The following is a 72,089-nucleotide window of genomic DNA, read 5'->3' on the forward strand; positions in this document are numbered from 1 at the left end:
CATATAGGAACGAAAGGATGCTGATAAACTGAAAACATAAGTACACTCAGAACACAACCGGTTTTCTTTAAAGCAAGGGTGCCAGAATCTGCCTGACAAAGACATTTGTGGTCCATTTGTACATCTGTGGAAAATGTGTTGCTGTATTTTGATACATTTTACAGCTTATTCTGCTGATAAAGACATCTCTCACTGCCATTCATACTAAACCAAAGTAACTAAGTAACAGATTAAATAGAAACAAAGTACAAAGAAGTAACAGAACCTTTATGTTTTATAACAGGATAATCTGAGACATTTTTAAATGAAATTTTACAAATTATTTTTCACATTTAAACCCAAAGAGTCGTGCTGACAGAACTTTTTTTCTTTCGTATAACATATCTATCTATCTATCTATCTATCTATCTATCTATCTATCTATCTATCTATCTATCTATCTATCTATCTATCTATCTATACATCTATCTATCTATCTATCTATACATCTATCTATCTATCTATCTATACATCTATCTATCTATACATCTATCTATCTATACATCTATCTATCTATCTATACATCTATCTATCTATCTATACATCTATCTATCTATCTATACATCTATCTATCTATACATCTATCTATCTATACATCTATCTATCTATACATATATGTTTAATGATGGCTTTTGCAGGCCGGAACATTTCTTTCGGAACTTGACGCGGAAGGATATTTTCATCGGACTTGGTTGTTGCTTACATCTATCAGGATAGAAACTCCTCAGGTGAGTGTTTTTATCGCCTAACGGAGCTCTGTAGCGCTGCTGTATGAGCCTGTTTGTGGGTAACTGCGAAGGTTAGCACTAAATGTACGTTTTGATGTAGCCGTGTCAAACAATAAAAGCCAGCTGTGAGTGTTCTGGGAGTTGGAGGCCTGGACTGCTAATGTTAGCCGCGCTGCGCTAACGTCATTTAACTGCACTGGCAGCTGAAAGGGAGCTAGCAAGGCGACTCTGACAGCACTACGACAACTTCCTCAGCGTTGGCAGACACTTATGCTTGTCAGGGTTTTTTTTCTTAGTTCCTCTTTGTTTGTCACACAGTAATTTTCGGGCGTTGCTGTCTTAAAATTTGGAAATATAAGCTAATATTAACACTAAGGTAGCTTAGTATTGAGCTAAACCATTTAGTACGACGCCATTTCAGTCTTTATGAAAAATTGTTATGATCCATAAGTGTGTCAGCTAACACCGACGTGTTTAAATCTCTCGAAAATTCTCACAGCAGCCCCCTTCTTCTCACAGTCTAATTGTTTCCATTGTCTTGTACGTCATATGAGAGGTCAGGAGACCAAGCACATTATTCACTTATTCTACTTTTGAAGAGGAGTCAGTGAATTCAGTGGATGTACTCCTCTCCTTTTGTCTGTGGTTGTGCCTTTAGAGTTGTCTCTTTACAGCAGTAACGTAAGTCTCCTTACTCACATTAAGCATTTCTCATTGTGTTTATACGCACTGCTGTTGTTTCTACACATACTTCACTTTCTCATTGTGTTGATGCATTTTTCATTTGACTCTGATTCATGAAAACCAGTTTTTAACACTTTTGGCAGTCAGATTTTCAGATATCACTTACCTTAATGCTGTCTGGTATTGATTTAGTATTTTAAATTATATCAGTTTTAAAGCTTTTTCAACTATAAAGGGAAGAGCAAGGCCAGTTACACACACAGTAATAGCTGCCCTACAATATTCATTGGTGACAGATTGGACGTTGTCGACTGACTTTGCTTGGTTTGGCGTGAAAAACTTTTGTTTTAGTCTTTTGCACAGTTCAGTGTTATGAGAAATGGCTTAACTGTTTTGAGAACTGCTTTAGGAGTGGTGAGAACGATGTTCCTGATGCATCGAAGTGATCAAGACAAACCATAAACAGCTGCCATTGTTCAGCTACATGGCAAAATGTAGTTAACCTATTCTTACTTACATTTGATAATGTCCAGTTGTGGTCAGAAATCACAAAGAGATTAACATTTTACACCCAATTCTTGATTTTTCTTTTTTGAAGTTATTAAAGATGTTTGTTGTGTAATCATTCCACTCAGGTAAAAGACCAGTTCAAGGAGATCATTAAAAGCCCAAAATTAAAGTGACATTCATGTCCATTATGATTGTATGCAAACTTTTGTTTGCTTTGCCTTTCTGTTGCATCCCATGTACTCAAAAATCTAGAAAATTCTCTTTACTGCTGTATATGTAAATAATCCATTGGATAAAATTCATAGGTTCTACCCACATCATCAGGCCCTAATGATGGATATTTGACCCCCTGACTCGTGTTTCTCAAGTACGATCTGGCCAAACCATTGAATACTCAATACTGTAGCAAAAAATGGCATTGAATGCTTGGTCAGACTCTTGACTTTGTTTACGACTTTTTTGATCAAACATTTTCTAATGTACTTTAGTGTTTAGCGCTGATGATTAAGGAAGGATAAGGGGATGAGATGGGTTCATGTTTTTAAAAAAATGGTTTGTATGAAAAATGTTATTTTGGTATGTGGGAAAACCCTTTTAGCTCATGGTAAAACCAGTTAATTTAATTATAGATTTAAAAGGCAGAGTCACTTCCAGGTTTCCAGTAATGTTCTTTCTTTGTAATCAGCAGGCGGAGGGATGAGTCTCTCCCCTGTGATTGGCACAGAAGTGCCAGAAACGGCAAACGGGGTAGCGACACCTGTTGCACTGGAGAATGGCCCTCAAGCTCCGGTCTCAGTGAAATGTTCAAGTAGAGTACCAGGTACCGGGGAGGCATCTGTGGATGAGTCCCACATGCACACAGAGAACCATGCTGATGCTAATATGGAAAACCTAGTTCACCATGGGAAAGGCCACTTGGACACAGAGATGGACATGAATGAGAGAACCTCTAGCTTATCATTACAAAGCCCTGAGGAGGCAAACCCCTCCCTCCCCACGGTGACAGGCACAGGAGAAACAGATCTAGGATCCAAAGACATTCCTGATGAAGCCTCTAAGACTGTGGACCCTGCTGATGCAGTTCTTCTGTGGGACTCAGCATTGCACAGGCAGTCCAAAGACTCGTATCAGCAAGGACACCCAGTCACCACAGAAAGGCAGCAGACAGAAGCAGAGACTGCGGATGGAGGCTCCAACAGCCAAGAGGAGGATGTAGATGGAGAGACAGAGAAACAGGATGTGGAGGAGGATGAGAAGAATGAAAACAAGTTGGAGAATCAGCGCGCCGGAAGGAGAACAAAGGTGGAAGTGAGTGGAGTGCCGGATTATTGTTCTGACATTTCAGGTTTATTAGATTGTGTGTACCGAAGAGAGAATGATGTCAGCAGATGTAATGAGAACTAAAGCCAGCGCAAATAAATGTAGCTGAGTCATCAGAACATGACCTCTTTCAGACAAATTTCAGTAGGATTAAAATAAAGTGCAGCGTGCTGACTATCAATGATTGACAAGATGATTGTCGTTATTTTAGAGTGAATAAACCTAAGAGTGAGAAAAGAAGCCGTCTATCAAAGAAAAGCGTGGCCACTGTAAACGACAGGAGATATGTGTAGCTCCACATGGTTCAGTAAATTTTCTCTACTTTTTTTATTTTTTATTTGTTCTCCAAAATTTCCAGTCTTCACAACGCTACTCATCTTCAGCCCCTGGTCCGAGTACCTCCACCTCTTCTTCTCCTCCACCTCCTCTTCTTTCTTCAGATGATACCCCTTGCCCTCCTCACATCATGGCCCAGGTCTGGGTTCGCAATGTGCGGGGAATGCAGGACAGCAAGAGCCTGGATGAAATTAGTCAAGCGTGTGGAGGTAGATGTGCATCTTCCCGTGGTCTGGCTTTTTCTTCGTGTCTTTTCTAAACTGAGAAATGTAGAAAATCTTTTTCTGTAAAGCACCAGAGTGAAGTAAAAAGAAGTGGAATTTGTGACATTGTTTAACTTTTCTTCCACGTTGAACTGTGTTATTGACTATCGACAGTGTTTTGTAACCACAAGTTGTTGATATTGGTTGCAGGTGGTTCAGGGGCTCGAGGAGGGGGCAGAAGTGGCCAGTCAGAGGGCCGAAGGGCCACCATCTCCTCGGCTTTGGAACTAGAGGGTACAGTCAGTCATGATGGAGACCTGACTAACTTCATCACAAAAAACCTCGAGCAGAAGATCAAAATGAGCTCCAAGCCTAGTCTGGACTGCAGTGACTGTGAGTAAAGAGTCAGAGGAATAATTGACATTATTCAAACACAGTTTTTCTCCCTTTTTTTTTGTAAATTATGAAAACATTTTGTATTTCTTTATTAGTTTTTTATTCTAAGTGCAAACAGAAGAAACATGCATACTGTATGTGTGGACTGTATACAGTTTGTGCTGGTGTAGAGGACATGTAGATAGAGCTCTTTCATGACTGCTTGTACTCCTGCTGTAGAATATGGCATTTCAACAGGTTATTGGTATTTGTATAGCTGGTGGGACTGAACTGCAGTGACAGTTGTCTTCTTTAAGATTCACAGCCTGCTCCTCCTTGCAGAGGCAAACACACCCAGTCAGTGACTAGTCATCATTAATGCATTGCTTAGACCATAATAAGTAAATTGGAATTGAGGTACTAATTTAAGCAAATTAATTGCCATGGTTGGTTATCCTATTATGAACTGGCTTACTTGAATCCCTTAATGGCCTGTGGGGTCATTCAGTGACAGTTGATCAAGTGCATACAATCTGATCGGTGCAACTCAGATTTGCTTGAGAAAAGAATTCCACGGTAAAGACAGATGTGGTGATATATGTGTGAGTGTGGACTCTAAGCTGTATGGTTTACAGCTCTGTGTGGGCAACATTCAGACCTAAAGAGACAAGTTTACTTATAATGATGATTGCTTGATTTCACTAAAATATTTAGCTGTTAGATCTCTGATTGTAGATTTTACCTCAGGCAAACAAAGGCAGGTGCAACAGATTTATGTAACAAGAATAACTGTCAGACAAATTCCATTTGATCTTTTTTACAGGTTTTACTGGTTTGAGCCGTTGCTCATGTCGAGGTTGCTGGGTCAGAGCTCTGAATAGTTTTAGCTTTGGTGTCTTTTCCTTTCTTAGCTACTTTATAATGCCCATGTTCAGCTGGGTGTGGTTGATATAAGTGTCTGGTTAGGTTTGATCCCCACCCCCCCTTTACAGTTTACTTTAGCAAACTTTGTGTCTTCACTCACAGTGAAAAGCTTCCACGCTTCACAACATGGTAGCATATGGCTGTCAGTGTGCGCATGACTGTTCGTGTGCATCGCTGTGCATGTGTTGCCCATGCATAAACCAGACCGGTTCATGCATGGGACATTCCCGAGTCTCACCAACTGGAACTCGTCAGAGCAGAGAAGACTAAAAAAAATCATCCTTTTCTGGTCCCTGGCCTATCGATCGATGCATCTCTAGTAAATGTATAATTTTTCCTCCGAGCACGCAATAGCTGCAGTTGACTGGTTTGTCGTTATCACACAATGTTAATGCGGTACAAGCTAAGCAATTCATGCAGTCGCTATTTTTTTTAAGTTATTTATTTTACTTTCTGTCTCAATAGATTGAGTGAAAAATCATGTGACTGACTCAAGGAAAGATGTGTTTATTCAGTTAGGAAGTGCACCATATATACAGATCGTTACAGTTGAAGAGTAGTTAAGTGTTGAAACATCACTTGCTGCAGCAAATAATGAAATAAAGCAAAGCTAAAAACGTGACTAATGTCAGTGATGGTGCCAACATGAAGCAACAAGCCATTCTAACAGGTAGATACTCTACACTGTGTATGAATCAGGTTTATCCTGTCTTAGTGATTCTTACGTACTCAGGAAATGTTTCTGCATTAAGCTTTATGCTCATATCATTGAGAACAGTGTGGGAAATCTCTAAAAGTTACACTTTTGGTTAGTGAAACCCTCCACCAGTGCTTGTTTCCCTTCAGAGTCCTCTCTGCATAAGATTTTATAAGCGTAATAATTAAAAGGTGATTTTGTTCTTCCCCTCTCCTCATCTTCCCATTTTCCTGTGTGATTAAATTAGCCTAAGTCTGAGCTGTGGGGAGATGATGGAGACCCAACCCCAGGATTTTCCTCAAAATCCCACACGTGTGCCGCTGTCTCAGAAATTAAATCATCTATGTAGGTTCAGCAGGTCGACCTGGCAGAGCTTGTGCATTAGCAGCCATCCGTCTTGTCAGATTTTGCTGGAGTAAGACACAGAGCCCCTGCCCTTCACTCAGAAACCCCCCTGGATGAGAGTGTCAGCTAAACTGGCCTCTCAATTTAAACACAGGGCCACAGTCAATATGTCCTCTGTGGCAGCTCATTCTCTCTACCTGCTGATTCAATTAAGATTGATGACGCACAGACCTTGTTTAGACTGAAGGGATTTCTTAAAGGTCCTGCCACAGCCCGACAGAAACTTTTCAGAGGTTGAAACTGTTTTTGTTTTTAAATTCCAATTTATTGACTGGGGTTTGTTTAATCCAAGGTTTAATTACTCATGGCACTCTTGGCTAAGTGTGTAATTTGTTTCAATTTCTGAGAAACAGTCAAATAAAAATGTTTCATTTTATTCAGTGTTTCTTTTTTTTTTTTTTTTTCCTTCCTCACTGTAGTTATAGTTTAATTTTGCACCCCACAGGTCCGACTAGAATTTGGTTCACTGCATTTCACTCAGAAGGCATATGCTTATCTCCTCCTCCAGTGTCCATAATTTTGCACTTTATAGATAATTCTGCTAATGGCTTATATAAAAAAGTATATTCTATATTAGCTATTCTATATTGTATATCTAATTTATGATGACTCTCACTAGCGGACTGTTCGGGTCCTATTTACCGAAGTCGAGGGTTGACACGGCGACCAGCGGATATACCACCCATTGATCCCACCGTCCTTTTGGACCTTCAGAGACACACCCAGGAAGTGGCACACAGTGTGGAGGTGATGATGCGGAGCCTCAATGGAACCATCCAAAATGTGAGTCTTAGTAGTTCTTTCTTCAAATCACCCTGTTTATGCTGTCGTCTGAGTCAGAAGTGTAACACGTACACGTCATTGAAGTCTGTGTATTACGTAGTAGTTTAAGGTGAGGATGGGTGTCACAGATGTCAGCTGAGAACAGCATTGCCTGGTGATGAGTCTCGATTTCTGCTTTGGATTCAGACGGTAGGGTCAGAATTTGGCATAAACAACATAAAAGCTTCCTGCCTTCCATCAACACCTCATATCACAAGTTCACTGTTGTCACCAGATATCAATCCAAAGAGCATCTTTCACATCATGGATGTGCAACCAACAAATCTGCAGCTGACTTTGTGATGCTTTCATGTTGACATCAATGTTCCCAGCACCTTGTTGAATCTATGCCATTAAGAGTTAATGCAGCTCTTAAGGCAAAAAGGGGTCTAACCCTGTAATAGCACTGCTGAGGGTGTATGTAGATATATTGCAGGGTCTTCATGTTTTATGTTACTATTTTATTTCTCCCCTTTTGTTTTTGTGCTATTCTTTAATCTCTCTCTTAACCATCTCTTTTATGCAGATGACAGCTCTGAGTGTGGGGTATATCCAGACCTACAGAGACTCAGTGGACAGCCTGGGAGAGTCTGTAGATATGAGTATAAAGGTGACATGTAATTTCTGTTCCTTTCACATAATGTGACAAGTAAAGATTGCTGTTTGCTGGGTCCACCAGAGCATGCATTATGAACCTTTACTACCTAATTAGCTAAATAATAGTGATAGCCCAGCTTATGTCATTTTGCAGGATTTTCCTTGGACACGAGTTTTGTTTATGGGTTTGGATTTTGGATTGTAGTCGCTACATGATAGGTCACTTTACAGAAATATGATTTAACATAAGGCATTCCTAACTTGTGAACCTGAAAAGAAACTGTTAATGAGGAAAAACCTTAAATTAGGACCACAGTGGGAAACCCCCTCACATTATTTTTTTAAAGTACAAATTATTCCTTTTCTGATAAATTCTGTCGTCCATGTTTTTGCCTCCACAGGGCATGTATACACTAATGGCTCGCTGCGAGGAGTTGGATCGTTCCATGCAGCCCATACACAACCTGGCTACGCAGATACGCGATATCAAACGCACCCTTGACACTCTGGAGGCAATTTGCAAGTAACACCATAAACAAACACCCCAGATGCAAAGGTCTAGCATCAGGCGCATGTGTGCAACCCACCCACCCATGTGCAGGTAGCACACACACACATACTGCAGCGAAGACACCCGTGGAGTCCGGGAACTGTTGCTGCTCGGCATGTTGGATTATTGGCACTCCTAGTTCCTCTGGACTGGCTTAGACGTTCCTCATGTTTGTGTTGTGAGATCTCAGATGAACTGTGCTTATTTCGCTCTTCAGGCTGAGCTTTTTCCTTTTCACAACATTTACGCTATCCAAGTTGTCATGAAACAAAATCTCACAAATTAACCAATTTTAGAGACACTTGTACCGTGGACACATGCACATGGACAGATCTTTAAAGAAGGTGGGATAATGGGCTCTTTTTTTGTGTTTTGTTTTTTCACTTCACTGTCTAAAAGGAGTGAGTTGGTCTCCGTCCAGCCTGCTTGGTTCAGATTGCACTAACCTCTGTTCCCCACATGGAGGTGATGTTTCGTTCTCCGTCTCTCTGCCACTGGAGAGGCAATAATAAACTGCTCAGAAGGCGGTGACTTTTGCACAGGAACAGAAAGTCTATTTTTTAATCTTATGCAACAAGGGTCAGATTCTTTCACTGCAAGAGAAATTACAGTTGTGTCATGTCTGTTTGTCCTTACGTGTTTTGTGTGTTTTCAGTTTCCTCAGCATGCGTGCTTGTTCAAAAACACTGAAACTTTGTGCCACTGGGAACCAGTACAGTCCGTACTCTGTCAGTGCAGTCCAAGATGATGTTGAGTACATAACTGGAAAAATATGTTGTGCAGCCTTCGCAGTGGCTTTAAATATTACGTGTAAGATTAACAGCTTCAGGTATTTAATTTCCTTTGACTTTTAGATGCCATTTATAAGGCTGGATACTGACGTTGATCTCCTGATTTTAATTCTTCATTATTCAGCTGCATCACATCTTGAGAACCTAAATTCTTACATCCTATAAAACTGTAAAACTAAGTAAAGTGCATCTGATGGGCTAAATTGTAAAACACAATCAAGGGGCAGCATAATTGTGCGTAACTTAAAAATAAAAGCATTGTAACTTTGAGCACACGCAGGACTGAATGTCTCATCTCATTCTCGTTAGCACTGTTTGTGCTGAGATGGCTAGCTTACATTAGCAACCCAAGAGACTGACTGGATTAAGTAAATTCATGACTTGCGTGCCTCCATAACTTGTAGCCAGAGATAACATCTCATCTTGTCATCAAACACAAACCAAGGGCTCAGATCAGTGTGCAGTCTTCTTTTTTTCAGTCTGTCCCCCTCGTGATTATAGTCGTGACTCAATGTGGCTTTATAAAACAAGATTCATGTGCACATTGTGACAACTCTATTTCCAAGGTTTAAACACTTTACACTCTATGCAGCTCTGACTGAAACCACTTAGAAAAATTAACCACTGCAGCCACACAAAACTGAGAATAACGAGAAAAAAAAAAAGCGAAGATTGATTTCCAGTGAAATCTAAAGCTGTTGAAAGTCTTTTTATTTCCAGGCGAGTAACTACAAAAACACTGCTCAGTGTCATTAATTGTATCGTGTTTGGTTAGGTTCCTGTTCACCCAATTTAAAGAAATGATTTATGCATTAGAATTTGCTCCATTCAAAAACACATTTTAAATCCATTAAACTGCTCTTGAATGATTGTGAGGGCTTTGCCAGCTTTGGACTTAAATCAGCTGCTAAACGTGGTGAATGACTCAAGTTGGAGGTTTTGTAGCTTTGTTTTACTTTGGTGAAGATGGGTACTTTTGCATTTAATAAATGTGTTTGAAACATGGAAAATCAAATGCTAAAAATTAATTTTGATTCACAGTTCTGACTTTTGATTGCACCGAAGGGTTGGAGAGAAATTACTCAGACAGCAGATAAACTGTTGTGCAACTTTTTATAATGTCAGCACAGTGGACACAGTGTTACAACAAAAAAGAGCTACGGCCTGTGGATGTGAGCTAAGGTGGTTTACTTAAGCATTTATTAATTTACCCAATGATAAAGCCAGTGAGTGCAGCGTCGCCCTGCTGTTGTTCCCAGCCTTTCTTAATTTAATGAAATGTCTGCTGTAATTGCACTTGTAGGATTAATCTAGATCAGAGTATGTGTTGAAGATCTTCATTCTAAGAGCGAACCTTATTATAGATGTCATTTGGAATGAGGAGTCTTGTTTTGGTTGTCTTACACTGGACTCTGCATACATTTCTGTCAGTAGCGTTTCAAGATTGATCCAAACCAAATACTGAAGTCATTTTTAATCTAAAATGTTGTCTGAGCAATACTGTAAGCAAGGTAAGTATACATTTTAATCTTGAACATAATATTGAAGCTTAATTCAGCCATTAAATCACTTTCAAACATCTTTACGAAGTGTCATATGTGGATGTGGAGCTCAGAGCAGCGCATTAACTCTGCAAAACGTGCCCCTCTATGTCGCTCTGCACTTGTTATCATCAGTGCGGTAAAGATCAAACCAAAAAATACATTCAATTGGTTATGATGGCTGTTTGTGTAAAACTGCTCTTTGGTTTCTTAATTACGTCCCTTGAACCTCGTTGGAAAGGGTTTTAGCCAGGAAATTTTATTAAAATTTCAAGGTATATAGTAAAGTTAATATTCATCCAGGTTCCCTCAGTTATACTGACGTATACCAGTACATGTGTGTAAAGATGTAAATGCTGTTTTGTAGGAGAGTGTAAAGTAAAAAAAAATGTTACTGGAAGACTTGATAGATATTTGAGGCAAGAGAAACATCATAGAGCTGTGATGTAAGAGAGGAAATGTCATTTTCTTGTTTTGTTTTTTTAAATTCTGTTTTACAATCAGAGGCACCTGTGTACATATGATCTCTTTCTGTAACTAAAATGATTTAGATACCTTTGTCTTGACTGTATATTTTATTGAAAAATAAATTTACAGAAGCTGCAAAAAACCCAAACATTTGGAGCTTTTTTTTAACAGAATACCACCTCCAGTATTCTGTTACAGTCCTGTGATTAAAAATGAATCTTTACTGCTGCCAGAGGAGTGTAAGTAGCAGTCAGGAGGAAAGACATCAGCAGTGAAGTAAAGTAAAGAAGCAATTGTTGCTGCCCATCAGTCTGCAAAGGGTTAAAAAGTAGGGCTGAACGATTATGGAAAATAATCTAATTGCGATTTTTTTTGCCCCAATATTGCGATTGCGATGCGATATGCGATTATTTTTTTAAGGTATTTGTCTTCTGTATTATTAAACAAAGACAAGCAATACATCATATAGTATGGCCAATACTATATTACATTAATTTTAAACTGTTCTTTCCTGGAAGACAGACCTCTGTTATGATGACATGAGGTGATGCATGAATTGATGACTGACATTTTTATTTAACTTCTTCAATCACAACAGTATATTTGAACATACACAATAGTTTATTTTTAGCTTACAAACATCTGAGCATAAAGTGCTGACAAGGAACCCTGGTGTAAACATTAAAATGAAAGTCAGTACAATGTGCAGATTGCAGAAATATACATAAAAAAAATCAGTGGCTTTACCACACTCAGTTTTTCGACATCTGTGAACTACTAGACAGTCATTCAATTAAAAAATAATATTAAATAAATAAAACTAATAAATAAAAAATACACACATCTTACTGATCTCTGCAGTCAGTAACATTACACATAAAGTGCAAACATAATAGCAATTGTATAAACACACACACAAACACGCCTTTAAACTTTAAAGGCGTGAAATTGGACGGTCTAGCCTTCTGATTAGCGTCACCGCTGTCTCGGTGGAGTTTAATAAACTCTGCCGTCTGCTTCTTGCTATCTAAAATATAACCAGACACTGGCGTAAATTCTCGACTGTCTCATACTTCTGTTTAATAAGTTTTCTGTTTGACATTTAGTCAGCTGTGTGAAAACCAAGGAGGAACCCACCCGGGGGATTAATAAAGTTTTATTTTATCTAATCTAATAACTTTAATCTCAGCCAAACCGATTTACTCACGAACAAACAAAACACTGAAAAAAGCCCAACAATAACATTTTTAGGTTGTCTAAGTGACTTATATATTACGTTTAACCCGAGCAGCGAAACTCCGCGGTGATCTGAAAATGATGTGCCGGGACTTGTGCCGTTCTCGGCCGCATCAGTAACCCTCGAGCTCCCGGCTAGCTGTCGAGCTGGTGGGTAGCAGACGCCTCTGAAAACGTCGAAGCACTTTTGCAAATATGGGATATCTTGATAAACCGAGCAGATATTTGATGTTTACACAGCTACTTTCTCGCCTGAAAATATGTTAAAAGTTTATTTTGTGACCCAGAAAGATTAGTATGAGTAATTTTAAAACTTAGTAACAGCCGCCATTGCTGGAAACTGGAGTTTGGCTGGGCCGCGCTATGAATTCTGGGATATGGTAGTAATTTGGACAGCCTTCGGCGCGTCGCTGTGACGTAATCGGTCTACAAATGCGGCCTCAGGAGGATGCAGCTCATGAATTGTATCATATAATCGCAGTATAATCGCAGCCTTTGCGGTTAGAAAATTGCACTTGATCATGTCGCGATATTATCGCAAATGCGATATATCGTTCAGCCCTATTAAAAAGCTACTTGCGAACAATTTAAAGTCCATCATTCTACAGTGAGAAAGATTATTCACCTTCCCACGAATGGACGTCCCAGCAGATTCAACCAAAGTAACTGTGTGATATGTTCTGACTCAGACTCTACAGGCCTTAGTTAACATCTTAATTTTTCAAGTTCATGACCCCACAGTTAGAAAAAGACTAATCAGACTTCTGGAACAATGTCCTTTGGATAGACCAGATCGAAGTGGAGATGTTTGGCTATAATGCACAGCACCACATTTGGTGAAATCCAACCACAGCATACCCATACCTACTGCCAAGCACGGTGGTGGAGGGATGGTGATTTGGGCTTGTTTTGCAGCCATGGAATCCAAGACCAAAGTATTCTAGAGTCAAATGTCAGAGTTGGGTCGTGCACGGACAATGATGTGAAGCACAGCAACAAACCTGTGAAAGAAATACTGAAAAAAAAGAGAAAAACCCATCCATTGATGAGAGCGTCGCCGATTTTGAAATGCTTTGGCAGGACCTTGAGAGAGCTGTGCATAAAACCAAACAATTGGTGAACTGAAGAGAGGTTGTATTGAAGAGTGGGACAAAATTCCTCTGCAACAATGTGAGAGTCACACAAAAAATGATTTCTTTAGATTATCTAAAGATGGTTGTACAAGCTCTTGGATCATCAAGTGTACTTCAGTTTCACAGGACAGCACAGTCTTATACACAAGACTATATATATATGAATTTGCAGCTTGTCTGGAGTACTGCGTTTACTGCTTTCTTTGTAAGCCATGAAAATGTGGTGTTGAGCCCAGATTTGAAATCCAGTGACCCTGAAAGTGAAATGGCAAACCAGAATTGTGCCTTCACTCATTTTATTGTTTACAACTGAGCTTTTCCTACAGTGACGGTTTCCCAGTGTGGAGCGGTGTAGTTCCTGCAGAACTCAGGCAGAGGAGGCCAGAGCACTCAGAAAATATGTGCTGCATCTCAGCAGTATTAACATTTATGATATGTAAAGCTTAAGTGAGTTTTGTGTGTGTGTGTGTGTGTGTGTGTGTGTGTGTGTGTGTGTGTGTGTGTGTGTGTGTGTGTGTGTGTGTGTGTGTGTGTGTGTGTTAATATGGTAAATATGTAGCCCAAGGATGACACACATTCATTGTGTAGGAAATTTGCATTTAAATTCTTCATGCCAAGCTTTAAATAAACTCCCTGTTAAAAGCAGATTCAAAGTTGAGCTTCCCAAAATAAGAGAACGTGACATTTCACTTACCTGGACCATGATTCAGGGATGTGAATAGGTTTGGTTTTATTACCCAGGCACCGTTACCATGGATCATCTACACTTGTAACTAACAGCAGCCTTCGTTACATGCATATGAAATCAGTCACTGACATTTGTGTGTGCTTGTGTGGTTTCTTCTGTTCTTTTATTTCATGATAAAATAAAACATTTATTTTTGAACCAGCCCTTTAACATGACTCATTTCTTGAAATACAAGGGGAGCCAGAGTATTTTGGGCCTTCTCTGGCCATACACACATGCACGGACAAACCTCAAAGCAGTTTTACAAACGTTACCAGTGCGTGGCGAGGTTGGATGACTTTCTGGCTTATTAGTCATTTCTCTTTAAATCCAACCAGTCAGTGTAACCTGAATCTGTTGGCACAACCAGTGGTAGGTCTTCACCCTCAGCTCTGGTCATAGTTTGTCCTTTTCTTAATGATGCACCATTCAGATCACACACTTGGTTAATCGTCTGCACCTGGCAGGGTTTGGATGTTTTGCTCAAGGGCACTTCAGAAGGGCTCACACGTGTGGTTTTGATGCAGTCCTCCAAGAGGAAGGCTGTTCAGTTCAAAATTTAAGGTTCCAGGCTTAGGCTTCCAACCACCAGCAACAGCAAAACGGTGATGCTTGGGGGACTCGGGGGATTGGTACCCTTATCTGTCGATGCTTCCAGTGAAGGTGCTGGAATTCCAGTACCAGCTGTGCTACTCCCACTAAATTCTGTCACAGAGGCACGTTTTGTTGCAGCAGTTGTTGTAGTCTCTGTTACACCTCCAGCATTTGCTTCCAGTGTTCCTCCAAGAGACACTCCATCTTTGGGAGACTGCAGGTCTAAGACATCCTGGTCTTCTGTCTTATACCACTGGCACTGGAAGTCTTTCTTCCAGGTTTCAGCTGGATCCGGTTCAGCTGTCTTAGTGTCTGTGTCCGGCAGATCCGTGGCTTTCGCTGCGTCCACCTGAGACTGATGGCAGAAAATTATGTTATCAGTAACAAACACTACTATATTTACTCTCACAGGAAATATTGCAGTTTTTTGGAGTATTAGTCTAAAGTTTTCTGCACTTTAAGAACTACTCAACAAACCTTGACACCTTCTCCACACTTTTCTCTTCCCAATGATGGAAAGAGAAAAGTGTGGAGAAGGAGAGAAACTGATCGGACAGCGCATCATAGTGCAAATAGACAATGACCCATAGCGTCCTGCAAAATCAACCCAAGAGTTTCTAAAGGCAAAGAAATGGGACATTCTTTAAGCAACAGGTCAGTCAACTGATCTCAAGCCAACAGAGCGTGATTTTCAGCGACGGAGGAATAAACTGAATACAGACAGTCTAAAACAAGCAGCAGTGGAAGATGACTGCAGTAAAAAGATAACAGCATCTCAAGGGAGGAATCCCAGCGCTGGGTAATGTACATGGATTTTAGTATTCAGACTCCAACTGATTTTCATCCAAGTGTTAAAAACAATCATTAATATAATATTTAAAATTACATTAGTCTAACCTTTTGATTTAGATCCTCTGAAAATGGGGGCTATACATAAAAACAGCTGTGCTTCATATTAATGAAGTTAATGCAAAATTTTTCGAAAACCCTTGAACTAAAGCTGAAAGTCTACACTTCAATCACATGTTGATTGTTTGATTTAAAATCCAATGTTATGGTGAGCAGAGGAAAAACTACAAAAAAGCATCATTGCCATTGGGTGTATGCACCTAACCGTGTGTACTGAGTGTTGTGAAATCCTGATCTAGTCATTTACAGAAATATAACACGGTGTTCCTGCTGTGGAGGATCAGACTCCACTGCATCCACCTCCTTTGCATCTTAGCTGCCGTCTTCTTGTCTGTTGAACACAGAATATCCTCAAGCGGTCAAACTCCCTGCTGTTTTTGTTCCCTCTGAGATTAGTTTATATTCCCCCTGATAAAGCATACCTGGTTTACTTTAAATTTTTCTTCTTCAAAATTAGCTTTTATGTAATATAACTTTTCAAACATGCAGCAGGTTAGGAGCGTGCATCACTGCGTCCCCTGTAAACTACAGTAAGCAGACTTTGTGAATCAGTTGTAGAAATCTAGGTTTTATTATATAGCCTCTGGTACCACAATGTGTTTGTCAGCCTTCTCCACAAACATGATTTCACTGCGACTACTACATAGTTCATTCCTGACATGCAGGAAGCTGAAGTTTAAATGGCTTTAAATAGTATTTTCTCACCTTTTCAGCCACTGTGGATGGAGGTGGGAGATGGAGATAGGCAGAGCTTTCTGGATTTTGACGGACACATCTACCTCTTCCTTGACAAAGGGAGGCTGAGCAGAGTCGAGCTGCTGTGGTAACGTTGATGGAGTAGGGTCCCAGGACCTTACGGACAAACTCAGCCAGTTCCTGGCACTCTCTCTGGAAAAAGAGAGGCAGTTTGATGTAAACAGGAAAATGGACGAAACTCTCTTAAAGTTTCCTTTATGAAGTTAAGCGTTGTAGCAGACCACAAAAGTTGTAATGCAAACATAAAAATATATGGGAGGCGAGGAGACCAGTTGCCGGAGAGGAATGTTGTCTTATTCGTGTCTGATTTAGGGTTGTAGCTCCAATCACTAATGCACCCCCATACTTTGATATACCTTTATTAGTCCCACATTAGTCTTCCAGCCAACTCAGGTGGCCTTGCATAGAATGGGAAGAACAGTCTAAACACAGTCCATTATCAGGGTGTTGTTGTTCAGCTCCAGCCTTGAGACCGCAGCTGGCGCCAAAGGGGTATCCGTATGAAGTGATGGTGGTTTTTACGTTAGTGCGACCAGCTCATGAATTTCAAAGCTGTTCTAACAGTCCGACACTGGTCTCTCAATCTCCCGTTGGAGAGCCGCGAGCTTCTCCATGATGTTATCAAACTTACACTCCGTGATGTTGTCATTCTTGTGCTCAAAGAGCCGATTCTGAGAACTCACGACTGCAGTGAGCTTCTCCAAGATGTCATCCAATTTGCGCTCAGAGGTGTTATTTCGAGCGAGCCCCTCCAAGATGTAATCCAGTTTGCACTCAGAGGTCTTATTCTGAGTATTCACGGCAGCCGTAAGCTTCTCCAAGATCTTATCTGTGCTGACTCAATAAGCCCATTTTGAGAAACTCACGCCTCGTCCCATCGTTTCAGTCCCAGCGGGCAGCCTTGTGGGGGTTTGAACAGCCGGTTCCGCTCTCTTAATTCTTCGATAAGTCAGGGCCAAGCCAGCTCCGATCAGCAAGAACCTTGTTATCATGGTTCCGAATAGGTAGATATCTTCAGCACTCAGGCTCACCCAAGCCCAAACTTCTCATTGAGAAAGGGGTGTCAATTGCATTCAGGGACCAGTTGATCAAATCCATAATTCTCTTGTAGGTTTTAGAGAACAGACTGTGAGAGAGTGTTCCAGGGAAAAGTAATACAAAAAACACGAGACTAGACAAGGACACAAGAGGCTAAGCAGGGAAGCTAAGGGAGGGGAGGAGAGGAGAAAAGTGCGACCGCCTTCGTCAAGAGCAAGAGCAGAATTTTGATACCATCAGGGATGCAGGTTTTTGAACTGAGTGCTGATCACAAGTTGAATTGTTCTGCTTATTTTCATTCCCGAGGACAGAAGCCATTTTTTCTACACAGATTTTCGATTCCTCTGACCACAGAAGAGTTTTTCACTTTCCCTCAGTCCATTTTAAATGAGCTTTGGCCCGGAGAGGATATGTGGATTGTGCTCACATATCTCTTTAACCTGGATTTGTAGATGGCCGGGTGAGCTGTGTTCACGGACGATGATTTCTGGAAGTGTTCTTGAGCCCATGCGCTGATTTCCATGACAGAATCGAGCCTGTTTGTAATTCAGGGTTGTGTGAGGGCCCAAATATTATGACCATCCAGTACTGATGTTTGGTCTTGTCCCTTCCACCCACACATTTCTCAAAGTTTTTGGACTCTTTTTGATGATATTATGTACTGTAGATGATTCGATACTAAAAGTCTTCACAGTTTTATGCTGTGGAATGTTTTCCACCTCTCTAAGATGCTCTTTTTATACCCAATCACGTTACTGACCTGTGGCCAGTTTACCTAATTAACCTAATGTTTCCCTTTTCTAGACGTTTGCTGCCCTCACCCCTGCCATCACATTTAAACTGAGCCAATGTTTTTTTTTAAATTTCCACAGTTTGACATATTTTTATGTTCTACTGAAGTAAAATATGGGTTTATGAAATTTGCAAATCACTGTTTTCTGTTTATTTATATTTCACACAGTGTCCCACATTTTTCAGAAGTAATGAGGGTGCAGAGCATGCTGTGGTCTTTATGCACAGTGTGTACCTCTGTTTTAGTCTCACTTCTCTCCCACACGACAACTCCTGCTGTTCCCATGGCAGCACTTTCTCCTACGCTGCTGACCAGATCAGCCTGTAACAAAAAGACGAAGAAAATGTGCAATAAATTAAGCCATGAAAGGTCAATACAATGGCTTTGTAATATTCAGTGTATATTACAGTGGAACTATCTGTTTATTAAGCCATGAATCATAATCCCATAAGGAAGCTGTGAAGCAACAGAAAAACACATTTTCTGAGATTACATTTTAAACTGGAATATGTCACTGGAATTAACTTCTGCACTTCATCTGTTTATGTTTTGCTTGACTATTTAAGTAAAATATGTTTGCTGTGCACTACAAGTGTATATCATTGTATCTTATGTCTTACCTGTGATAAAAAAGTGTTAGTTGAGGCATAAACACTCTTAACAAGAGGAAATACTGGAAGGTCAAACTCTGCCCCGCTTGCAGAAGATATTCGTAGTGCTTCCTTTATTTGACTGGATAAAAAAAGTCTGGCTCCAGGTGTCCCACTCTATAAAAAAGCAAACATAATGCACACACTTTTAACAGAAATAAACGGTGTCATCTTGTGGTGATCAAAGCTCCTTTTCCAGGTTTCTTCTTGACATGGACATGTGTTTACTGTGCAGCATTTTAGAATTGAAATTGGTTGGTCTTTGTCAAATGCAAAAACACTCAGGTTTTTTTGGCTCTTCTCGGTACTGTATCTCTGAGCTCACAGAGATGTTGGCATGCATTAACTCTGACAGGTAAAAGGTTTCAAACCAGACGTGACCTTCTTCTTTTTTTGGTTTTACACTAGGAGCTGCCTTTCTACAGTCGGGTAGATTTTGACAGCCCAAGAAGTGAAACTGAGCTGGAGAACAGTTTTTGGGACTTGTTCTCTTCTCCCTAGTTTTCCCTCAGCTTGTCTGACAGACAAGCTGAAGTACACATGACAGTGATTAGGTTTTCAGTGCTCCCTAAACACAATGTTTTCTATTATCATAGTTTTATCATACAAATAAAGGTGGGTCATAATAGCAATACATAATAGCAATTACAAGCAAATAAAACTGTTCACTTAAAACATACACGTGGAAAAGTTACTGACCTGCAGCTTCTCCAGGGTGAGGAGAGGGTAGAGGGCAGAGCTTCGTTTCCATAGCCATGAAAGCTCATCATTAAGAGCCATCTCTGCAGGGGGGCACTGGCCGGTGTAATTGGCTAACATGGTTTGAGTTGGGTCGCTATTGTAGCAGCTAGGGTAAGGGGAAAAGCCCCATAATGCTTTGGGTCTTAACCTTTTGACCTCCCGTAGAGTCTCCATCATTACTGACTGGGCTGCTGCCTCGAAGTCCACCTGTGAAAACATGAGCAGATCTTTATGTCTTTTAAGGGGAAATTTCTGTTTTGTGGTCTAAAAAGACTTTGGGCACGTCATCATCCCGACACATTTTATTTGATGATAAACAACAAAATACAACACAAGATGACAGAAATGTACAAGCAGGTCTTATCAGCTCAATGAACAGGACTTCTTGGCAGTATCAGCAGTATTTTTTTGACACTTTGTTACTAGTAGTCTTTTACAAAAGCACATAATTTATTTCCATTTTCTTAGTTGTATCTATGAAAAATGCCAAATATAACACAGTTTGAGAGACATGAAGTTGTACTTTTGCACCAGCAAGGTGATTCCTAAACTGTTATTGGAATAAAACTTGGTATATGTTAGCCTTGTGTGCAGTGTGTCCTTAACACATTTGAGGATTTGGGATTTGGTTTTTTTTAGCCACACAGTATCATCTAGACAGCATCTAATTGGCACCAGGTTTATTTTTGAGTGTGATAATGATTCCAAACACACTGCCAATACAGTAAAAGCTTGGATGGATAGAAAAGTACACAATGGAACACTACAGTTGATAGACTAGCCTCCCCAGAAGAAGCCAACCCATATGGAAAAGAAATAGCAAAAGCATATATGATTTACTCATGAAAGTGGCCACTTTCTCATTACTTTCATATATTTTTTTAGTAAGTATACAAAACATACAAGTTTCATTATATAATTTTTCAAGGGATCTTATATGTGTTTTCACTCTTGTATGCTTTTCATACAAGTTTCATACAAGACAGATAAAAACTTTATAAGATTTATATATATCTTTTCCATATGGGAATGCACTGATAAACACAACTCATCTGCGACACATTTCTTTGCAATAGGGGATTCGACACAGCTGGTTGCTTATATTCCTGTGTAAAAGCTTGGTCACTGAGCGCCTCTGTCATTTTGCAATTTAAATTACTTTCCTGCAGCAACTATGAATTTCTGAATTTCTGTTTCAAATCTATGAGGTTCTGTCTGGACTGAATGCAAGTAGTTAATGTAAATTTCTGTTTAATATGAATTTCTTTGTATGTACATTGTAATTTTGGTTGTGCTGCAGTTACCAGCCACTGTTTACCCAGTAGAACTATAATGTTACAGGAAGAGACCTACAACAGATCAAAATCAATATATATATATATTTAAATACATTACCTTAAAATAATTTATTAAGAGTTTACTACAAATAGTTGATACTATAATTTGATTGACATTTTATTAGCAATATTCTCTGCCTTTACTAAAATGCCTCTTACCATGCTGGCCTTGATAGTACACCAAATACATCTGAAATCTCTTTAGCAGTTTTATTACATAAATACAACTGCTTAGAGTTGCTAAGTGTGAATATGTGGTTAAAATATCTTATTTACACCTATTTATGTTCACACAAATTGTCTAAATTAATGCAAGTTGTGTATTTTCTAAGGCCAGGCTGAGGTTTAAATGATAATCTCTCTGCTACAAAATGATGCCAAGGATCACTTTGTCCAAGTGAGTCATCACATAAAATACACTCACGAGATAAGTACCAAATTTTCAGTCTGACTTTCTTCTACATTTTCCTTCCTCACATTTCCTCATCGTCTTTCTCTTTATAGTTTATTACACTGTTACTTTAAAATCTTGCCTGCTTAATGATGCAACTTTGGTGTGATAACCAAAAGCAAAATAGACCATAGTGGGGCTTTTAGTAGCAGTATTTCTTTTGAATTTTTCATCAAACATTTTTTCTTAAAACAAAGTTGGCTTCTTCCCAGTTTGCCCTGAACTTTAAAATGAACTCATCTTAGCATTTTTACCTTTTCACCATCTTTTCTTCGTGCCATAGTGGCTCTTTATTTCTACCACCTTGGACTTTCCTTACCTTTGACCACTTCTCCACTTCTGCAGGGGTCCAGTTAGGAAAAAAACCCTTGAGCAGTTTCTTTGATGCCTCCACATATAACGCTTGCTTCTCTCGACTCCGCGACCACTGAGGGACCCACTCACCCCAACGCAGTACCCCCAGACCAAGGTACCTTGGGGCAGGTAAAGCTTCCTCTAAGTCCTGCTTCATCTTCTGGAGGTGAGTTTCCAGCCGTGTGTGCTGTGGTAGTCCCCCATTTATTGGCGTGTCTATATCTACAAAGTAAGGGTAGTTCCCCAATGTATCTTCATAAAAGACAGCTACACGGCTGTCCCGTTCCATCCCGAAAGAGCCGGGATCTGGCCGACCAGAGCAGGAAGAATCAGGGATACCCCAGAAGATAATAAAAGGCTGTCCAGACAGGAGAGGGGGGAAGGCTGGCCGCGGTGGAGCAGCTGTACAGATGCCAGCAAAGGCAGCAATCATGAGGAAAAAGAGAGCTGATAAAGAAGCAGAGTGAGTTCTGAGATGGTAAAGTTTCAGTTTTGGTTTTGGCTGTGGGTCTTGATGAGACCGAGGCTCAGTCCACGCCATTGAAGCAGTTCCCTCTCAGGTTCTCGTCTCCTTGAGCCTCTCACAGCAAATCATGTTCCTGGAAAACACAAAGCAGGAGTTAAACTTTATTCTATAAAGAGATGCAGTTGCTAAACAATGTCACCATCAAGTTGTATGCAGCAAGTGATGAACAAGTTATTTGTTGTCAGTTAGTTGTTGAAGGTCATTTGAGCTCATTAGAGCAACTTGAAACATTAAGAATGGTCACTGGGGAATAACCTGTCCCAGATATCTGTGGATCTTAAACATGTATGTAAACATTCGAATTGGCTTTCCACTTGTTTGATGATGCCCTCATGGTGCACTTTACACATCTGCTTGAGCTCAAGAATACTCACCACATGTTGGTGAGAGACACTAAACATAACTTCTATTTTACAAGGAAAGTCCAGAAGGAAAGAAACCCACCACCCATGACCAGATGTGCTCATTGACACTGCATCTTCTCAGGACTGTAACTGGCTTGATGGCCATCTTTTTTTGCAGTTGTGTTCATTTTGTTGCAACAGTTAGGATGGGAAACTTTGATCTTATTTGTTAATACATAAGCTTTGCTGATTGCATTTAATAACCAGTACTGATTATTATCAGTCAGAAATGCTGAAAAGGCTTTTTAAGGTCTAAATGGTAAAATTTAGATTTCATGTGTCAGTCACATTGTACAAAACCCGCTCTTCTTCTTTTACACTGACAAAATGCCCAATGACTAACAGCACAGTAAAATACATTGTTTCATAGATACATTTTCTGGGTTGCAGGGTTTCAAGCAGTCCAAGCAGAGATGTCTAGATGTCCCTCTCCTTTGCCACCTACTCCATTTTGACTGGAACGACAACGAGGAGTTTGCATAATCATGTCTCCCGGCTCTGCCTTGGGGATTCCTGCCAGTAGGATTCCCAAAAACACACACACTAAGGAGGTGCTCAGGAAGCATCTTAATCAGATGTCTGGACCACCTCAGCTGCCTACTATTGGTTTGAGTCCCCGTGAATGACTGAGCTTCTCACCCTACCTCCAAGGGAGACCCAGGAAGAACCTCATTTTCACCGGTTGTGTCTGTATTATATTGGTCACTACCCAGAGCTGTCGTTCATTGGTGTGGAAAGGAACGTATAGGTCAACCAGTAAATGGATAACTTCGCTTCACATTCAGTTCCTTCCAGTACAGCACTGCTGCAGACGTTGCACCAATCTGTTATCAGTCTCCCACAACCTTCTTTACTCCCATGTGAACAACACCCCAAGGTACTACTCTTCCACTCGGGCCAGCAACTCAATCAACCCAGAGGGGGGACTCCACCTTTTTCTGGCTGAGATCCATGGCCTCTGACTTGGAAGTGCTAATTCTCATCTCAGCTGCAAACCACCCCAGTGCAAGCTGGAGGTCACGGCTTGCTGGAGCCCTCAAAAACCATTGCAACAAGCAGGCACAAGATCCTGAGACCAACAGGTCACATCTGTAACCCACTGTTGCTCTCAGAAAGAGACCTCAATCAAACCCATAGCCTCTTTTGATATTTCTACTGCAAGCTTAATACAGCTCTTTTTGATTGATCTGATTAACCCCCTGAAATCCTGAAGGTGCACAACACACAAACACACATGGCACCAGTGGTTTACGCTGAGTAGTTGAGAATCTTGTTAGGTTACAAGAGTGTTTGGTTCTGAGAGAGTAGATAAGAAGTTTCAAATATTTATTTCACCCTTAAATTCATTGATGCTATAAACACTTTTAAATAGTTTTGCTATCTTTAACATGGAGTAAAATACTTTTTTTTTTTCATTTTTAACACTCTTTTCCTTAAAGTAACTTTATGGGTCACATTTTAATTTCTATTCAGTGTGACCACTGTGTGACTCACTCGGCTAATTTGGATCATAATGAAGTGCTAATATATGCACCAAATTATCCCGTCAGTTCAGATAGCTAGAGAAAACTGAGGGGGAAAATAGGAGAAAATTCAAGTCTAGTTAGTGTAGGACCACATTTAAGCATATGTTTGCCTCTCAGCCTTTAAAGATTTTTTTTTTTTGTTGTGGGACGCTTTGTTTTAGATTAACACAATTCAAAGCGGCACAAGAGGTACTGCTTTTGCTTCCTGCCAGTGAATGTGCATGAAGTTTTGGATTGTTTGAGTAATTACTATAAGAATATAGTGATTAAAAGTCTAAACTGGGGTGAGTGAGTGGCTTGCTCAGGAATAATGAACTATGAATGCCCGGGTATCCTTTTACATTTCTGTAGAAAAGGAGGGGAGAGCAAGATCTCTTGCAGCTTCTTGTTAAAACAAAAACAAAACACACACACACAAACTAGAAAATAGAGAACTGTCCATGGAAACAATTGTCCAATTGGGAGGGAGAGACACTGTTGTTGTACTCTGAAGGAGTGTTGTTCAGCAGGCAGCGCAAGATATGAGCTAATAAGAACTGAAAACAGCACTTGTGTTGCTTTTTTGTGTAGGCAGAAAAACTGATAATGGAGGGAGACTCTGCATTGCTAAAAGTGGCAGAGGAATACTTCTGCTGTGACACCATAGCATCATTATCTGTGTGAACTGACACAGATATGCACCAAGATCTGCTCACGATATAAATACAAAATATAAATTTTTAATGGGGGTAAAGATGCCAGGCAAACTGTCTATTAAATTGGTAGCATGCAGAGATATGTGACTTTAGACAATATCACTGCATCTGTGCCCTAGCATAAGGAGTGGATATATTACACGTTGTTTTTGGTTGGTTTTTTTTGACATTTTAAATCATCAAATTTTTGCCTCCAAACCCTCGTCTTGGACCAGGACCGACATGCCAGCGGTGGATTTGTCTGTGAATCTGTGTCCACTCAGTAGGTAGAGACTTCACACAAGGTAGCCATACCCTAAAGCGTACCCTGCTTTATGGTCAATTTTACTATAAATTGGAGTATAATTTACTAAATTAAAATGATGCTGTGTTCAACAAGATTTGAGGCTGTTACAGTATTAAATAAATTAAGAAGTGGAGCCATTTTTTCCTCATAGATTTCTTGGAGCCAGGGGTTTCTTACACATTAGCACATTAGCACACTCATCACACCAAGAAGCAGTGTTCATCTTTTATATACAGTGCATATATACAGAGCATTGGGCATGGATACTGGGAACTTGAGATTTCCAATACTGGAACTGTTTGTCTGTGGAAACCCATGCTATAAAGTTTTTGTATGATGTTAATGCCAAAGGACATGAGCGATGCAGTTATTGAGTCAGCAGAGCACTCGTGACTTTTATGCATTATGCACCTCAGCACTCAGTGACCCCCACACTTTACATGGACCCTCACTTTGTGGGTGACTTACTGTAATTCCTAAATGCCTCTAATTTGCAATAATACCACTTACAGTTGATTATGGAATATCTAGTAGCACTTAGGAACAAACCATTACTACACAAATGTTCGTAAAGACAGACTGCATGGCTAGATGATTTTTATAAACCTGTTGCCATGAGACTGAAAGCACATGAATTCAAGAATTAGGACATGTGGCCCAATACCTTTTGTCCATTTAGTGCATGTCTCTGCAGAATTGTTTTCTTTTTATGCATTTATGCTGATCCTACTGAGATACGGCACCTCTTCTGCCAGAGGTTGTGGTCAAGGTAGGGAGAAAACCATTTATCCAGTGGAGCTCTTGGAATAAAAGAAAAATATTGTTTGGTCTTTAGGAGCAGTGAATTGTACTGGTACACAGTAACATGTTCTGGCAGCTGTACAGTTTAAAAACTGCAAAGCAACCTGACAGACTGTGTGCACATAAATAATAACGAATAGGGCTAATCTTTCTAATCTTAAAAGTACGACGGCTCTTAAACAAACATAAAAGCCTTCAGGAGCCCATTAGTATGTATAACAAAGGTAAGCGTGTCATCTAGCTGGATGTTAGGCCTTTTGTAAGAGGTAATCCTCTCGAAACGAGTGCCATCCTTTTACAGTTTAAATCTAAATTAACAAGAGAAATCTGCAATAACTTAAAGGAAGTTTGTCAGTTTTACTTCACTTTATCAAATTGTGTCCAATTCCTCTGTGTTAACAAGGGCTTGTTGCATTCTTGTGCTTTCCAGACGTTATCTTTTTTTTTTTTTTGTTCACCAGGTGCTTGTCACATTTTGGTGAAAAATGTTCTAACAATTGCTTGTTAGCAGTAGCAACTCTTCTCGGGAGCACAGATAGCTGCATACTCTCTAACAAGCCATTAAAAAGGGAAATGTCCCACTATTTGAGTGCCTGCTGGGGACTAAGTAGAATTTTAAATGCCACCAGCTTCCCGCAACATTTAATATGCTGCTTGCAAATAAATGCATAAGGATGTCACAGCATCCACTGCCCTCAATACTTCTATACATCTGGTGGTTTTAATTGTCGATACATTTGATCGACTTAGCCAATAAGAAACGTGAAATTAACATAACAAAACTGGAGCGTGAGGTATGGCTGTCCGTCAGGTAATGTCTGCACACACCCCCGTTTGAACAAATAACACAAAGTACAGTGTTTGCACAGCTATGATAGAAAGCTACACTATATGCATTTGTGAAAAACATAGAAAACACTAATGTATTTTTAAACAGCAACTTAACATCTTATCCCATCTCAGATGAGCCAGTTTCGAGAACATTTCCTGCTTAACTATCTCAGATTTGCATAAAAATGTAATGTTGATAAATGTTAACATTTATAAAGATTGCTGTGGAATTTTAGATTCACATCAAATTATTTTAAAGATTCAAGCCTTCCTCTGCGCATTGAAATCGGAGAGTGAATGTGAATATCTCAAAAAAGTGTTAAAGCCTGAACATTTCAGCTATCTTTCTTATCATCAAAATGAATCAATGCCTTCCTGATTAAAAATAAAAAATAAAAAAAATCCAGCACTCAAAGTCACATACAATACTTGAGCATACATAATTAAAGTGGCATTTGTGACAAACTTGTAATGATATATAAAGAAATTACATAATACTGTAAAATAAAGCTTATAGAATACTTTCGTTGTGACAAAAAAGAAGAAAATGCCATTTTCATTCAACTTTCAAGATGGTCATTCCATCGTGAACCATCGAATTTTTTTAATGTTTTTTGTTAAACCATCTTTGATTTCCCTTTTTATGATCCAAGGTTTGGACAGTTTCACAGAAATCGTTACGGCCGAGCAGAAGGCTTGGTTAACTTCAGACAGAATGAATCATTTATATGAATTCATCATATTCCTGCTTTAGTACAAGGTATTCAAGTCATTTCATTGATTTAATGTAAACTAAACTGCGTGGCCAAAAAATAAAAAAAAATAGAAATTACCACTTGGATTTGAGATGAATAAGTTGGCTGGCTACAGATCATTTAACCCTAAGTGATGCGGTAAACAAGAATCATGTTGGAAAACATACCAAGGGATTGGACCTTAACAGCTGTGTTGCCTTAAGAAAACCACTTATCAGTCAGTGTGGTAGGACTTGACTTAAGCGGTCAAAGAAGTGCAGGAGACTGATGCTGTCCAGTGTAGCAAGTGATTTATTCACCATTTTGTGACCCAAACAATATTTACAAAGAAACAAATAAGAAACTCAACTCTATAATTAACTCAGTTCAAATAAACATAACTGAACTTAAATCAAGGGAAATTAAGGTCAAACTGCACACAGCTACACTGACCTGGTCCTCTCTCCTCAAACACCTGAGTTCTGCTTAAATAGTCCACTTAACCAAACGATTTCTCCTCTGGACTATTCCATTCAGTAGGTAAGATGAACATAACGATATTCAAACCTCCACTACTACTCTTTACTAGCAACATAAACTTTATGGTGTAATCAATACATATTACAACAATAAGTCTATTTCTCCATAAACACTCTAAAATCAACTTTATGAAATTACAAGAATTCTTCCCCTTCTGCACTTGGTCTCTTCCTGTGACCTCAGATTAACCCAGAAGCTGTAAAGCAGGAAGTAAAACTACATTTCCTCCTTTTGTTTCTGGAAGACAGGTAGGTAAGTTTAAACAATACAAATTAACAGTTGAAGTAAATAACAACTTAACAAACTCGTAGAAATTGATTTAAACCAAAGATGTTATATTATATAATCTGTAAAAGTAATAAACATAAACATGTTTGCCTATTGCAGATTACATGTGAAATATGGTTAAATCAAAACAAGAATGTTAACTAAGAATATGGACAAATGGTGTTCTCACCTACTTTGTCACAGTCAGCCGGATTTGATAGGGTGCAACGGGAAAAGGTGATGTGGTCTGAGGAGTCCAGAGTTTTCCTGTTCCAGTCTAGCTTCAGCAACAATATATGCTCAAAAAGTAAGTTGGCTGACTCTGAATACCGATTCTACAGGTGTGTCCATCAGTGGATTTTTGCTCTCCTGATGGCTTCTGCATGATCCAAGATGACAATAGCTGAATTCATTAGTCTCAAATTGCAAAAGAGTGCTTTAGGAGCATGAATCATCGTGGTCTGGCCACCCAGAATCCAGATCTTAATCCCATTAAAAGTCTTTGGGATGTACTAGAGAAGACTTTACTCTGTGCTTTTGATGAATCTTAGCTTCTAACTGCAGACACCTATAGTAAAATTTGCTAGAACCTCATATATTCCAAATATTTTCATAACAATTTGTGGGGTGCACTCTAAAATACAACCAAAGGTCTTTTAAAAGATGTGTCAGTGGTAAAAAGTGAAAGCATTTGCATTAAGGGATGTAATGTATATTTTACAGAATGAACTCCCAATCACATGTTATTGTTTCAAGGTATTTTAGTATTACAACGCTGGTCTCTAATTTATTTATTTATTTTTACCATAACCATAATCCAATAATACTCTATATAATCCTGTCTGTCTGCTAGTAGTGAGTGGTAAATGTGTTATCCAGCTAATCTGTCGTCAATAAGCCTTTGTTTATGTTAACTCTTCTGCTGTCTGGGATCCTGAACCCTCCACCTCTACAAGCAAGTAAAGGGCACTGCAGCTGTAAGGGTTACATGTACTGTTTGCCCCCAATGTGTCAGCTTTATATTACACAAAAGATTTGCACAGGAAAAAAAAAAGAAAATTAATGCTTTGTGTGTATGGGAGGTTGATTTCCTTTTAGTTGATAGTTATAGTTTACTTACACTGCTGTTTATTCATAAAAAGTTTCCTTTCTTTACTGGGTCTTTCAGCCACAATGGAGTTAATGAATTTATTATAAATCCATCATTTTTAGTGATTTTCTGATGTGTTTCTTGAGATTTGTTGATCTCACACTTCATTTGTCTGCTCGTGTCCCGTGAAAGCTATCATGCTGTGCCAATCACACAAGGAAATCTGTTATTTTTACCTGCTGAGACTCAGATTTGATCTTGTCATCATCAAATAGGTAAAAAAAAAATACAATTAAAAAAATGCACTTAATGAATAAACAATCCATTAGAGCAAGACATAACAGCATAAAATATTAAATTTAGATTTCATTAGAAAGCCTGGCAACTGTAACTTGTTATCTATCTTTGGTACTGACTACTTCAAGTTGGCTACAGTTCAGTACAACAGACTGTCTGCATATTAGAAACTTGCTGTCCTTTTTACCTTTAATTTGGGGCTGCACTGTCCAGTCTGTCCTGGTGTGCTTTTGCTCAATGAAGACAAATACTGATATTAGTCAATACGGACAGGAAATCAGCCAAAACCACAGTAACAATTAAAAAACCCATTCATATGAAGCACTCAATTATTTATATGATGATAGTAATGACACACGTTGGGCAGGAAATCTAAAGGGTTAGAGCAGGGGTGGGCGATATATTTCCCCATAGGGCCACATGACAACCTGTGGCCCCTGGTGGGTGGGCACAGGTTGTCATGTTGTGGAAAGCCGCACTAATAAGCTGAACTCAATTCTGCTCAATACTAATTTGGTCTCTTTCTAAGCTTATGGATCCGGACTTCCACATTAGAGGTTAGAGAGTAGGAAACGACCTCAAGAAGGTGAGGTGAGCATTTTCCCCACTTATTATTAACCACGGATGTTGCCTAACGGTAGCCACTTAGTGTGGGGACTCACTCTAATGTGAGTCCTTCCTGGTAGATGCGAAACATTCAGAATGATTGCCGCTTTTGTTGGTGTCGTTGAGAGGCAGCTTGTTTGTGCGTACAAAAAATACAATTTGTATTCTAAAGGTCAAGTCACTTTTATTTACATTTATTTAAAACAGCAGAAGGTGACCCAAAGATGCATTGGCATTCCTGGTGTCCAAACCCCCAAAAGACAAATGGTGTTCTTTTGTGTTTACTCAGGTTTACCTCTGTTACTTATAACATGTATTCGCTTGGAGCTCAAGGTGCTTTATTATGCACTAAAAACAAACAAACAAAAACCTTTAAATTAATACATTTTTTATAAGTTTAACAGCTAGTCAAGAATTGCCTGAACTAATGACTACCGACTGAGAAGGCTTTTGTTCAGGAGTCATGCTACTTATTATTGCAATACAACACTCAAAATAAGAAAAAGATTTTAGATTGTCATGCACTTAATGTTCCTCAAAACATCTTTTTTTATTTTATAGCAATATCTATATATTTTCATAGAAAAAAAAAACGAGATTTCATATTACACATCCGTTGCCCTTATTATTATAGTTATGGAAATGCAAACTGTCCAATGCAGTTCTGAATTTTTAGACATGCACTACAGGGGCACAATATCAAATAGTAATGTATAGAGTCATATATATATATATATATATATATATATATATATATATATATATATATATATATATATATATATATATATATATATATATATATATATATATATATATATATATATATATATATGTTTGTTATATACAATAACAAAGCACACACGTGAATCACACACGTTGGATATAAAAAAATAAATATAAGATTAATGAAAACTTTAACATAGTTACTAATCAGCTATCAGGATATTTATTGTTAAAATACTCTGTAACAATTGAAAGTTCCCCAGTGACGACCTTGTACATCGTTAAATTGTATCAGTATTTACCAGCGTGACTACTGATATGCAGCATTCAATTATGGGTCTCTAAATAAAACTTTTGATATTCAAATACGTTAATAAATGCCCAAATCTGCTCCTGTCTGTTTACAGTATTATAAACCTTTAATACATTTTTTGTGCTTACATATTTGTCATATTTGTTGAAAGACTTTTAAACGACATCACAGAAGTTTTTTTTAATGTAACAATGATGACTACTCTACATTTATTCAAAGTTCTAGTGTGTAAAATGACAAAATATTATGCACATTATCGTGGATTCTCTAAGTGAATGGCATGTAACTCAGGTCTGCAGATTTTGTTTTAAAAAAATGTCTACAAAGACACTACTGCGGTGAAACCAACTACTGCTAAACTACATGTAACTTTTTACCTGATACCATCAACTTGTTGATATGGTAACTTGAGGCTAAAACATTGTTGCCCGCACCTCAAATACATGCTTTTGCTAAATGTATTTGCATTTTGGTTTAAATCATTCTTTTTTTTATGTTAAATAAATAAACTTACCAAACAAACTTACCAAGACCAACATTGTTCCCGTGTTTAGTCCTCACACACTGGACAATGTGAGAGTTTCTTCTTCCTGCACTAAAATGTTTGATTCCTCCGTCTTCAGTTTTACTCCTTAACCTCCCATAGAGAAAAAACATGGAATCCCGCTGGATTTGCGATGGCATGGATGAGCTGTGCATGTATAACATGCAGCAAAAAAGTCTGACATCCAGAAGGGAGAGAGCAAGGAAGGGAGCAAAATTACAAAATTTCACAGCAAATCTGAAAGGAGAGAGACTATGTATCAGGATGAGGAAATAGAGAGTTGGAAAATCTAACAGAAAGGAAAAAAGAAAATAAAAGTGTTAAAAAAAATTCAGAAAGAGAGGCTAGACATTGACAGTGCGTTCGCCAGATAGAAAGATGCGTGGGCAGGAGTGTGTGTGTGAATGTGTGTGTGTGTGTGGGTGCATGTTTGACCTCGCCTTCACAGCCAACTTAAGCTTCCTTACTAAAAGTAAGCGGGGTCAGTGGCGTCCATGTCGACTCACATGACCAGTGACACCGACTGTAATCCCATAATCCCCTGCTCTACCGCTGCTGCTCTTGGCTGAATAAACACCCATGCTGTGGAGGATCACACCTGTCTTCCGTCTTTTCGTCCTCCCTCTTCATCCTTCCTATCTTCTCCTCTTCCTCTTCCCCTCAGTCACCTTTCGTGCTCTAACCTACCCTAAACACAATTTGTTTTGTTTAACTTCCTTTTAACTTCCCCTCTCCTCCTTTAGCCATCCCTCTGCTCCAGCTCGCTACCTCCCACCAAAATCCCTCTCTCCCTAATCTTGATTCTTCCACGTTTGACTCTGTTGTTCTATGCTTACCTCTGTTGATCCCTGTTTATCTAGGGTTCACAGGGAGACACCAGCTTTGTCTGGCTTGGTGTGATGCAGAAATAAACTACTGTATCCTCTTTCTCTATGTTTCTTCCTGTGCTCACGTGTGAAACGATGAGCAGAAAGTAGATAAACATCATTCAAGTACCCAAGGTGGGCAGGTATGTACAGACCCTGTCAACAACATTAATCCTCGACTGATAGTAGCAGCGTGATTATATGAACGCATATGAAAAGCCACTTTTAATCTAACTTGGGATAAATCATGCATCAGTGGACCGTCTTGTATTTGAGGCTGATTACATTTAAATGAAAAAACTGTGCATTTATATCCTCCAATTTTCCACATTCGTTCCTTTGTTTAGTCCTCTCTCCATCATCTTTTTCTTCATTGTCTTTTTTCTTTTTCCATTTTATCGCTTATATGTTTCTATCCCAACCCTTTATTTAGGCGCCATACCTTTCACATTCCATTTCTCTCTTTTTAGCTCCCTGTCATTTTTTTCCATTAGGGCTGTCACTGCACATAATAGCTAATAACCTGGTCAAAGAATACCACCTGTTCTCTCGTACTCCTTCTGTAAATTGCGCTTTCTTCTTGCTGTTGGTCTATAGATTTGTGTAGTCCCAGGCTCTGTTTCTTTTCATGCTGCACAAAGCGTTCTTAGAATATTTGAAACTTCCTTTTGCAATTCTTTTAGTTGCTTCATTTCATCCTCCCCTGCTCCTAATTTACCTCTCTTTGTTTATTTGTATAGGATAGGAATTGGTAGCCCTTAAATATTAGGTCTTAGTTTAGCCAATATGGATAATTCAACTATAAAATTATTGGATTAGTAGGGAATTCTTCAACCGTTTAAATGTCTTTTAGTTGTTATTATTATATAATTCATACAATTTAAATGCAACTCCATTTATGATGAACACATTCTAAACGTATCAATAATTTACCACTGAGTTACAACTCTGAAAATACCATATATCGAATAATCTTTTATGTATGAGCGTTCATTCTGCATCTTGATTGTGAAGGCGTACTTTTGTGGAGTTCAGTGCATTGCTTACAGCATCTGATACATAGCTGCTCCTACATCTTATAACCTCTTTTGGTAATTCCCACTGAGGCCTTCTGCACTAAAAATTCCCGCATCGCGCTGTGGGGAGCTAAGGATAAAAGCATCCACCACATGCCATGCTGTGTATCTTTATCTCAGTATCTGCGCTGTATCTGTGTCACGTGCTTCTGACTTTCTCAGTTCTCCGGTTGTTGTATCTCTTCTGCATGCTTCTGAGGTTTTGTTCCATTCCAGTCCTGATAGATCACATAAATCTCTGTGTTCATAGGGATGCTGTTGTCAATGCTATTTTTATTTATTTATTAATAACCTGAATAAAACACTTGAAAATACACATACATACTCACATCTATACTTTTTTTCATTTTAAAAAAAATATTATAACACATGAGGTAATGACCCCAAAGCTAAATGCATGCTGGGAAATGGTAGCTATCACAGCAGCATGTCAGCTACCTAATATTTGTGCTATATTCATCATACCTTTCGTGAATTTCAGTAGCTTGCCTCTTTTTGGACACACTACTTAGCTCGAAATAAGTCACTTCCTCATTTGAGAAGAAATAATAAATGAATGTTAAAAATACACCTGAAAAACTGAAGTTTTTTTTTAATATATTTTAAAACATAAACTTGTGCTCCTCAGACTTTCACTGTGTAACAGAGAACCAGTGGCCTGAGGGTCATTTTTACCTGCTGATTCAAATGGATCATCTTCTTTCGCTGCAGGGTGTGTGCCAAAGGCGCAAACTGCATTCACACAATCTCTATCTCGGCAAGACATGCAGCATCTCCTTACTTCTCCGCCAATAGTATTTTAATTTTATGGTGAAATTCACTGTCAGACGAAAATGAAAAGAGAAACACTGCTTAAAGCTGAAAAACGTGACAGTCAGGGACCACACCAGTGAACATATCAGAAAAATAAAATAGCAATACTACATACTTAGCCTGTTTACATTGTTGCAGCTTTTCATAATCCTTCAATATAAAGATAATTATTTGGATCACCTGGATGAGAAAACTTAGGCTAATTGTTTTGTGTATGTCGTTCTTTTCATGTGCTGATAATATTAAGCTTTTACTTAAGTACCCATAGCCCAAGTTGAAAAATCACTATTCAGACCGACTTGTTGGTCAGTCGCACTTTTTTGTTAATTTTAATTTTAAAAAGTCTATGAACAAATAAGTACAGTAGTTGGGTACTTGTTGAATCAACATACCAGTACTGATACAGGAAGTGGGAAGTATTTAAATAATAATAAATAATTTTTTTATTTATATAGCACCTTTCAAGACAGAATCACAAAGTGCTGCACATAAGATTACAAGTCATAAAAAGATTTAAAAAGAGAAAATAAAACGGGCAAAAAATGAACCAAAAGCAGTTTTATAAAGGTGAGTTTTGAGTTGTTTTTTAAAAACAGCTACTGAGTCCACAGTTCTTAATGTTTGGGGGAGAGAGTTCCACAGTCTCAGGGCCACAGTGGCAAAAGCTCTGTCACCCTTAGTCCTCCTCTTAGTATTTTTTAAAGCAAGTAAGCCCTGATCAGATGACCTCAAAGACCTGCTAGGGACATAGGGCTGTAGCAGATCAAAGATGGAGGCTGGTGCCAATCCATGCACAGCTCTGTAGGTCAAGACCAGGATCTTAAAATTGACTCTAAATTTAACAGGAAGCCAGTGTCACTGACTCATTTTCTGTGTAGTGAATTCTGAGTATGGTTTGTGTGACAGAGTGATGTGGGAGCCTGGAATATTGTTTTAGTCTGCAGCTGCATGAACAAATAATCAAAGCCAGTCTTCAGTGCTCTGCAGGGGGACATTAAAATGAAAAGTGGCCTTACCTCCAATCAAGAGGCTAACCAAAAATATGATTCTTTATACGAGAGCCTAAGAGTAAATTAATTACTGTTTTCGTTGTACCACCCTGCACTGATTTGGAAATATTCATATTTGAGAATCAGGGGTGGCCAACTTGAGCAAAATTAGCACTTAATTTTAACTCTTCAAAAATCACTCTTTGTGTTTTTTAGGAAATTGATTCTGAGGTTGAATGGGAAGGTGGGGGAATCATGTGATCCTGAGTTTAGCTTCTTGATTCAGTATGTGGGGTTTTTTGTCAAAAAATGTTGGTAATTAAATTTGTGACTGATCATAAATAAATTCCAAAACTTTGTAAGCTACATTTAATAAATAACAACTTTATATTTAATGAAACTTTATTCCTCATTAATAATGTTTAAAAATCATTAATTATAGTTTATATCTACTTATCTATTCATTATATTTTGCATGCTGTCATAGTTGATGAGTTCCGTTATTGATCAGTGAGCCCATCCTCGTTCGGTGGCTGTCAAAGTTACTAATGTCCCTCAGGTACACATTAAGTATTCTAAAAACCACATATATCCATAGCTGAATTAGTTACATATGAAGTGTTTTGATAAAGCTCGCATGTATTTGATGTAAAACAGTGATCCAACTGTGATGAACATGTGGGGGGAAATAAGGAAACTTTAGCAGCAACCTACATAGCTGCAGCTCTACTTATTTGATACTGCGTGTGCGGACGTTAAACTGTAGGTGTGAATTTATATGTACAGTATGCATGCCTGCAGCCATAACACATGTGTAGGTTTTTTAAATAAAGTTTTTAGACTCTATTATATTATGCCAGTGCTTCTTTTGATTCCTTTCATTGCTCGCCTGGTTTCATGTATATCGCACGTAGACGTGTTTATACGTACAGCGTGTTGTACTGTGTATTATGCTGCCGTGACGAGTTCTTCAGCCCTCTCTAAAGTGAAGCAGATGGAGCATTCGGAGGACACAGATTATGTGCAGTTCACCAGCAATACCTTAAGGTTAAACCAGTGTTTCTCAAACTGCTGAGCATGCTGGGGTTAAATTGGGATTTGACAGCTGGAAGAACCCTAAGATCCCAAGCTCAACGGCTGTCAGAAGCAGCGGATACGATTCTTGTCAATGCAAAGATTTTTAAAAATGATATTTAATAATATAAAACACTTTGTGTCTTTCTGTGGTATTTGAACATCTCCAGGATGCAGACGCTACCCCGAATTCTAATTTGCACAGTGGGAGTCATTGATAAAACAATTATGTCATTAAGCGTCTGCCCATATAACAGAGAGGGATGCTGGGTTGGGTCCTGTAAAGACATGTTGAATCATGGGATGGAAATTGTGTTAGAAGGGTTTTATGCACGCAATAACATCTGAAAAATGAAGCCCAGAACAGGAATGGAGCAGAAATAAACACATTTACAGCCGAGTGCAAAAAAAATAATTTTTGTTTCTGGTGCTAATTTCCTCTTTCATAACAGCTGTACCTGACAGGAGTCAATTTAGAAGAAAAAAAGGTGAATCCACCTGTTGTTAAGGCTCTGTGGAGTGGGGTTTTTTTAACAGCTGGGTGCTTTCTGCGCTGTTAGATGTCTGCTCCTCATCTCTTTGTCCAAATGAAATAAATGAAACTCTCTTCAGTATTTGTGGTTAGGGGGCCATTTGGAGCATTTGAATGCATTTATCATGCAAATAATATGGTTTGCACATAGGAGGGACTTTGCATTTTATTCATGTTTCTGTTTCTCTGTAAAACATCCATACAGTTCATGTATTCAAGTCCAAGTCAGTAAAGTTTTGTTCTTGGATGTATAGTGTTTATTTCTCGTATGGGTTTGAATGTGATTTGGTCTTATAGTAGTAGGCTACTCGCTGATACCCAGAGTCAAGGAAATAGAAAGATTTGGATTGGTGCAATCCTACTGTTAGGTGATTACTCAGACTTCCACCCTCTGATTCAGATATGGTGCATCCACAGTAATTATGCTGTTTTCCAGATAACTCTGATCTCAAATGTTGGAACTCGGGAACTCGAGTTAGCATGCTCCAGAAAAACTGAGGAAAAACAGGATTTGTTTTGGAGCCTGATCAATGCTCTGTGGGTGGCTTATTTAGTGATACACAACACTGACAGGACAGGTTTAAGTTTACAGTCAACTGTTTACATTCAGTGCCGCCATCTTGGATTGCTAACTTGGGGCATGTTGGTCTGCTTTTCAATTGGGAAATCCGAATTGAGTGGGCGTTCCACAAACTGACTGGGAACTCAGAATTTCCAACTTGTGACTTATTCAGGGATGCAGAATGAACGTTTGTTTATATTATTATTAATCCTTTATTTATCCAGGTAAAAAATCTCATTGAGATTAAAAATCTCATTTCCAAGAGAGACCTGGCATCATGGCAACAAAAGTCACATACCACATAGCTTTATAACATTTATTATACCTATTTATAAAAAGAAAAGAAGGTGGCCAAAATGATGATGTCCATAAATCAGTTGATGACATCATGAGATGGTTACCACACAGTGTCCTGATCATGAAAACACATGTTAAAAAATGTTGTAGTGCAGTCCAGTATTTGTGTACATCATTACCAAGACAAAGACAAGGTGACAGCTGCTAGTTTGGTAGCTTCCTTGCAGTACATGTCACCTTTTAGTCCAACATATTTAACATTTTTCTATGTTCCAGTACATTCAAGGCTGTCATACTTATTGTCACAGCACCACAGTGCCGTTCAGTACTGCAGCCATTACGGTCATGGATGGCTTTGAGGGGGAACATTTTACTTAGACATTTGCAAAATATGGTCATTTCCAGAATGTACCAGCTCAGACAGAAACTATTCTCTTCTCAGTGCTGGCGTGAAGTCAGTGCAGGATTTAATTTGCTTTTTAAATGAACAACAATGGACAATGGTGTCTCAGTGCATTTCACAGAGTGATGCTCCTGGGATATCAAGATCAGATGCATGAAACTGTCTTAATGAGGGTCTTCTGAAATGTGTGAACCTTCCTTTTTGCTCTTGTCAAAGTTCTCCTGGGGCCTGATCAGCTGGTAAAATCTCAGTGGTTATTCAAACTGGCAGAGACTGTTTAAAATGGCAACAGTATAGTGCATAGAAAGTACAATATATGAAAAAACATCAGAAATCAGAGGCTGGATCTTTTAGTGAAAGCAGGAAACATGTACTGTGTGGCAGGCTCTGAGAATTATGTTGTAAATTTGAATGGTTTGACTGGGATTTTCACTCAGTGGGGATTCTCTTTGAAACATCTATTCACTGCAGACACTCACTTCCATACTGGCACTCAGTGTGGTAGCTGTGTGAGTGCATTCAATGACATGCAGACATTTCAAGTGTGGTGACTGTAGTTGAGAGGTGCGTGCAGGGCATGAATTGAGCTGTTAGACCTCCCCGCCTAGCCCATTATTGGATGTTGGTGCAGCTTTTTACTGCTCGTATTGTGCAAAATATGATACAGACTGTTAGGTGGTGTTTATTTCCTCAAGAACAGCAAGAAATTTAAAACCAAGTGTTGTTATTTCATATTAGTTTAATATATCATTTCCATGTATAAAAAACTCAGTGTTCTTCTCACTGTGTAGACCTATTTGGAGATGCTCCTCTCTGGGTATTGTTTTGTACCTGAATACCACCTTCAAAAAGTCATAGAGGCTATGACATCATTGCATTAGTCATTTTTCATGGCATAGATTCAACAAGGGGCTGGAAACATTTCTCAGAGATTTTGGTCCATACTGACATGATATTGGCACAAGATCTGGTGATTATTGGCCATTCGACTACAGACAACAACACCAGTTTGAGATGATCTCAGCCACATGACATGGTTTGTTATCCTGCTGGAAGTAGTCATCAAAAGGTGGGTGCACTGTGGTCATAAAGGGATGGACATGGTCACTAACATTACTCAGGTTGGGTGTGGGGTTTTAGGTTTTTCTCAGCCACTTTCATGCAATTGTCACAAAATGAATGTTTTTGTCACCACTCTTGATGCAGTTCAGTTCAAATCAGGAACACATTTCTCCATCCACATTGTGTTTGTACACACTGCTTTTGTTGTTGTATTGTTCTATTGGCTTTATGATTTGAGAACCTCATTATCAGCAGTGAGAGCGACATTCCCAATCAATGTCACGATCAAGGAAAACAATAAACTATGTATACTTCCGTTCTTCTTCCACTTATATATATATATATATATATATATATATATATATATATATATATATATATATATATATATATATATATAGCAATGACATCACTGTTGAGGTAAGCTGTGAGCAAGGACAGAACACTGTCAGCATTTTTGTGCTTTTGTGCATCAGGTGCCACGCAGTGTCAACGCTGCAGCTCTGTCCATAACGGTCCTTTCGTGATTAAATAGAAGCCATTACTGAACTGCCACTATTTGTGGCATTTTGAATGCTATTGCTTCAGCATCAAAATCCACATATGTTATATATATATAATAGGCATCTGACAGTAAAGGCAAACATCTTGAAGTGTAAACAGATTATTTCTGTTATCTAAATGACTTGAAGGTGGACTGTTGTGGATCTTATTGCCTGGGAGGCCCTCTGATGGCCAGAGAGAGAGAGAGCGAGAGAGAGAACAAGGCAGAGGGAGCAAATAGATGAGCAGGTGCACACATGTATACACACACATCAGAGTGAGTGGTATTACAGATTGGCTGACGTTGCAGCTCCTAACTAAAAGATTTGCAGTGCGAAAGCACCTCCATTGTGCTTTTTAGTGTGACACTATCCAGCAGGAATGTGAAGCTAACTGGTCTTTTTAACACACAATAGCTACCATCGAGTTCAGCGGGGACACCAGCAGCAGAGTTTAAAGCTAATGTACAAAGAGAAATAGAGGGAGCGAGAGAAAAGAGGGATGGGGGGGGGCACATTGTGTATTATTATCTCGAACTAAAGAATCAAGAAGTGACAAAATGACCAGTGCATTGATAGTCGTAAAACATGCTTCGTTTCAGAACGAGACACATGCTGCTGAATATATTTTGCTTCGAGGGCGCTTCTGCCATGCTTTTAAATAAAATCTTCATTAATTCAAGGATGGCTTGGAGTGGGGAAAGAAAGCTTTTCTTTCAGTTTAACTTAAATTAAACTGTAATTGCAAGAGGGAGAAGAAAAAAAAACACGCCTGATTGCAGCCTCAAAGGTGATAGTTCACAGAGGCAAACACTTTCAACTCTTAATCCCCGATGAGTTTAATTTTCCGTCGGAGATAATTCGGTGACAGAAAAACCTCACTTTGTTCGTGTTTCGTTTTGGAAGCAAACTCCCAAGGTGCTGTCTGTGGTTTGTGTGCGTGCATGTGCGTCTGTGTGGTGATGGGGTTTCTTCCGCGGAGTTAAGAGAGAGAAAAAGCTCTTGACACTGTTTGAACTGGTCTGTTAATCCTCAGCACTCTTCAGGTGGCTCGTCCCCATGGAAGCAGTGTGTGGATTTCTGTGTGCGTTAAGGGGAAAGAGGTCAATAATCGGAGAGGGGAGAGGAGGGGAATGTGGGTAGCGTTAGAATGAAGAGAGAGTGTGTGTGTGTGTGTGTGTGTGTGTGTGTGTGTGTGTGTGTCACAGAGGTAGGGCTGCTGTGGAGCTGAATGACAATGAAGGCGGATGTGAACACGACATGCAACCGGAACATGGCTCCACATAAAGAAATAAGGAAGCAGGAGAATGGAAAGAAAAGAGGGAAAATTCAGGGAAGATTATTGGAAGAGAGAAAGAAGGAGGGAGGGAGAGGAAAAGAAAAGTACACAGAAGGAAGTAAGAATGAGGGAAAGCAGGAAAGAAAGACTGCTGAAGTACATTAAATGATTTGAATGAGGGAAAGCGAGATGGAGGGAGGGGTAAAGGAGGAGCCATTGAAATGGTCTTTGATCTCTGTCTCGTTTAAGGGGAAAAAGGAAAGGAATTACAATGTGTGTGTGTGTGTGCGTGTGTGTTTGTGCAACCATCCAATAGGCCTTCATCCTAGTTTGTCAAATCCTCGGCTGAAGTAAAGTGAGGACTTGAGTGTTTGAATGTGTGTTCCTACATGCACTGAATACGTGTGTATGTTTAAGTGTGTGTGTTGAAGTCTAGGCGGATGTTTTCTGAGCCCAGCAGCCGTGTCGGGCTAAGGACAGAAAGAGAGAGGGAGCGAGAGAGGGAGAGAGGTAGTTGTAAGGGGGAAGGGGGGAGCGTGGAGGGGGGGGGGGGAAGCGTGTCCGAGGAATTTACAAATGAAAAGAGAAGGTTTTTCTCTTAATGCGATTAAATTTTTCCATTTCACCGCTTCCCCAGTCGACAGTTTCAGCTCTTTAGGAGCACAGAGCCTGCAACGCAACTCTGTCTTCAAGATGGGACGGCAGGGGGCTTGGAGGGGTGGTGGTGGGGGGCTGGCAGGGGGTAAACAGGAGGGAGGACCGGCAACGGGGGGAAAAATGCTGGAAGAAATGTTGCTTTTAGTAAACCACTCTGGCGGTGGTTCGTCTGGCTAACAGTCGTGCCAACGCGGAGACTCAAGCTGAGAAATTGAATCGAGAAAGTGGCAGACAGAGACGCAAACACACACAGAAGGACAAGTACAAAAGGATTAACGCTGGTTACAGCAAGCATGTTACGAGCGAATGTGCAGTGGTTTGTTTGGGCTGTTTACATCATTTGTCTCATTAAAGCAGGCGCGGCGCACGCTGTTTGAATTTCGCTTTGGTTTGTGTGGCAGCATAAGAAAAGTGTCACCGCCACAGATGCACTCTAGTGCTGATTTCAGGGATAATAAAATACTGTGACATGCTTCCCCACCGATTTTTTTTTTGATATGGCCTGAACCACCACCATGTTATGAGTCAGTACTAATTAATTTAAATATAGCTGCACACGGCGATAAAGGGGGCCAAGCAGTTCAGCGGGGCTCAGTCGTTATGGCAACCTAAACTGATCGTGTTAAAAGTGTAGCTGTAAGGATTGATAGGAAAAAACAAAACAAGTTTTGGCTTTTTTTTCTTTTTGCTCTCAGTGTTCAAATGGTGCAGTTTGATTTCTTTATATTTTGTTTCTAAGCAGCTTACTTCTGTTTTCACTGACCTAGGAATCGTTCAACGAGTGAACCAGTCTTGTGTGTACACATAACAGACAACTTAGCAATGACCCAGTTTTTAAATGTATCTTGTGTATAAGTTATTCTGTATGGAAAAGAGAAAAGGCTGAGGTTGGTCAAATTACACAACAAATGGACTGATAATCAATGACAACGAGTCTTATGAAGTGATGAATCCAAATTGGAAAGTTTTGGTTCAAACTGTTGCCAACGTGTACAGAGAAGGTCAGGAAGGTGGTACGACAGTGAGTGTCTGCAGCCATCTGTAAAACACAGTGGAGGCTTTGTCATGGTCAGTGTTGGGTAAGTTACTTTAAAAAAGTAATTAATTACTAATTACTTAATCAATATTGTATTTAAAATACTTATCTAATTACTGTGTCTCAAAAGTAACTTAATTACTCAATAAGTAATTTAACTAAATACTTCTTAAAATCCCTATAAACCTTGAGTGAACATACAATAGAAATTAAACTCTTTAAATAATAATTTTCTTTTAAAGACGGAGACTCTACAGTACGCAGCGGTAGCATCTCTTCCACAATGTAGCCCGCAATCATTTGTTTAAGCTCACCTTCAGTCGCTTTCTTTGCTGCTGAAGTAAAATCACGTTTTGCCTGCTTAGCAGGAGTTGCCGCGGTGTTATCCATGGATGATGAACAATGATCACTCGGAAGTGTTCGTCTATGCTCTCGTGTCAAGCGCTTCAGTAGATTACTCGTGCTATTAACAGCGGCCGATAGTTTTTTCTCCCCAGGACATAGCTTACATATTACTGTAATGTTCTTGTCTGCTTGTTTCAGAAAAGTGAAAAGATGGGAATATGTCCATTTCATTAAACAGCCACTCGCTTCAGCCGAGTCCGACAGCTTCCGCTGTAGAATACGACTATGCAGCAAACTGGCGCGAAATCACGTGCACCTGCACTACAGCGATGTTAAAGCAGCAGAGTTTACTTTTACCTTTAGAAGATAAATTATTGAAATTAAATAATGATATTCAGCAAGTTTAATTATTTTACAATTTAACGCAAGTACATTGTAAGTAACTGTAATTAAAATACCTAAAAATGAACAGTAATCAGTTACTCTACTTTTTCAGTGGAAAGTAATTTAATTACAGTAACGCATTACCCAACACTGGTCATGGTTTCCGTTACTATTACCAAACTCAGAAAAATAGGATCAGATTTTGGTTCACCATCCAAAACTCTATAGAGTATACAGCTTCATTTTTCAGCATGACAATGATCCCAAACACTGCCAATGCAGTAAAAGCATACTTGTGGAGCACTATCATTCATGGATTGGCCTCCCCAGAGCCCGGACCTCAACATTATTGAACCAGTATGTGATCATCTCAAGAGAGAACAGAACAAAAGGAGAAAACATCCAAAGAAGAGCTTTGAACATCTTTCAAGAAGCCTGAAGAACTATTCCTGAAGACTACTTAAAGAAACGACAGGAAAGCTGCATAAGAGTTCAGACCGTGATGAAAAATAAAGGTGGTCCTACCACATATTGACTTTCAAGATGGTTAGAATTGTACAAACTCGTTTTTTTCCCTTATATACTTGCATGTAAGTTTGCATGCAACATGCACATTTCAGTAAATAACAGCAGCTATTTCAAAACATAAAGAAATGGGGGTATGGTTCTAGCATTTTTGCACAGAAATGCATTAGAAAGCTACATTTTCCAAGTCAGCCTATTTAAAGGAAACACACAGACACATGTTCAGCATTGATCATATGATCCACAAGGCAACTAGAGGTTGCTTAAAACGTTGTAGTAGTAGGTTGCACTAGTGACCTATGGCGTCATTTGGTGGCAGAGGTCAGTCTCTGGTGTTTAAGTTGCTGTTGGGAACTTTGTAGTGTTTCCATACTCCACTGCTCATTTGGGTTTCACATGGGCTGTGTTACTTTGACATTCCCATTGAATGGGAGCAAATAAACTGCTGCAAAATGGTGTGTACCACTGAGGGAAAAGCACTCCACTGGAAAAATATTTTCACAGTGAATACACACTGGCTGGCTGGTAATTGTGTAACTGGGCATAAACAAAGGCAAATGCAATAAAGTAACCCGACCCGTTGCTGTAGTGACCAAACATGACAAACTCTCTGGCTGTGTTGTGATTGCACTGCAAGAAGAGCAAAAAACAAAGAAATCCACTCTTCAATTATTTTTTAAAAACTTTTTAGATCGAACATCCCGCGTTAACGTCGCAGGTCCAATCTATACTTTGGGGTGAGATGAACCGTGCTTAGTCATTTATTCACAGCAAACACAAAAAGCTGTTTGATGAGAGAAGATGAGACGCTCTGAAGAGAGCAACATCAGTTTCGAGAGAATCTCATCCTTGGGACTTTAGAGCGGCAGTTCAGCTTTTGAGAAAGCAGCACTTGAAGAAGGAGGCGAGTGATGCCCCATCTGTGTGTTTGATGGAGAAGGCTCAGCAGTAGCACACTGAAACCAGACACGACGCAACTTTCTGACAGATGCTATTTGCTGGCAGCGGTTTTAAGTAATTTGCTGAAGTGTTCTTACACTGATGTATGCTGAGTGGATGACAAATTTAAAAAGAAAGGTAGCGAGGATTGTCTGTGTCTCTCTGTCTTGCTAGCTAATTTATAATAAGGAATACCAAGTAGCATGGTGGATTCCTGTAGGTCTTATAACTTAAAGATAAGAGTTTTCATTAAAGGCAGCCTCAGTAAATTTGTGATTTTGAGCAGGTAATCATATTCAGCAGAAAGTCTTTCCCTCTGCAGTGGAATAAACAATCTTAAACTCCACTTACAGTGAGTAGGAAGCCCGAGCAGCACTCAACTCCAAAGTGCCTGTTTGGCCACTTTACCTTACCCTGCTGCTATCTGCTATTTTGGCCACAGTGCCCATCTCTGTTGTCAGACAGGAAGCACTTATCTGTGAACAATACAGCAGTGTTTTATTCTGTTTAGTACCCAAAAGGTCACACAAGGGAAGCGTTTTGTACTATCACCTGCTGCAGTTATTCCAAGAATCACTGATACATCCTGGATGCACTCTCACCCGTCGTGGACAGCCAGCCACAATATTAAAAATTAAGCGCATAACTGATCAACATGCTGTAATGCAACATTTTGCTGGGAAACCTTAAGTCCAGGCATTCACACGCATGGCATGTGTAGCAGAGAATTTAACATCGATGTAGAACTTCACTCCCCGGCAGCTGCAGCCTCCCGTGGGAAAAGACAGTATGTGCCATGCCACACAGCAAAAACTACTTAGAAACATCTTACAAAACATTAAATCCTTACATATCCGTGATGTGATATGTCACATCAAACTAACCGTATTCCAGTCTAATCAAGCATCCACAGGAACAACTCACATTAGATCTCCTCAACCACACAGGTCCCGTGTTCCCATGCTGACAGGTCAGAGCTGTTTAACAGGAGCGAGGGGATGCTTGTAATATCAGAGAGGCAATTTTAATGTTAAGTTTAAGAAACAGAACCCTTTATGAACAACTTGCAAAGATATGGAGTCGTATTCAGCTGGAATGGGTTTAATTGGCACCTAAACATAAAAACTGCAGAGATGAAGAAGAGTCAGTTCCACTGGGGTGCGCAAGCAGCAAACGTCTGCCTGGGACTTTGGCAGTGTTCAAATGCTTTGTTGCTCTTTACTGGTTAGACCAGAGTGCACAAAGTCCCACAATTCTGTAATTACAAACAGAGTAGTTTCATGCCAGAATGCAGAGTGGCACTCATTTACCCACACTTTGGCCTTTATAGCATTACACTGCAGCCATTTTAGCTCCCGAGTTATGGCCCGCATGTTGCTCGGTAACTTGCGTCTCTGTGCCAGCTGGCTGGGACAACACAATGGAGACAGTAAGGAGCAAAATACTGCGTGTCTGCAGCCAAACCTAGCTGGGTCCGGAGAGGATGCTGCATCAGACCTGGATGACTCCAGAAGTGTGTGTTTGTTGTGTGTGGTCAAGGGGCTAATTGGTCTCTGTGCTTCCGCTACGGTGTAATTCTCCCGGTACTTTAGCTGAAATGGCTCTTGCAGTTGTATTGGAAATATCAGAGGTGCTCTGGCACAATTCCTCCAAATAAGAGACCAAAAACATTAGATCACCGACTCACAAAGTGTGACTGTGTTAGCAGGGAAACAAACAGTAGAGCTAAATGTCAAAACATATAGAAAAAGATTCTGATTGGAATTAAAACCAAGACGAAATGTTTGGATCTGTGATAAACGGGCTCGAAAATCACGCTTGCTTTGCCTGCTTAAATTCAGCTCATCCCCACCTCTCTCCAACGCATTACCTTGAAATCTTAAGCTTCCTCTGCCAGTTGTTTAAAATGTGCAATTTATGAGACTCTACATTAATGCAGCCAAGGATAAGTGATGTGTGACAAAAAAGAAAACAAAATGGCCTTGTAATACAGCGCAATCTTGTTTTCATTAAGGCGCAGATACAAATGACACTGCTATTTTCAAAGCATATATCACAGCTTTCAGACCGTCTTTGCATCTTGGGTTGATTTGTGGAGCTCAGATTCATGAGTCATTGCTTCCTGAAGACACTCTTCACTCTGTCTTGTTTATGTATGCAGCTTTAAATTTCACACAAAACCTAAAACTCACAATTGCATCTAAATTAGTAGTCTCTCTCTCTCTCTCTTTCTTTTTTTGTATCTGTTTTGTATCATCTGTTATTCTCAAGCCCCTGCAGGCTTTTTCATGCCCACTTTTTTGGCATCTTTGCCCATCAGAGTGTAACAGCCAGCCATCCAGCCAATGAACCAGGAAGCCAGCTATCCTGCCTGCCTGCCTGCCTGCCAGCTCTCTCCTCTCAGGACAACAGACAGTAGGGAACAGGCTGGCTTCTGGAAGCTAATGGTTCATGCCCTCCTCCCAGGGCTGAAAATGGACTGGAATGTTGTTTACCTCAAACACAGCAGGCTGCTGCACAGGGGGAAAAAAAGATCAAAATACACACTCTTTCGTCTGAAGTATAATTTTTTTAGAAAGGTGAGACACGCTGAAGTAAAGCAATCTCATTGATCAAATATATCACTCTGTACCAGCTTTTTACAGTCAAAACAAAGGCAAACCAAGTGTGACAGAAACAGAAAAGAGCTAACTCTGGGCACTCAGCGTTGTCATCATCAGCTCAGCCAAACACCGTGAGAATAAATAGACTAAATTAACACGGCCATTTTGCTCTTTTGTACCACTGTGCATACAGCTAAAAGCGTCTCCCCCATGAAGGCAAACAATCCAGATGAAGGTGACACCTCGAGCGGCGTAAGCATTAAAACTTTTGATCGACTGAAACTAATCATGACATTTTTTCTTTCTTTCTTTCAGAGCAGGTAATGGCCATCGATGAAATGCTACTTAAATTCCTGACTTTTCTGTGGTATTAAAGAATTTTGTTGAACGCTTTATATGATCTGTCATTAAAGGCAGGCAATGTGACCCCCCCCCGACCCCCACGCACACACGAACAAAAAAATACTGACAGAGGGGCCATCTTGGCGCCACAAGAGACACTATATTTCAGTTTCTTGTCTGAGATTTAATTGAAGGGGCCTCAAGTGGCATTGTACCCTCACCGAAGCTTCTTCGGGAATACTGTTGTTGTCCACGTTGATGTATTTAACGCTTTCCAGTGTCTATCATGCAGCGTGAGCTACTGTATTCACAGATGGCGCCCGATGCACCATTGGGAGCCCACATCAAGACTGAATGGAGCGACAATAAAGGTGAAGTAGGAGGTCCATTCAGATCCTTTTCAAAAGCCTTTCACAAAACGCACAACGGGTAGAGTCTTATAATGAATGATGTCAAAAAGGTTAAAGGTCATTCGCAGGGCCACAGAGTCGCGTGTCACAGCTGGGCCAAGGTCAAGATCAAGACAAGCTGTTTAAAAAAAAAAAAAAAAACAACTTCTGTAGCAGCAGCCCTGTGCTGTAAATCTGCACAGTAACTAATTAGATGCAGTTTTACTGTTTGAAATGATAATCAGCGAGGTAAAGCGTGCCATGTGCACTGCTGTCAGCTTACCTAATAATGCATTTAATACATAAACAGAAATAGGATTGAGCAATTTCAGGTAAATGTGAAATAAAGGGTGAGTCAAAAAGAATAATATGATTTCAAAGTGCTTTAATTCTGCAGCCGTTTAGAAAGAGCTCATTTCTGAGTTTCACTTGGTTGCCACTAGATAGCATAACAAGAGCCGTGGCTGCAGTGACTCCAGAAATACTCACAGAAGTATGGGATGACTTTGACTATGGTACGTACATACGCCATGCATCCAGAGGAGGACACAACGAGACCTTGTGAAAATTGTAAGTTTTGTATGTAAAACCTATATTCAGTCAAGTATTTTAAAATTTACCACAACCTTCTACTTTAGAAAAATATAGCCTTTTGAAATCAAACGTTTCTTTTTTGTACACCCTGTATATTTCCATAAAAACCTGAATAAATTCTGTTCTCATCTGAAGTTACACTAACTTTCCAATCAAGGATTCAGATGTTTTAATGGAGCTGTGGTCAACATTAATTGAGGTAGCTCATGGGACTTACTGACTTTCAACTGATCAAACTATTTCGTCAAATATATTTTTAAGTATAAAACAATAACGGATCGAAGAATTCAAGTGAAAAATTTTGACATAAAGTTATTTTTATTCATCCAGCAAGTTTTTTCTGACCGGACATGACACAGGCATCTCCCAAAACATGTACAAGAGGCATCATTGTGGAAAAAAAAAATTTCTCAGCTTTTATGTACATTTGAGCAAAAAGTGTCATGTCCAGAGATATTCATACCCTTCTCCAGAATCAGTAGAAAAGCCTCTATTGGCTATTACAGCAATCAAATGCTTCCTATAATTGGAGAAGAGCTTTTTGCATGTCTCCATGGGCATTTTTGCCCATTCATCTTTAGCAATGAGCTCCAAATCTTTCAGGTTGGAGGATCTTCTTGCCATCACCCTGATCTTTAGCTCCCTCTACAGATTCTGAATTGGATTCAAGTCAGGACTCTGGCTGGGCCACTGCAAAATGTTAATGTTTTTGTCTGCTAACCATTTCTTCACCACTTTTGTGGGGTGTTTTGGCTCATTGTCGTGCTGAAATGTCCACTGGTGCACAAGGCCAAGTTTCTCTGCAGACTGCCTGATGTTGGTGTTGAGAATCTTCATGTATTGCTCTTTTTTCATGGTGCCATTTACTGTGATTAGGTTCCCTGGCCCATTGGCTGAAAAACACCCCAAAGCATTAAGTTCCCGCCACCGTGTTTGACAGTGGGATGGTGTTCTTTGGGTTGAAGGCTTCTCCTTTTTTTAAACGCCAAATGAAGGAAACGTCATTGTGACCACACAATTCAATTTCTGTTTCATCTGACCATAACACAGAAGACCAGAAGTCTTCTTCTTTATCCAGATGAGCATTTGCAAAGGCCAAGTGAGCTTTTGTGTGCCTTATCTGGAGAATGGCGTCCTCCTTGGTCTGCATCCGTGGAACCCAGCAGTGTGCAGTGTCCATTGGACTGTCTGGATTCACCAGGATGGCCTTGGTGGTGATCCTTGGATTCTTTTTCACCTCTCTCACTAGCCTCCTGGCCAGCACAGGTGTCACTTTTGGCTTTCGACCACATCCTCTGAGATTTTCCACAGTGCAGAACATCTTGTTTTTTTGAATAATACTTTGCACTGTAGGGCCTTTCCTGTCTTGTGAGCAGCCACAATGTGCAGCCGCAGGACCTCACTCAGCTCCTTTGTCTTAGCCATGACTGTCCATAAACCAACTGCAGAGAGCTGCTGTTTTTCACCTGTTGAGTTGATTAAAACAACAGTTCCCAATTAATCAGGGTAATTAGGATGCTTTAGAAAAGCTTGGACTATTTGGAATGATGTAGCACTTTGGATTTTCCCAGAGATTGTGACAGTTTGTGAAGGGTATTAATAATTCTGGATGTGACACTTTTTGCTCAAATGTGAATAATGCCCATTATGACAATAATGCCTCTCGTACATCGTCTTATTATCTTTTGGGAGACACCTATGGCACTTATGTCATTTCCAATAAAAAAAAAAAAACAACTTGCTGATTTAAATAAAAGTAACTTTAAGTCAAAATTTGCCAGGGGTATGAATAATTATGGGCTTAAATGTAATTTAAAGAATCTAAGTCCACCAATTTTTTCTCCACAATTTCTTGTTTTCTGTGCCTTTCTGCAATGTGGTACCTGCATATAGGACTTTACACAGTGAAAAGCTAACATATGAATTGAATAATAAAATGGCAAAATTGAAGCCAGAGTTATTACTACACATAAAGTGGAAAAGATACAGGAACAGAAAAAAAAATCTTAGCTCTTCCTCAAACAAGCAACGGGAGTTAAATTGTTCACTGGGAACACATTTCTTTTCTATCTTTGGTTTCTTTTGAAACATTTTAGTGCTCAAATAAATCTGAGGTTTTGATGTGTGAAAATGGGGGTGAAAGTGCCTGAACAATGCAACACTTACTGGAGTCGAAATCCCTCCTGAATCTTCTGTCAGAGTGGTAAAGGGTAGCGGGTTGAGAACTCGTACTACTCTGGCTGGCTCAACGAGGCATGCTGTGCATTGTCAATGACCTTCAAAATACCTCAGACCCACATAAGACTATCGCAGGACTAGGGAACCTGCCCCACTCCCTCTGCTGATGTCTGTAAATGTATGACCTTTTAAAGAGCGTTTTCAATAGGTCTGCTTTCCCCCCAGGTCATGAAACTTGTTAGTTTTCAGTGCATGGACAGAACATAGCAAGATCATTTATTAAAGGGACAGTCTCCTCTGTGAGGCAGTAAAGTGCTCATCAAGCACTCTTCAGCTGGGTGGATGTCTTTGTAACATTTTTGCATGCTTACGACATCCTACTGCTTATCATTGTTTCTTTTCAGACCTACAACATGCAGCTTTTTACCTTCATATGGTGAATTTTAACAGTACATGACTGCCCTTACATTGTTTAAAAACTGCTAAAGATGCAATGTACTCATTCTGAAAGTTAGGACCTAAAACAAAATAGCTTCACTGAAGTAGAGTGGAAAGACGGAATGTTTAAAGGAGGTTAATAAGTGAAAATCTCATATAAATGCAAGCATTCTCACACAAGGAAAGAAAGATTTCCTGTATTTGTCGTCATGGCAGTAGAGCTGAAGCAGTAGTTAGTTAAAATATTCCCCTGGCCATCCAGCAAGTGAAGCAGAAGTGTCATCCGTTTGTTATCCAAAGTCAACTCTGTGTGACCTCTGTGTCAGCTGGAGAAATCCACACAGTGTGCTGATTCATTCAAACTGAATTCAGACAGAATTCAATCAGCAACAGCAGTGACGGAGAAAACTCCACAGCTAGCAGGTTATATTCAGGCCACAGAAACAGATTATGGAAATACAAAACTTTTTATAAAGAAATATTTCCTTTCAATGCTCAATTCAAAAAAATTTCTTAATGGACACTGTTATCCAGAAAATGTGGTTCCAGTGATGTTCCCATGAAAGACATCACACTGCACTCATTTGATTGATTCCCCCGGGTCTCCACCAGCGGTCCTATTGTCCATTGACCACTCAACTGATAAACCTTTATCATACATGCTTAAGCTGAGCAATTAATTCTCAATGCATGCTAAACATTCAATGTAATGACTGGATATTACAAAAATAATCAACTGCTGCTAATTTGCCACCATGACAGTCATATGAAACTAAGACTAATGGTCTAAAATTGTTAGCTCAGCCTATGCATTGTGTCCTCTATAGTGGAAAAAAAAGTTAAACGGAAAAAATCCTTTTTTTTCTCTTCAGTTTTCAGGAGGATAAACAATTATAATTTTTTATTCTATTTTTATTTAGTGTTTTAACTGAGTTTTGTCTGTTATATTGTGTGTTATTTATTTGTACAACAGATTGATACATATTAATGTTGCTGCTTTTAAACAAAATTAAATTAATGCAATGTGTATAGTAGAGATGGCACGATACCACTTTTTTATGTCCGATACCGATACCGATATCATAAATTTGGATATCTGCCGATACCGATATGAATCCGATATAGTGTTTTTTAATCAACAAAACTGTTTTTTAAATATCTTGCTGCATTTTGTATAAGTTCATACTCAAGTTTAAAACAACAACTACACTAAAGCTATTCTGTTATACCTGTATGCAAAAAAAATGTTTCATAGTTCAGCAATACTGATCAATCTAATAAACTTAAACCTACACCATCCTCCCTATTCTGGTATTTTAAAGAGTACTTAGCATAAATATTAAGCAACCTAACTAATAGGGTTCCAACTCCCAGCAACAACAAAAATAAATAAATAAAAAATAGGGAACCACCCCTCACGCTCCACCTCATGATGCTTAATCGACGTAATCAACCTTAATTTGATGCAGTGTGAAAAAAATGCACAGAAATCAATTATTTTTCAAGAAATATTAAATAGATTCAACATCTTTCTTCAACAAAATTGCAGACTGCACAGATGGTACCTTCCCAAAGGAAAAAGTACTATAGCTTACTAGGGTATATATATTAGACTTAATAGTTACTATATACAGTAATTGACTTCTATTCATTTTACATCAAATTAAAACTTTGGGTGTCAGATAATTATTTATTAAAAGCTTGACATTTTAAATGAGAATAAGAAAGAAAAGTATGTCTTTGTGCCCCCTTTTCCCTGTTAATGCCCTATCGGCCCCCCTGGCTAAACTTTGCTAGATCCGCCCCTGCACAGTTACCAGCATCAGCTACGTAGAAAAAGATCCTTGAGTAGAAAGTAATATTAAATACATTCTAACAACAGCTGATCAAGCTTAAACGTGCTTCTGTTGTTCAGCCGCTGGTTTCCTCTTTCTGGTGCAAAGTGGGCCAAAAGCAAACTAGAGACACGGACTCACGACAGAAAAGCCGATCAGCTGATCGTTAAGCAGTTTCATGATTGAAGTAGCAGCAAGAAGAGGCAGTCGCTCCATATATCGTTTGTTAAGCTTAACGCAGGAATGCTTTACAAACATTCAGAGATGGACTTACACACTTGCTTTACTTCTCTCGGGGATAACTTTGTCGGAGATGAAATGCCGGGTTGCTAGCGAAGCTCCAAATGCTATCCAGACCACCGACAGGTCCCGCATGCCACAGCCGCTCTATCACGTGATGCATACTGCTCAGACGTGCTAAAGTTCTGAGGTGAGTTACGGCGTGTTGCAAGTTTTGTGAGGTGCTTTCGTGATATTTAATGGATCGGATTACATTTTTTATTTTTCTCCGATATCCGATCCAGTAATTTAGGTCAGTATCGGACCGATACCGATACGTAATATCGGATCGGTCCATCTCTAGTGTATAGAACTTCTAGCCCCAGATAACTTGCTCAGGCTTTTAGGACACAATCAGTACAAATACAGATATTTCATTGAAATTATTCCTAGCTTTTGTTATTTTGCTTGTACAGCTGAATAGCACCTTATAAATAAACCTTACTTACAAAACAAAACAGCTGCATGGATGGTAAATTTAGTCTTATAGATCATAAAAATGGTTTAGCCTGAGTGTTAGAGGAAAGGCCATGTTCTTACCTAATGTCACATCCAAGTTGAAAACAATTTCGCAAGATTGTTGTCATTGCAAGAGACAAGTGTTTTAGCACATTTTCAGAAATCATCTCCATCTATAGGCCGCTGACACGCTGGTAAACAGATACATGAATGTGCCATAACAAAGAGGAAGATGTTGCTTGCAACAGTACTACAAAAAGTACAATGGCAAACACCAAGACAGTAACACAAAGGAGTTCAAGGTTGTCACAAAGAAAAAGCAGCAATATATATTAATCTAAAGGAGAACTGAGAAAAGAAAGCCAATGGGAAGGGAATAACTTCATAACGAAATAGAAAAATCACAAAAGGCTGATACATCTCTGTGCATGAAAGTCTCAGTTTCTGTCTCTCCGAATTTAAACACAATCCTGCAGTTTTCAAACTAAAACTCAGCATTTTTGAAAGTCTCTGTGTAATGAATCCTAAAAGTATCATTCATGCTATATGTAAAAGAAGTAAAAGCAGCATTTTCTAAAACAAAAAATTGGAAGTGTGGAAATGTGGAAAATCAAAAGATTTGATCTGAAACCCAAGCAAGCTCACATTAAAATACTGTAAGCAAGGTACAAATACTCAGTCTGCTGGAAGATATTTTAGTTTTCCTAAAACTGGTGGCACACTGGTTCCAGTAGGAGACACAGAAACAGCCCCATGCATCTAAATACATTAAAGCATGTAAGAGCATGTTTGTGGCATGCCTGCGTGTCGTGGTAACCGCGTGCATTGCCTAAATGTAGTGGAAGGACGCTGGGAAAATAGTGAGTGAATTTCTTGCTTGAACTTCTGATTTTGTGCTCGGGTGAGCGTGTCTGGAGGCGGAAACATTTGTGTGTGTGTGTGTGTGTGCGTTTCTGTGTGTGCTAAACCTCTGCTTGCAAGAAGATGGGGATGTTTTTTGATACAGAAATGGCAGCCCACCAGTGCACGTTGGTTAACTCACGCTCCTTGCTGTGTTACACACTCACACACACACACACACACACACACACATAGCCAGGCATCTGCATGTGGCAGCATCAGTTGAGTCAAAGAAGTCTCATCACCCCTCCTTGCTATGAACTTATCTGACCCAGCCACACACACCTACACAAACAAACCACACGCACGGCAACACATAGGATGCAAACATGTATCAGTATCCCCAACAGGAAGCTAAACAGATAAAATATCACACACACTCGGCGCCCCTGTCTCATTTTAGCACACACTGAAAACACACACCTCCTCTCCTACCCCCTGAAGTGTAGACATTCACACCCCTCTGTGACTCTGACAACAGGACTCATCTGTCATCACACACACACACACACACACACACACACACACACACACACACACACACACACGCACTAATGCACACACACATGAACACACGCAAACATATAAGTCACACAGAAGACATAAGGGGAGAAAATAATGGTGTGTGTGTGTGTGTGTGTGTGTGTGTGTGTGTGTGTGTGTGTGTGTGTGTGTGTGTGTGTGTGTGTGTGTGCAAACAGCATGCACATTCCTGGAGCCGCTGACCCGGGCTCTGTGGGTAACCATGGTGACCAGTACTTCACCATGGAGACGACCGTTACTCCCTTTACTCGCCCTCCTCTCTTGCTTCCCCCCCTCCACCCTCGGTCCCTACACCCCCACCCCACCGTGCTGTCCATCCTCATTTTTTTTCTGTTCCCACACACCAATGATACGAGTCGATCACCAAAACACAAGCCAGGTGTGCTCTTTAACAGTGTGCAGCACTCACTTTCCCTCACTTCTCCTCCTTTCTTCTCCCCTTCCCCTGTCTCTCTTCCATTCTGCTTCCTATCTGTGTCCCTTCACTTTTTTTCTTTGAGTCTTGTGTGCTCAGTTCACTCTGAGACTATAATAGTTTGTTTTCAGGGATCCGACTTCCAGCTAAAATTAATTCATCCACCTAGCAAAAGGTAAATTGCTAAAAATGCACAGCGGAAATAGGTGCTGTGTTTTGTCATTACAGGGAACGATGATCTATCTTAGTCCCACCCACACCACCAGGTTTCTCACTGTTATCGAAAAAACTGGCAAACTTTAATGAGTGGAAGTGGTCTGCATAGTTTGTTCAAATTTAAAGTGGGTTCTGTGCATTGGCAGCGCCAAAGGGCAGCATTAGATAACAGCTGGAGGTGACATTTTTAAGCCACAACAACACCTTGATGTTAATCTGTGTGGCTGGTCTGCGGTTCTTTGCAATAAAGAAAACAAAGGGACTCCCTTTAAGGAAAGAGACTGACATGAGTGCAGCTTCCTTTTTCATTAAGAACACTGCTTTGTCACTTTATGTGAGTCAACACATTTCGCCGCTACCGATCATAGACGGCATTTAGATTACAGCTTCTTAATGACAATTAATGTGAGCAGGCTGTTCTGTTTTGCAGCTGCAGTTCTTGATACAAGCAGTGAAATGCGTGTACTGTTGCAATGTGGAGGAGGCACAAACTGATCAGGAGCATGCTCATCAGGTTTTTATTTTTTTGTGAGACATTTACTGGGCTTTACATGACAAGGTTTTTCTCCAGAATAAGTCGAATTCATGCTTATGTATTTTTTTCTGGTCCTGTTGCTCTTTGGCTATGCTGAAGGATTATAGGCATTCAAACAGTGTGGAAGTTACAGAGAATCCTTCACGTACAATAAGCTGATTGGCTTAAAAGTTGGCTTGAATGGGAAACTGAACCACTTTGGAGTTCATCGCAAAGTAGAAGAAGTGTAAAAAAAAAAATACCAAAGAAAGATTTTTTAAAAAAGTCATGGCTTGCAAGTAGCGGCACCGGCTGCAGTAGACTGCAGAAACAATTTTCTCTACAGAGTGGGCTAAACTGACTGAATAATAAGACGACAGCATTAAAGGCTGGGTTACATATTTTAATACCACCTCCCCCAAGTAACGCAATCTTCAGATATCTGAGGAAAGGTATCTTGCACAAATAACAACTATGGCACATGCTACTGTGCACACTATCAAAGCACACTGACAACATAGAAAGGGTTTCTGTTTTTTTGTCCACACTAACATAAACGTTGCTCATTGTCTCGTGACTTTGTTGTCGTCCATAAAAATGTAGCTCAAGTTGAAGGAAAGGATCGGAGATCCACTGGGAGTGATCCAAACATAGCAGGAGCCACAAAGCGTTATAGCACACAGGTGTAGAGATCAGCTGGTGACCACCTGGAAACCCTTGGTCACCAGGGAAAAATGTATACTACCCTGCGGGTTGCAGACAGTTGCTGACTGTCGCTAGGTAAGGAGGGTGTTGCCGGGTGCGGCGGTAGTTTGCATGGAAGATGCCAAGTTGCGTGCAAACACTCACTAGCTAACCACAGAGTCATCTGAATGTTGAAAACATGCAACACAAACAATGAAAACCATTTACCTTTGAAGTAAAAGCCTTTACCACTGAAAGCAGTGCGATTCAAACTATGGGGCTTTCACTTCAGAGGCAACCAGTCTCTATTTGCAGTTTAAACAGTTTCTCCACCACTTAGCAAGTGTTTGTAGACTAGCTGGGTCTTACAACTATGAGCAACCAAAGCATGAGCATCATCTCATGGAAGATTTTGGTGCTGCTTTATCCTCATCTTTGCAACCACCTTCAGCAAGAGACAGCAAACAACCTACCGCAACTGCTGGCCAACCAGGTGGGAAAGACATTTTTCCCTAGTGACTGGTGGTTACTAGCAGCTCACAGACCCATCTCGAGGCCTGTGTGATTGGGGCTTTAATAACTGATTTAACAGCTGCCAACAACCACTAAAAACTGCTTGACATTGATTTGGGAAAGCTCATTTTTCTGCCGTGACTGCTGGTTGCCAGGCACTCACCAATTGGTCTATAGGCCCCTGTGACCGAGATCTATGGATATAATCTCAATAGGGGGCACATTTAAATCAGTTTTTCATTTTAAAGGCACAATAACAGACCTGTTTTGTACTTCACCTTGTACGTGGGACTTGAAGCTAGACGAGGCAGTGAGGATGTTTGAGAAATAGTAGATAAACTGTTGCAGCGGATGAAGCGATTAGCAGTAGTTGAAAAATAGTTACTGGATGTTATAATAGATTTGAAAGCTAACCCGAACCACTTCCAAGAGTGCTTAATGAGCTTAATCTGCTACTTAAAGTAACACATGACTAATTTTACAATATTTAGGGCCCGAGCACTGAGAGTGCGAAGGCCCTATTGTATCGGCTCCGTTTCTTCTTCTTTTCCTTCTTCTTCCTCTTCTTCTTCTTCTTCTTCCTCTTCATCATCATCATCATTCAGGCAAAACAAGGGCCTTTTTGAAGGCCTAAACATGCTCAAAAACTTATGAAATTATGCACACATGCCAGGTCTGGTGAAAAATTTTGTATTTTAATAGTTTTACATATGAGCACTGGGAAATGGCTTTAGAGCGCCACCTATGTGTTGTTAAATGCAGCCCTACGAACACATCGTGTGAGCTACATGTATGAAATCTGGCACAAATGTGTACCATGCCAAGACGAACAAAAAAGTCATTCAATTTAGAAGAGAAGGTTACATTTTGGCTCCAATTTTGCCATTTCATTGCCTCGAACTTTTGCGAACTCCTCCTTGGGTTTTGATTTCATAACCTTCATATTTGGTCAGTGTCAGCTAGTGTCAACTACACACTTGGGTCATGTTAAATTGCGGAACTTTTGAGTTTTCGGGATACGGTGAGGCTGTGGGGCCACGACGAATTTCGAAAAAAAAATTTATTGCCTCTCATTCTGTCATACATTGTCCGACCTGAACCAAAGACCACACGTATGATCAGGCTCCAGCCCTGAACAAATTTCAACTGCCACAATTGACATCAGGGAGAGTGCCACCTAGTGGGAACAGGAAATGTCATGTTTTACACTTTGGGGTACAGTATTGTGATGGGTGACATCTGCAACCTCAAATTTCTCCAGGAAAGCCTTAAGGAGTTGGTCTTGTTTTACAGTGAAAACTGTGACTTTTCGCGAAAGGGTGTGACCCCAGCAACATGGCGAACATTGATGTCTCGCCATGAAGAAACAAATTAGTATAACTCAAAGAAATCCAGACTGATCAGTACGAAACTTTACAGGCATGATGACAGACCCGCCCTGAACAGATTGATATGCCCATTGTCAGGAATAAGCACAGCGCCACCTAGTGGGAACAGGAAATGCCATGTCTTTCACTTTGATATACTGATTTTCACAGGTTCATCATGGCCACCTCAAAAGCGATGAATATCACCATCAGTCCCTCATGATGCTTCCGTGCAAAAATTTGTGACTTTAAACTGAACGGCGCACCCTGGTGGCAACGCGGTTCACCATGAAAGATGAAGTAGCTTTTGAGGGGCCTGGAAAGTTTAAAATGTCTTGAAATTTGGCCCACACCTCCAATGTGATGAAGGCTTTCTTGTTATGTGATTATTTTCATTGAACAGCGCAAAATGACTCCACAGCGCCCCCTACAAAACATCAGCCCCTGCTCTGTGTTTTATCTATGAGTCTGAAACCTGGTAAGCTTATAGAAGATATCAAGATGTACAAAAAAGTCTCTTGGAGCAATATCCCAAATCCAACAGGAAGTCAGCCATTTTAAAATTAATGTGTAATTTTGACGACATTTTCCCCTCTTTTCAGGCACCGTACTTTGACGAACTCCTCCAAAGGATTTCATCAGATTGACACGATCTCCAGTGCAGGGAATCTAAAGACCTTTGTGATGTTAAATTGTGAAGCTTTTTACGTTCAGGGAAACAGGGTGATCATGGCGGCACGTGGAGTTTCAATCACTCGCCAAAAAGCAGTAATCTGCTGTCACTCAAAAACACAACGTTCAATCTCTCCCAAAGGTCGCAGGCACGATGAGACTCGAGCTCGGAAATGTTATTTATGCCATTTGTCAGTAATGGTTAGAGCGCCACCTAGTGGGACGACTATAATCATGATTGAATGAGATGAAATGTTGGCTGGTGGTTAAATGCATGAATTCCATCAATGTGACATCAGATCGGACGTGCTGGTTTTAGGTGTTGGGCGTGGCTCGACGCGCCGGGGGTGCGAGGGCCCTCATAACGCTGCTTGCAGCTTTAATTATTTTTATTATTCAGGAACAGGCTCATTTTTGTGTAATCCAGCTGTTCGTGAGACAATGAGAAAACTCAACGAAATCCCTTCAACTATTCCTTCATCTTAGCAAACTGTTGTGCAGCACATTCCCAGAGTTCCCAGCAGTAATCTATAAACAAGTTTTTGAGATGTCCTTATAACTGACAGGCAAACAACACTGTAAACATTAACTCGATGTCAGCGGCAAATATCAGGCACGCTGCTAAAGGGCATTTGGGGGATTTATGTTACTATTTTGCCTGAGCTCGTACACAGCTCTTCCGCCCACACAGCTGTCAGCACTTCTTGAGTCACTACTTCCTGGCTTCAACACATTAACGTGACTGAGCCGAGTTTTGTGGGTTGTAATATGTGACCTTCACTCAGTACCTTCAGACAGGATGTCCTGGAGGTCTGTTACTGCGCAGACAGGCCAGACTGTCAGGAGTGGCTCATAATCATATAGTTATCAGCAGAAATCGTCCTCAGCAAATGTTAAATAAATGGGAAGTAAGAGAAGTCTTTCCTCAGCTGTCCTCTAAATTTAATCTGCAAGAAAAGTGATGAACCACTCCTTTGTGTGTCTGCAGAGGTGAACACCTTCTCTCTTCACCTGCTGTTCGCTGCACTTTCAAAAAGTCAATTTTTCTAAAATTTATAAAGGCAGGCTCATTTTAAGATTGATGACCATAGATCTTTGAAATCTTATTAAGGATACTGAATGGATTTTGCAGGCCTCCGGGTCAGAAAACTTGCCTCCTATAAAACACCACATAAAAAAGAAAAACCTCTGGATCGAAGAAAATCCGGAAAAATCTCAAATTGTACATTTTATAACAGGAAACCCTTTTTTCCTCTAAAGGCAGACAAACTAATCAGCACTAAACTTCCTGTTGGTTATTTATGTATAAAATGCTGCCATTAACAGAAGCCAGATATGAACCACAGAGGATTTATGCTCCCTAATAAATATGAATATCCATTTTGCCTGGGCTTTTCAGCTTTTGCAAACATGTGTTGATATCTGCTGGTATTGGCATATTCTTCACACCTTCACGATGGTGTGAAAGGAATGTGTCAAAGACTCGGCCACTGCCATGTCAACGCAGCATATGTAATTCCAGCTGACTTACTTTGTTACATTTTTTTCTTCTCCTAAAAATCAAAATTATGCAAAGAGTACATGCATTCCTAAGTCAAGTTACTATATGTTAAAGAGTATGGGACGCTAAATAGTGTAAAACTAATTGTTATCCAGTATCTACAGGACCAAATAAACATTAGATTTCTGACAAAATAGGCAGTAATAGCAGATATTTGTCACATTTTGTAATCATTGTGCCAAAATGTTACTTCCAATTTTATTTATTTGTATCTATTCCATTTAAGCAAACATCCCTGCTGTAGATCCTCAGTCATCAGATCATGGTCTGGATCCGGACTCAGACCACAGGAAACACACATTGCGTTGTAATTCATCCCATGTGACTGTACTTTGCCAATCAAATCATTTTTTCAGAGCACGTGTGAAAACAGAAGACTCAGCAAGCAGTCGAGATGTAGGGCTTCAAAGAAGTCAGGGAAAAGGCAGAGAGAAAAGAGGCGTACACGTGATAGGTAGTTAAGAAGGTTGCTGCTGTGATGCAGTGTTTAGCACTGTCACCTCACAGTAAGGTTCTGGGTTTGAATCCTGAGGCTGCACCGCCCTCTCCGCATGGGCCTTTCTGTGGAGTTTGCCCATGTCTGTGTGGGTTCTCCGGTTTCCTGCCACAGTCCATACACATGAATGAGGTTTACTTTAATTGGTGATTCTAAATGAAGCGTAATTGTGAATGCAAATGGTTTTCTGTCTCTGTGTTACTGCTTCGACAGACCTGTCATAGGGTGCACTATGTCTCCCTCACCCTATGACAGCTATGATGGGCTCCAGCCTGCACAAGGACATTCCAGACCTTTCTTTTAGGACATTTTCTCTAACTAGACCTCCTTAAATTTTAATTGAACAGCCGTGTTGTAGATTGAGTGAGGTGCCTCAGCCATACTCTCTGTGGTAGCTGCTTGATTCTTTCTCTTCAGTTTTGCCAAGTCTTACTCTGTAGTACCCAGAATGCAGATGCTCTGCCTCCAAACATTTGATATGGTAATCCAAACTTCACACAAAAAATGTCCTGTCGGTTGAAACGGATGTTCTCCCTGTGCCTGCATGGGCTCCCTCCAGGCACTCTGGCTTCCTCCCACGGCCCAAAGACACAAAACGTTAGTTTAATTTAATTGGCGACCCTGAACTGGCCGCAAGAGTGAGGATGTGAGCAAGGATGGTTGTCTGTCTCTGAGAAGATTTCGACTGAGTTGTTTAAAGTTTTATCACAGATTTATGGCCCATAAATTTGTTATATAAGGTGAAAAATTTTGCCTCCGCTCAGTCCTGAGTAGTGTAAGCTTTCTTGCGCATCTCACTTTGTGTCCTGCACGGCATAGCTGAGCTTTTAATGAAGCTGAAATGCTGTTAAAAACAAAACATCGTGCAGCTATATATAGTACAGGTGAAATCTGGGGATTTGAATCAGCCTGCTCTGTCTCCAATCATATTATTGCAGAGAGGTGGCGTCATGCACGAACAAAGGTGACACCACAGGTACTTAAGTCTTCCATCGCTGCCCCCCCCATCCCGTCTTTCTTTTATCTCATCATCTTTACTTCTCGCCTGCATTCATCTTCCCCGTCTGTTCATCTGCGCCGTTTCGCTCCTCATCACCTACTTTTTTGATCTCCCGTCAAATGATCTCTGAGACCGGTTTTATCCCCAGACCATCTTCCCTCCCGTCGATCTGTCAGTCTCGCCTTATTCCTGATTGTCTGCCTAGTATTTCACTCCCTCTCTCTCTCTATCTACCTCCTGTTCTTGTGCTCATCTGGCTGCCTTTTCTCACACCGTCTTTCTGTTTTGTCCTCTTGTCACCTTCCCACACGTTTCTCTTCTTTTTTGACCCTCCTCGTGTTTTCCTCGCCTTTCACCATCCTCTCCCTTTTCTCCCTCATCGTTTCTCCATTAAGCGACCGGTTTTGCACTGAAAAAAATATGTTGTTGGATTTACTTAATTCAATGGTGGACATTTGTTGCACACAGATGTTTTGCTTTGGCAGCAACTTAAACAATTGAGTTAAATTAACACAATTTATTCATGTTCAATAAACTTGTGCAATTTGTGTTGATAAAATGTGACTTAAACATGTTTTGATGAAGTAATTTGAGCTCTTGGAATATTTTAATCCTTCACAATTTTCTCACGTTATCCCAACACGATTCAATAACTTTTACCCAATACTACTTGGTCACTTAAATACTACATGTTATCTTCAAATTACATTTTGCTATTATATTCTAGTATCAAATACACAATTTTCAAATGGAGGCCTTATAACAGATTGTATTGTTCTCTTCCAAGATGGTTGCTGGCATCCACCAGTAACCTTTCAAAACAAAATGTCTAATTTCACTGCAGTAGGTAAAGAATTAAACTGACATTACTCCTCTACTGAATCTATATAAATCAACAGTTAAATAATGTCAGTTCTTCCGTGTTCTCTGGAATCAATCACAGCAAAGAAATTGGACTGTTTCTTTTGAAAAATGTTGGGAAAGAACAAATCAAAACATTCTATTTAAGGCCTCTGACGTCAAGATTCAGTTAAACAACAATTATGACTAAACAATTTGAGGTAATGTTAGTTTCCATTAACATTAAATTAGGTTACTGAATTGGCAAACACCTTCCTATTAACACTACCCATTTTACCCCAATAACTAAAGAAATTAGCACTTGCAGGTCAAAACCTTTATTCAAGAGACGCAAAAATAACATTGATACAGTGACTGTCAAAAATTACAGCACTGATCATACTGTGACATCTTGGTTCAAAACAGCACACTTAGAAATATTCAACGTTCTTTACTTCAACTGAATGAAACTGAAAATACCATTTCACACGACCCATATGGGATATTTAGACTGTATAACTGTTCACGCTACATCTCTTCACTAGTAAAAGAAAGAAAAAATACAAAGAGAAATTTAAAAATGCTGCCAAACAGACAAACAGAACTTGTACAGAGCAAAAGGAAAAACAAACAACAACAAAAAACGGCTCGTCCTCATGGCAGTTGCAGAGTATATAAAAATGAACCCTGCGATCCGTTCCTGGAATTGAGCTTCAAAAATGCAGCAGAACAAGTGTGAGATTTAAATGTCCTCTCACCTAGAGCTGGTCACCTCACATGCATAACAGTGAGCTTCGTTGCAGGAGCAGTTTTGTCTTAGTTGTGAGCTTTTCTTGAGAGCTGAGTTGCACCCAACTCCATTACCACCCATTGAATCACCTCAAAAGTGTAGCAGAGTTGTGATGGGTAACTCATGTTGAAGGAATAAAAAAGGTCCAAACAGCATGGCTACTGCAAAGGTCACGTTATCCAGATCTTGAAGAACAACATCAGAAAAGTCATTGCCTGCTGCATCCTCTGGAGACAGATGTTCATTGTGGTTTTCTCAATCTGTGCAGTGGCCTCAGTCAAGTCCTGGTTAAACACAAAACATTTCTTTAAGATTCCTTTTTAAACTCATCTCTTTTGAATCTACCAGTTCTAATGTTAGAGTAATTTAAACCAATGCAAGCAACATAGTAAATAGCTATAGCCAAAGAGTGGCCTGCCATGCTGCCATTCATGGTCTAACAGAGTTTCTAAGAGAGGGTGAAAAACATAATAATTTCAAATGCTTTACATTAGTTTTTGTTAGAAAGACACCGGCCCATCAGAAATCCAGGTTATGTCACTCAGAAGATGTTAGAATTTAGACTTTCAGCCCCACAATTTGGTTAGCTGTTGGTCATTTTTTCAAACAAAAGCTAATATAAATATTGGTGGGATTTTCCTTTGTTCATTAGAATGACAAATTTAAAGTTTTTTCACACTGATGTGACCCCTAATACAGGGGTGGGGATGGGGCCTCAAGGGCCGGCGGCCGAGTTCACTACCAGGCCTCATGTGAACTTCAAATTATTAAAGAGGACTACTGGTCCTAACCAGTCCAATGAGGATCAAGTGGATAACTAAATGCATTTTTAAATGTTGCAAAGCCACAATCTACTCATAAAACACTCACCATGAACTCCTGCACCAAGATGTTGCAATTGTCTTTCACACAGATGCGGAGCACTTTGATGAGGGACTCCGAGCATTAATGTCATCCTTGACTATTATAACAAAGAAAACAGAGATTTGTGAACTTTTCAGTAGCACAGAAGAAAATGATCCCAGACAAAAACTCTTGACTTTTTAAACCAGTCAACATGCAACACCAGCATCTACAAAGCAATATCAAAAGTTCCTGTTTGACATCAACTTTATGGATATATAGTTTCCAGAACATTTATTTTTAAAAAAAGATAATTTTTTCTCAGTGGGCCAGTAAATGCATGACGAAAATTATGGCATCCTTTTAGTGGAATCATTACTCACAGGTAATAGTTGACTGTTTCAATGGATGTAGCATAAAAATCTTTTACTGACCTAATGCAATACATATACACTTTGTAGTTAAAGAATTTTAAAGTTCTTACTGTCATTATGGCAGCTACATCCTTTAGCTTTGTGCCCTGTTCCCCCGATCACTTTGCAAACACTTTCAGCAGACTGTCAGAGAAAAACTCAGCTCCGTCAGAAACCTTGACTGTAAAGGCATGGTTGGGATGCACTGGAATGCTGCATTTTATCTGAAATGACATAAAATTTTGAAATAACAGCAGGCACTGTGCTTGGTTAATCAGTAATGTTTTGTTGAATAAAAACTGTGTTTCCAGATCTTATGGGATTAAAAAAAATCCAAAGATGTTTGTTTCTGATTTGCAACCCAACAACCCACAAGTTACAACCTCATTTCAGTTCAAGTGTGCATTAATGCGAGTCCAGTAATCACCTTTCTGGCAATACATACAGGTATAAGTTAAACCTATGGCAGATTTTGTGTAAATAATCATTCTGTACATTCGATAATCTTTAATCCTACAACTGTTTACAACTTGCATAGTTCCCATTTCTGTATAGCTGTATATCCCAGATTCTGTAAAGTTATTTATTTCATATTCTGTATAGTTTTTCATATTTATATCCTGTTCATATCCTGTACATAGCTTGTACTCACTACAGCCTGTACATACTTATAGTTATAGAATATTCACAACATACTTCATACCGTGTACATTATAACATACCATAATAGACCCATTTCTGTAATATACTCACATATCTATATTATTGCTAATATATATTGTAATATATCTATATCACTAAAGCACTTCTGGATGGATGCAAACTGCATTTCGTTGCCCTGTACCTGTGCAATGACAATAAAGTTGAATTCTATTCTATTCTATTCTATTCTATTTTGGATCTCTCAGTTGTATTAATAGGGTGAGTATGCATGCACCTAATAATTATAAAAAACCTATTATAATTAAGTTACAGAAACGAAAATAGAATATACTTTCTTACCATAACACCTTGAACCCACAATCCATCAGCTGACTCCTGGTGAAATGCAGAATAGAGGTCATCTCTCAATGTGCAGCAAAAAAAACACAAAAACAAAAACAAAAGGACAGCAGGTGAGGGCAGGAGGGGTAGGGATGTAAGCTAGCATAATGCCGCTGATGATATTAGCTAAAGCTGTTCAATGTCCAAAATCTCACTAACACCACGGTGCAGTAAATACACAATGTAACTGAAGAGTCAGTTGACAAATCTATTCACACAGAAAACCAAATTATGTTATGAGTGCCTCGTAATTAGGTTTAATGTGATATTACGGCTCTTGTGCCAAAGACAAATTCAAATGAAAAAGCGCCAATTCTTTGACAACAGATAAAACAGCAAATAAGCTAACGGCTCTTTTTTAGCATGTTACATGGCGACACTCTAGACGTTTAACTACATTTGGCTGAAATATGGTAAAAATGAATTCAAAAAATCAAGACATACCAAAAACGTAGAGTTGGCTGCTCGACTTGACTGAGATGGATGCCTTTTTTAAACCACGATCCAAAGCCCGCGAGATGAAATCACGCGTGGTTTCACGAGATTTAACGTTGCTATCTTATTGACTTACTTCACCTGAACATGATATGAACAATTTAATACACCCTTTCTGCATATCATGTAATTTTTACACTATATAGTTACATTTAACTTTAAAACATGAGGCAATTGTGTTAAATGCATGCAAGATGCTTACATAAATCCAAGAGATGGCCAGTCCCTTTTTTTCAGTGTGCTTTCGTCCGCTCCATTTAGCTGTGGCTCATCCTCTTCATCTGATGCAATTATATCAGATTTGATCTCCATTATGCCGTTTTACATTTTACATTTCTATTCAGAGATGACAGAAACTTGACTTCTTAACATAACCAGTGTGAAAGAAAGGCTACAAAGGCCGTTTATGGTCAATCTATTTTTAGGATTTCTGCCCAAACAACCAGCACTGTTGGAGAACATCATTGCTAATTTAATAAGTTGTTTTGAGGTGTATTAATCATTCCGTCTATTTTTTTAGCGTCTAATTCTTTCTCCTAATTCTCCCTTCTCTTTAATGTCACTCTTTCTTTACTTCTTATCTATAATTTCCTTATTGTCTTCTGTGATTAGCTTAGCAGTCTCTCCCGACTTCCATCAGGATGTTTTTTTCCTTTCAGGCTCTTTACCTCTTCGTCTTCTTTTTTCCCCCCTCACCATGTTTTTTTTCTCCTCGCTCTCTTACTCACTGACATTTCTCTCTCAGCGTCTCCTCCTTTCACTCTCTGAGTCTCTCTACCACCACTGGCTCTGCTTGCCTCCCCGCTCCTCGCACACACTTACGTGCGCACACCTTTACACACAGTCGCTCATTCATATTCCACCTGTGTCAGTCTCCTTGGAGTTGTCTGAGGGAATCAAATCCACCTTCAAAATTCATCTTTTTATTCTTTCTTATTCTCTCTCTGACTCAAGGTCTTATTCTTTTCTCTATTCTTCTCCTATGCCGCGCCTGCCGTGTGAGTAAATGTAATGATCTGTGCATATATATACACTTGAGATTTTTGTTGATTGCACACACGCGCGCACACACACACAAAAGCGCAACATAAATAGTGTTTATAGAGCACCGTCATTTGCATTCACAATCACACTGAGCTGCTTATGTGACCATCTCACCAAACTAAAGGCAAGGACAGTGAAAAATCAAAGAGAAAAGCAGGATGGAAAAAAATCTGTCTTGTCGCTGTCGAGGACAGTCAAGGATGCTTTGAGCTTTAAAAGATAACAGCAGTGTTTTTTGATTGTTTGTGTCCTATTAAAAGGCGCTGTCACATATTACTTCTAGAAGCAAGAAAACAAAACTTAAAGTGGAGATAATATATGACTTGGAAAATGTTTTTTAACCTCACGGTGATAGTGAAGCATAACAACTGTCTCGGTCCATGGGTGATGCTTTTTGGTGCCATTATTCTTTTATAGGCCTCTTTTTCCTTTTACCCCCTGCAGTTACAAAAACGCATTTCCACGTTCAAAGCAGTAGTTAAGAGAAGTGTAATGAAAATGTCTCATTTTGTTTCATATCAACAACTTTTTGGTTATTGGTTGATTGATTTGTCACAATAAACCAAAACAGCTAAAAAGAATGAGCTGAGAATTATGATGCTTGATAAAGCTGCGGGTTTCTTAAATATGCAGATGTCAATTCTCTGTATGAGCCTTTGATTGTACTCTACACGGAGGAGGAAAATGTAGTTACTGTAGCCGATAACTACGGTTTTCTGTAGAGAAAGTTTGCTATTTGACACTTTTTTAAAGTGTTTTCAAGCAAAACTATGGTGCCACATGTCTCGCTTTCATTTAACTTGTTTTGCATAAAATTAGTGGGTGTATCACTGCTTTCTCCTGCTTTGTTTTCTTTGGTGCTTACCAGTTACAGCGTGACACCCAGCAGATTGTCTCAGATTTTAAAATGGAGCTGGGAAAGTGCCACATATGAGTCACCCCTTAAATCAGTGAGGACTAACACGCATCAAAGTTTTTGCATGCGGTAAGTATGAAAATTGTTAAAAATGCTTTAACAGTGTTAAGCATGGGACATAATGAACCTTTGGTTTGAGTGGATTAGCCTGAATAGCAAAGGCGCAACATCGCAGCAAACATGGTTGACCCTGACATCACTTCCTGGTAATGGCAAAACAGCAAAAAGTGACTCGTAGATGGACAAGCATTGGCTTTGGTCCCTTGCAGAATATCAACTACATTATTGCAACGAAGGAACCTAATGAGTCTGTCGTTGTTCTTTTAAAAAATAACTAATTGGGTTAGCAGGTGGTCGTTATGTATACATTTGTGGTCGGATCTTTAACTCTTCTTTTTTCAGGGTGCACACACCTTTAGTGACTTTACAAAACAAGTATTGGGTGCGTAAGTTTAATATGTATACATGCACTTTTATGCTATTTAATTTTATATGCATTTAAATTCTGTGTCATTTGCTGCTAGGTGAACACGGTGCCTCTCTTCTCTCTTAAACCCAACTCAATAGGGTTGAGGAATGCCCTCAAAAGCATCAAATCACAAGAATGTGAGTTTCAGTTACTTTTGAAGTGCAAGCTTGTTTTGCTTTTTATTTTCTCTATCAAGAAGGTTTTAGATTCCTTTTATTGCAATCCTTCAGTGAATAGTAAAAAGCAATCCTTGAACACAAACTTTCTCTTGCTAGAAAGTCTAACAGAGATGTTCAGGCGATGCTCGAGATGCACATTGAATTGACGTCTAGGTACGTCGTGGTATTTTTGACTGTGGCTACACGTCAAGAAAAAAATGCCAGCTAACAGTCATCCAACGTCAGAACATTAGCTCGGATATGGAACCACAAAGTCAAGCTTAGCCACAATCCCAGCAGATCAGTCTGTCTCTACCAGCGCTGATAGCTCAGCTGATACCCTGCTTTGAATCCACTTGCCCATCCTCACATACTGCAGGGCACAATATTTGAGTTAGAGTTGCTTTACATCAAGCTGCTTTGCAAACCACCTCCAGCCCAGTTCCTCCTTTACATCATTTGTCAGACTTAATTAATGTCATGCCAGTTGTCACTGATGCCTGTTCTATGATGTTATTGGGAGTCTGGCTGGTTCTCTCCCTGCTTCTGCCTTTCCACGTATGCACATGAAAGGGATGAACTCATAGTGCCAAATATCCCCTTTATGCGTAGTGTATCATATTTGATGGATACTGTTTTTGTGAGCTTTTAAGACTTCTACATCATCAGTGTGATGTTGATGTTCTGCCTGAAATATGTTAATAAATTGCACAACATGTTTTTAAGCAATAAAAAAGCGAGATGTTGCAAATAGGATAGAAATTAAAAGTCATATATGGAAATTAAAATGAATTCATTTTTTAAACAAATTTGTCAGATGCGTAAATAAACTCTCCATTTTCATAAAATTTGACTTTAAATTTGGCTTTAAAGGATATAAATCACATCAAAATTGAGCTCCTCTGTGTTGTATTTCTTTATCGTTGCTCAGATATATATTGGATGCAGAGAGTGACACATTTTTCTGAGCAACTATACAGTTATGAGAAGGGCAGTTAATAACAATTGTATGTAGGATGGCAACTCTATACCCGGGCATTTGTTTGGGATTTATTTTTGCATTCACTGCTAGATAGAAAGGCTTGATGCTCTGAGCTCTCGTTCTGTGACTAACACACCACACCAGTTAAATTTACCACTATAGCGAGTCATTTTTACACCCCAAAGCTGATGTTTTCTGGAAAATATATTTGAAACAACTGCTTCACACCTTTCATCCAAGCTGAATGATGTGACAAAAAAATTACACAGAAGAAGCAGATTCCCAGTTTGTCTCAAATGTCTAAACCATTCCCGTCTAAACCAGTTCACGTCCTATATGAAATGCCAGACTGCCACATAACTATGTATAAACCTTGTAAAAATCCCTACATGGATCGAAGAATGTAAATAAACTTAGAAAAATTTGAAAATGAACTGAAATAACCAAAAGTGACCTGCGGCCATTGTATAGTCGCAAGCACTGAAACGTCAGCAGTCTATTTCCAACTCTGTTGTCCTTCCGTTTTTCAAAAACAACAACTCGATCCAGCGAGAGACCAGCCTATGATAAAAACAACCATTACAGCCACAGCAGAGGAGGCTCAAGGAAAAAAAAAAGCATTTAATGCATGCAATGAAAAAAACGTTACAGCAAGATGAAAACATTGCATCTCCTCTCGCATCCTCTGTGATCAAGCAGGATGCTTGCTTGATTAACCTGCTTTTATGTTCATTTTATTTAACCAATCATCTTCATACAGGAGCCATTAGGTTGATGTGCAGCAGCACCTTGCGTTTGCCTGTTTAATAAGTAATATCCAT

The 72,089-nt window shown here is 39.6% G+C and overlaps 2 protein-coding genes across 10 annotated transcripts; one reads left to right on the forward strand and one right to left on the reverse strand.

Annotated features, from left to right (window-relative positions):
* The first annotated feature begins 688 nt into the window (after positions 1 to 688).
* borcs6 (BLOC-1 related complex subunit 6) lies at positions 689 to 9,991 on the forward strand. Of its 6 annotated transcripts, none has more exons than XM_026154374.1 (7): positions 689 to 767; positions 2,647 to 3,269; positions 3,640 to 3,826; positions 4,031 to 4,213; positions 6,841 to 7,004; positions 7,570 to 7,653; positions 8,042 to 9,991. In XM_026154374.1, the coding sequence occupies exons 2-7, from the start codon at positions 2,658 to 2,660 to the stop codon at positions 8,165 to 8,167; spliced, it is 1,356 nt and encodes a 451-aa protein (XP_026010159.1). In that variant the 5' UTR covers positions 689 to 767; positions 2,647 to 2,657; the 3' UTR covers positions 8,168 to 9,991. The 6 variants fall into 6 exon arrangements, with proteins under 6 accessions (XP_026010159.1, XP_026010160.1, XP_026010156.1 ...); XM_026154375.1 differs by having other exon boundaries at positions 2,650 to 3,269; XM_026154371.1 differs by lacking the exon at positions 689 to 767 and adding an exon at positions 775 to 838.
* A 3,884-nt stretch (positions 9,992 to 13,875) lies between these two features.
* LOC113013668 (hyaluronidase-1) lies at positions 13,876 to 32,697 on the reverse strand. Of its 4 annotated transcripts, XM_026154750.1 has the most exons (8): positions 32,494 to 32,697; positions 31,879 to 32,132; positions 21,675 to 22,308; positions 19,526 to 19,774; positions 18,797 to 18,943; positions 18,411 to 18,497; positions 16,295 to 16,477; positions 13,876 to 15,035 (listed from the first exon to the last, which is right to left on the reverse strand). In XM_026154750.1, exons 3-8 carry the CDS (start codon positions 22,248 to 22,250, stop codon positions 14,646 to 14,648), a joined length of 1,632 nt encoding a protein of 543 aa, XP_026010535.1. In that variant the 5' UTR covers positions 22,251 to 22,308; positions 31,879 to 32,132; positions 32,494 to 32,697; the 3' UTR covers positions 13,876 to 14,645. The 4 variants fall into 4 exon arrangements, with proteins under 4 accessions (XP_026010535.1, XP_026010534.1, XP_026010536.1 ...); XM_026154749.1 differs by having other exon boundaries at positions 31,879 to 32,697; XM_026154751.1 differs by having other exon boundaries at positions 31,866 to 32,697.
* Positions 32,698 to 72,089: the final 39,392 nt, after the last annotated feature.

Source organism: Astatotilapia calliptera, chromosome 20 (assembly GCF_900246225.1).
Source record: "Astatotilapia calliptera chromosome 20, fAstCal1.2, whole genome shotgun sequence".
Lineage (NCBI taxonomy): Eukaryota > Metazoa > Chordata > Actinopteri > Cichliformes > Cichlidae > Astatotilapia > Astatotilapia calliptera.

Excerpts from the sequence above, each read along its gene's own strand:
- borcs6 (XM_026154371.1), top strand. The coding sequence starts at position 811 with ATGAGCCTGTTTGTGGGTAACTGCGAAG. Across the intron at positions 3,270-3,639 it reads GAAGGAGAACAAAGGTGGAA|TCTTCACAACGCTACTCATC; the intron begins GTGAGTGGAGTG and ends CAAAATTTCCAG. Across the intron at positions 3,827-4,030 it reads AATTAGTCAAGCGTGTGGAG|GTGGTTCAGGGGCTCGAGGA; the intron begins GTAGATGTGCAT and ends TATTGGTTGCAG.
- LOC113013668 (XM_026154750.1), bottom strand. The coding sequence starts at position 22,250 with ATGGCGTGGACTGAGCCTCGGTCTCATCAAGACCCACAGCCAAAACCA. Across the intron at positions 19,775-21,674 it reads AAGTGGAGAAGTGGTCAAAG|GTGGACTTCGAGGCAGCAGC; the intron begins GTAAGGAAAGTC and ends ATGTTTTCACAG. Across the intron at positions 18,944-19,525 it reads TCACCCTGGAGAAGCTGCAG|AGTGGGACACCTGGAGCCAG; the intron begins GTCAGTAACTTT and ends GCTTTTTTATAG.